Here is a 72,089-nt window from a genome sequence, read left to right as displayed (position 1 = left end):
TACAAAGAACCAGGGCATGCAGCCTATACAAATCTTAATATACACAGAACAGACACATGCACCCGCACACACACACACACACACAATCACACACACACACACACAAACACTCAGTCATAAACTTTAGAAAAAAGTAAGGTTTTTAACCTGCTTTTAAAAGTGCTCAGTGTAGGAGCGTCTCTCAAGTCCTCAGGCAGGGTGTTCCATCTACTTGGGGCATAGATACAGAAGGCAGCCTCCCCTGCTTTAGAGTTAGTGCGAGGGATGGTTAAAAGACCACTGCCGGTCCACAGTGGTTCTCGCTGGCTCATATCTAATGAGCATGTCTTTTATATACTGAGGTGCAAGGCCTTTTAGAGCTTTATAGACAAGTAGCAGAATCTTAAAATCAATTCTAGTTTTGACAGGGAGCCAATGTAGAGATCTAAGAACAGGTGTAATGTGTTCAAATTGTTTTGTTCCAGTAAGAACGCGTGCAGTCGCATTTTGAATTAACTGTAATCGCTGTACAGCAGATTTTGGGAGGCCAGTGAAAAGACCATTACAGTAGTCTAGTCTACTTGTTATGAATGCGTGAATTAATTTTTCAGAGTCTGCTTTTGACAGGAAGCCTCTTAATTTTGAAATATTTTTTAGATGATAAAATGCTGATTTTGTGATGTGATTGATATGGCTCTTAAAGTTTAGATCACTGTCTATGATTACACCCAGATTTCTAGCTTCGCTTTTGCTCTCCAGGGACAGAGAACTGAGATAAGCTGCAATTCTCTGCCTCTGAGCCTTCGCACCAAGGATGAGTATTTCCGTTTTATCTTTGTTCAGTTGTAGAAAGTTCTGTGACATCCACAGATTGATATCATTAATACACTGAGTTAGGGAGTGAATGGGATGTAGGTCGTCCGGAGATAGAAATATATGCGAGTGGGAGCATATACAGATTAAATAGTAACGGACCAAGAATCGAGCCTTGGGGTACTCCACACATAACACCCACTTTGTCTGAGACAAAGTCTCCAATAGACACAAAGAACTGCCTGTCCTGTAGGTAGGTTCTGAACCAGTTTAGAGCTGGGCCAGATAGACCGACCCATTTTTCTAGTCTTTCTAATAAAATATCATGGTCAACAGTGTCGAAGGAATGAGTTAGTGGAGAGCAGTGGGAAAGCCTGGCTGACAGCTAACATTCTATCAGAGGGAGAAAGGACGAGAGTAAGTCGGCGGAGGAGGTTCAGAGATACAGGCGGACTCTTTAGCTCAACAACCCCCGTCTGTGAAATCATTTGTCTTGCTTAAATGCTCTCCTGTCTCCATGGCAACCCCTGTGCTCCCTGTAGCACACAGAAAAAGGGTAGAGGGCTGCTGTTAATAGAGGTTGCGTCTTGAACCTAGGCACATGTTAATCACATTGCAACGGAGCTGAACCCTCAGCTCAACACTACACCTGGCTGTACAGTGGCCGATTTCATTTTCACGGGCAAAACTAATGATGTCTTCTTGTGGCCGCTCCCGTCTGGCTTCTACAAAGCCCACAGGACCATGAGTTAAAAAAGTAGGCCGCTTGGAAAGGAAATGAAAAAAAGGCTTGGAGCAGAGATAAAAAAACAGAGTAAAAAGATAGAGAGTGACATGTTTGTTCAAATGGCCCCAAGAATGAGCAGGACATCTAGGACAGTTGCATAAGCTACTACAGCCATATATCAGCTTGAAATTAGGCAGGCGGATATAATTTGAGTAGAGAGATAAAAAATAATAGTGGAACAGTTGGAGCAGAGGATGTCCACTATTATCAACAGTAACTCAAGGGAGTTAGTTAAAGCTGAAGATGACAGAACTGTCTGAAGAGCTACTTTCTGCTGTCCTGTCACGTTTTACCCGTCACCCTGCTCAGATAAACAACCTAGCCGCCGGTTCAGAAATAGCCGCCCAGTTTCTCTAATCTCCCTTGACAAGTTCATCAATTACATAACTTGATGTTGTTTTCAGCAGAGTAGAGAGAGGAGGCTTCGTCTGAGTGGGAGTGAATGTGACCCAAGTTCAACCATACAGACAAAAAATACCAGAGTCAGTTAATTTGTGTTGATATTCTGTTGGAGGAGATTTTTTAAACACACTCTCTGGGATTTACGTGTAGCAGCTCTGTGCTGTGACATAATCGTGTTAGGCCAATGGCTTGCTGTCCTGAGCCCCTGCTAATCATGCTAGTAATGCTAATACATTTCACCTGTAACTCATTATTTAGTCATTTCCAATTTGATGCAATGCCTTATTGTAAGGACACTGCTAAACTAATTTTCTCTAACCAGAATGCACCAGGGATTATTAGTTGTCAGAAATCCAGGTCTGGGCTGGAGAAGTCTGGACCCTATTCAAGCACTTTTTCTAAAAAAACCTATTAAACTAACTACTGAAGTAACACAAATACTCAGAGGAAACCACAGGAGATGAGCAGGATCTGTTGCAATAGAGTTTATTGGGTTTTCCCAGTCAGCAACCTCAATAAACATCGAGCCAATCCCTGGACCAGACTGAACTTCAGCTCTCAGGACTTCTGGTTATGTACTTATGGAGATCTTAGGGAGTCACCACCTACTTTCTTAAAACATTCCTAAAGAGATGTGTTTCTATTGGTGTATTTTCTAGCCTGGGATTTAAGGTACTTTCCTAACAATGCAAAAACTCTCTATTATTTACTGTCATCAATGAAAAGCAGCAAATCCTCAAATTTAGGAAGGTGGAACCAGCAAAATGCACAAATCAGCAATAATAATGTGACGTTGGCGGAGTTAGCTAGTTAGCAACTGAGACATCAGCAAACTAGCAGCAATCACCCTATTCTTGTAATAGAGAAAATGATCGTAATGCACTGAAATAAGAGAGGTTTTTTTCATTACCCTTGATTTAAAGTGTACCCTTGAAAAACCTCTTCCATGTAGCGCTAACATTTGACCCTACCCCTCTCTGATGGTGTTCTCTGTAGTTTGCCTGCTGATTTTGCCCCTTTTAGCCTCACCAAGTTTATCTCTTCTTCACATAAGTCACCCTTACAGCATTACACTTTGGACTGTTGTGGTGTGTGTGTGTGTGTGTGTGTGTGTGTGTGTGTGTGTGTGTGTGTGTGTGCGCGCGTGTGTGTGTAAGGGCCACTGGGGAGCTGTAGCCTCCTCTGAGCCACCTACAGCAGACATCCAAAGTCAGCCTGGGGATCCTCCAGTCTGGATATTTCAGCAGCGAGCGGTAAGGACTAGGAGACTAGGCGATTACACGTTGCTGGTTAAATTCACTATATTCACTGTCCTGTGTAGTCGTACTGGGTGTTCGACTTGATGTACTGCCGGGGGGAAAGAGAAGATGTAGCAGAAAGGGGAAAGAAAGGAGGAACAGAGGATGAAGGAATAAGATACACAAAAGAGGGCAAGACTAAGGCATAAAGGAAATAATTCGATCCCTGCTCTTATCTAGAAGTTTGGGGAGTCACAGTGAGGGAGAATGTGACATGGGTTAGTTTTGTGATAGCGGTCATGCTTTGTTGACAAAGCCAAATCACACAGGCCAGAGTTCAGTAGATGAGTTGGAACTCAATCAGTGAGAGAGCAAAGTCCAAATAACCTGCCGGCAAAAGCACACACACACACACACACACACACACACACACACACACACTACTAAACCTACTAAAATTGCACACAAAATGAAATATTTTTCTTCAATCCAATTGCAATCATTTTAGTTACCGATTTCAAATTCACTGTTAACATGGATGCTAAATAAAATTATCCAATAATGTGTGTTTATATAGCCAAAGTAATAATACCGGTAATAATAAATAATAAATAAATAAATAAATATAAAAGTATAAGTATAAAACTTGTGTTTCCGCCTACTATGAATCATCTACTCTGGCAGAAATGTAACTGAAGAAAATTTTCTCCTTCTTCAATGAGAAAAATTCAATTAATTAATTAATTCATTCATTCATTCATTCATTTATTCATTCACTCACTCGCTCTTTCAAAATCCTGTTTGATCAACTCATTGTTTCAAGTCTTTCCATCATCAAGCATTCAACAATCTTTCATCTTTTAGGTCTTCGAGAAGAAGTCGTCTCGGCCACAGACCAGTTCTGTTTGGCTACCACCATGTTTCTGTCTTTCCCGGAATCAATGTTACACAATGTTATCCCGACGTGAGGTGAACATGTGCAAAAGAATTGATTTTTTTTTTCCAACAGGAGGAGAATGATCAGATTAAGTGTTTACATGGTTATTTGGCACAAAATGTTCCTATTGAATGGATTATCAAGGGTTTACACCACCCCTCTTGATCCAATTAAAAATGTATTTGCATCGGACCAGATGAGATCAGTATCTTTCAACTGAAGTGGTTAAAATGGCACTTTTATTTAATAATTCTAATCATCAATGGAATATTAGAGTCCAGGTAAACAAAGCTCTTTCGAGATATATTCCTAATGGAGAGTAAGTGGAAGGAGAATTTATATGACTTACTGGGTGCTCAAAATAAGGTGTTGGACTCTGGTTCTGATCATTTGTGAAACAGTGCCATGTAAAGTTCTTAAATCAATTTGGCCAAACTATGCTTCCAAACGCAATAGATTTGTCTTCGGTCTTCAAGTGATATTTCATCACCGGGAAAAAAAAAAAGAGCATTACGTGTTGATCTTATACGAAGCTTGTCGAAAAGATTTATGCATGAGAGGAGGCAGCTTAGTTCAACAACCAGCAATCTCTGTTTATCACACATTGCTCCTTATTCTTAGCCGGGAAAAACAATGTTATAATCAATAAATGCATTTCAGCTCTGTAATGCTCAGACTGTGTTTAGATCATATAATCCAATGTCCACTGTGTGGTGCTGGCTTGTCATTGGGCAGCAGGACCCCTGTAACACATTAGCTCTTATCCGTCATAAAGGGCCTTAGTTACCACTGTGCAGCCTATCAGAGTTATGTAAGGAGATTTACAGCCAGGCTGACATAACGCTGCACTCCACGCTGTTACAATTACGACGTTTGTTCGGGCTGATGTCATCTGTGGGTACTCGGCGGTATTATTTTATGGCATTACATTCAACAGTCAATCAAAATTAATGTGGGCTTATTCATCACAGATGTTTCAATCACGGTTAGAATCTGGCCAGCTTGTTCTGCCCGGTCACAGCCTCCCTGCACCTCTGGTTTACCTGCTTCCCTCTCCGTCTCTGGAAGTCCACGTTCTTTCCAACACTCATAGTATCAGTGTCTGCCTGACCTGGGTGCAGACTAACACTTACAAAACAAGAACTGAGTGTACCATCACACTCAGAGTAAACACAGAGTAAACACACAGCAAATGAAACACGAGTAGATCTTTGTACTTATGGGCTATAAGCTAGAAGGAGGCAGCAAGGAGATAAACAGAAATTAAACACAACTTAACAAATACTATGTCCTACAATGTGACTGTGTTTTCTGCAACACGGTTCTTAGGGGTGTAAATCGTAAGTTTCATCATGGAGGAATATTATATTGATTCTTTGGACAACGACACAATATTTGCAAATATCACCATGTCTGCTACGATGCGATTGTAGAACACTTCGGGAAATGTAATGTAATGTAATGTTCAGTACATGAGCTTAACCTCTCGTCAAAGGGGGCATCCATTTTGCTTTTCTACCACTACAGCATGGGATCCTTCTTTTGTCATTATAAAAAAACTTAGCTATTTTATTACTGTCATAGTAAAGACATGCTCAATCAAGTGGCCACAATGAATGAAAAAACCTCCTTCACCCTACACCCTCCTGAATTTGATGGTACAGTAGTAACTTTTCAAAAACGTTCATGCCCGTTTCAGGAAATTGGCAAAGCATGCATAGGTTATCAGGTAGAGAGGAATTCATTTCTGTGTTTTTTTTTTTTTTTGCATTCTTTAAAGAACTAGTTCTGTTTTGATTTGCCTTTAAAGAGAGACTATCTACTATACTACTTAAAACATGTATGTGCTTTAAACACAGCAACAGACAAATGGTTAGTGTTCCCAACCAAAGGGTCATAACAAGGGTGGACTAGCTTGGATTTGTCTCTTTTTTTTGGTGTTGGTGGCATCAGCACAGAGGGTTTTTTTCTGAAAATTAACAGGATGTTTTGACGTTGTTTCGTTGTCCGACTTGCTACTGTTGTAAATTTCCACGATGCATGGCGGGTCGGGATCTCAACCATAACGCTTATAACAGCATCTGTATGATTAGAAACAGTCGTCGTGTTTAGATTAACAGGTGGAAAATGGGGGAAACACATTAAAAAACAACAACACAGATGTCCACATCACGATGTGTGCCGTCATGCCTCTTTTGGTTCCACATGCTGTATGAAATGACACACTGGAGCGGCTTCATGCAGACACTGCCTGGTTCATTGTGAACAAAGGGCGGCGTTACGGCGAGCCTTCTTTGCATCGATAGTACGCAGCCTCTGTGTGAAAAGGGCTTTTGTCTCCTTCCTGCCCCTTAGAGTGACCTCTGACCCTGAGCTCCATATGTTCTTTCTCTAAGCGAGGGGATGTTGGAGATATAGAGGCATTTGCAAAAGGTATGTGACCAGTCAGCAACAGCTAGCAGCATCCTCTGACTTTGTCCGGTCCCACTGACTCCCAGAGGCAGACAGTCCATCATCATCGCTCCCCTGCTCTCAGCCCCCCAACCCTTGAACTTTGACTACCAGCATATGGCAGCCTCTTCTACACTATATGGGTCTAGGCTGAGACAGCTCATCAGTGACACTCAACATCTCATCAGTCAGGGCCTTCAACTTAAACCTACAGGATGCATCTGAGGCAGCAAAAGTCTAATGTCCATCTAACACAAGCCGTTTTTAGACAAGGCAGCAAGCCGCCAATTTGCCCGTCCTTTTGGCGGCTAGGTCCACGTTTTAGACAGAGGCCAGCATTGGGGGTCTGTTTTGGTCCGCCGATTTGCCGCCTCGGAGGTTACACTTATTTCTGCCTCGCCTGCTATCTAAATCCCGGGCGTCGATGTGCCGGCTATTGCGTGAGATGGGCGGAGGTGTCGATGACCTGCACTGTTGTGCAACCCACAGCCGAGGAGTTTTAAAACCAGGAAACAGCTGATCACAGCAGTCAGTCCATCACTTCATCCGCGGACATTAAGATGAGCAACTGGACAGCCGCTGTGATCCAGGAGATGCTAGCGTCTCCTTGGTCTCTGTAGCTGTCTTCGTTGTGTCCGCTTGTTGTTGTAGCAGCAAGCTAGGAACGGTCGCTACTTTCAAATTAAAAGCCCCCCACTAAGAACCCAGTTCTAAACTCCAATGGGGTGCAATGTAAAGGTCTTATTTTGAAGACAAATTCGTTGTCACCGTTCACAGCCCAACTTCGGGCTTCACGTCACATGTTTACGCCTACCCCGGTGGCAGCTTTTGGAAGAGGAGGAATATTACACCTCCATTTTAGAAAGACAGGCCGGCACATTGCCGCCTTTACGTTGGAGCAAATGTGCCGCCTTTTCTATCTAAAAAGGGCTACAGTTGAGCAAAGGACTGTCCCAAAATTACAGACTACCTGGAAACTGCTTCAAGCCTGTGAGTTCTCTGGAGTTCATAAAGCTACTACATATATTTATATAAAAGCAAGGAATCTGTGTGTGTGTGTGTGTGTGTGTGTGTGTGTGTGTGTGTGTGTGTCTGTGCCTCAAAATATCTCTGCGGATCAGGATCAGATTGACCTGAGAGTTTCAACATGGCTGCTGCTTGGTTCAATGGTGTGCAACTAAGCATTTGCTTGGTCTGCAATGATACCGTGAATAAATTATTTCATAAATGCTTTACAAATTCCACCAGCATTGTCCACCGGAGCCACCACAGTCACGGTGCACACCAGAGCCAATCACTGCACACCGTGGCCACGTGCGCACCAGAGCCAATCACTGCAGAGCTCAAGCCAACGACATAACTTAAGAAACAAGCAGATTTATACCTGCAGCGGCGCGAGCTGGACCAGGATTTTGCCGGCGGTTCGGTCCCGTTCTGTTCTGTTCTGTGCATCTAAACTGACTGTTGTGGATTAATGAGATTAAACGAGTCGGACGATGGACCAGACGCACCGGCACGTCCAAAACCGGACTTAAAGTAAATAATGTCCAACACGCTTTTTCGCGAACATTGCCGTCACATTTGCTCTGTGTCTGGTGCAGGAAGAAACAGTAAAAACGAGCTTTTGTCACGAAAGTGTCCAAGCAGCAAGTTTGGTTGTTGAGGAACAGGAAGATGTGGGAGGTACGTCGGCGGATGAGTGACAGCAGCAGTGACGTGTTGGAGACAGCGAGTTTTGAGAGTTGAGAGATTTGTGACATATAGCGTGTTTGGAGTGTATAGTTAGTGCGTTATATAGTGTTTGGTGTAGTGTGTTTAGTGAGTAGTGGAGTCGTTTTTTTGTGTTGTGAGTCAAAACAAGGACTGCTGAATCTGGAACAGGCAGGAATGAGCTGAGCCCTGAGCCTGAGGCATTGCCTGCATTTAAATGTAAATAGTTACACATAACTTTGTAAATTTCAAAAACTTATGCACCAATTTAGCAAACAACAAATTGTATTTGCATTACAACTAATGCAATTGGACATATATTATATTAAACATATTTGTGGTTTTCACAGTAAAAAATCCAACTTTTTCCTACTGTGATTTTATGTTATTTTGTGATTTTAGGTCAATGGTGTTAACATGGTATGTTAAAATGAAAAAATAACTGTACGGTCACACATGTGAGGTTGTGCTGAAGATAATGACACCAAGCAAGGCAAGGTAAATAGTTTTTAAGGTGAAATATAATGGTATAATCAAAAGTAGTCAAACCAGGCAAGGTTAATAGTTTTTAAGGTGAAATATAATGGTATAATCAAAAGTAGTCAAAAACAGCCAATTATATCCCTGACGTCCCACCTTCAAACACAGCCTCATTTGGCCATCCATGAAAAAGCTACTTAACCTCCCACTTTTCTATAGAATACATGCTTCCTACGGGCACTGCACTAGTATTTAAGAAGCAGATAGCTGTAGGTGTTTGGTCTTATCTGCTGCATATTTAGCTTCAGTGCTCTCTTTGTATTTATTTCCTGCTTTTTTTTTATTGTCTCTAGCAGCAGTCGCTTGATTTACCTCTTGGTCAAGCACTGAGCTTATGGTGCATAACTCAACATTGTTTACATGTATACAATTGTATACAATTACAGTTAAAGAGATAAGAGGGATCTACTGGCCATTGAAAGCTGTATGTTTTATGTTGTACAACTAGGGACAAGAGTTGAAAATTAGCAATAGCGATAAACTCTCTGTTAAATACAATTCAAATAAATCTGCCCTGCTGTGTCTCACACAATTGGCACAAGCTGGCCCTTGTCGGAGGCTTTTTGGCCAAGTAAGAATGTAGAATCTGCAGTGAAACCCATCAGACAGAGGTCACTCTGATTGGCTGTTCAGCTAAGCGAATCATTGCATAAGAACAGGCACAAAGACTACACTCAATTTATGATTTATACATAAAAGACAAAAGAAGTCGACTGGGGAGGCTGCAACCAGGGAATGTTTGCCATTGTGTCTTGATAATTGACTTAATGGTTGCACATTCATTTTCCTGTCTAAATACTATTCTTTTAGTTCTTACTTTTTCAGCTCTCGAGGGTTTCATCAGGTCATCTTGTACAAGACTGACCTAAAGTTAACATGGACATATTTTAATCATTATATAACTGTAACATTTATTTAATGTATTTTCAAGTGAATGGGACTGTTGGACTTTGAAATTTGGTGACATACACTCCACTTAATGGAAGCTCTTTCTTTGAGAAAATTCATCCCAAAATCATTAATAGCCCAGTGAGGCCAAAACATCAAGAGCTATTAACAGGCTGACCCAAAGAGAGAGGCTTTATGTAGAAAGATAGGAGGATGCCGCTGGTCAAACATTGCAGGATGCAGAGAGTGAAGCCGTGTGTGTGTGTGTGTGTGTGTGTGTGTGTGTGTGTGTGTGTGTGTGTGTGTGGCTACATTACAGCAATGGGTTCAGCGCATCCTGGAGGAGCTGTCTGAATGGATTACTCTAACAGTCTTAACAGCAGCCCAGCCGGTCTACCAGAGCACGAGGCAATGAGCGGGGCACCAATCTCAGATAGATGGACAGGATCGTTACAGGGGGAAGAGAGGAGAGAGGAACTGATGAGCCATAAAAGATGGAGCAGAAAGAAAGACCCTAGAAATTGTAGCAAAACTAAACATGGCTAAAAGTGAATTCCTCATCTTGAAAAACAACAACAGCAACAACAAAAACCATGTGTGACAAAGAAAAAGGTCTTCTCATAATGTCAATATGAATACATAATTAGATTAACAGAAACTATTCAAAGTCCTTCATCCCCAGAAAACAAGTTTCTAGAGGTTTGATCTTTATTTTATTGAGCTACTGGCACTGCACATGCCATATTCCATTATCCGCTCATTACCCAGGCCTACTAAGTTAGCTAAAGTCAACTGGGGCGTGCATCAGTGTCATCAGCTCTTGTTCTTATTGGCCTTCGTCAGCAGGCAGTGTTAGTGCGCAGCCTTTGTGCTGACTGACTCCCAGATTGGTCTATGTGTGGACAGATGGTCAAAGCCAGAGGAGCGCTTTAGCTGCTCAAATCCCTTTGTGTACTGCTGTAGGACGCTCCCACCTCAGCCCTGGTCTAAACACCTCTTTGCTTCAGTCATATTTGAAGAAGATGGGTTGGCTAATTCCCAGCTCCCATTACCAGCAAGGAAGCATTTTGAAAGACAGCAAGTTGAGTCATACAGCACTGTAGTGCCCACATAGCCCCCACCTCCTCCTGATGTAAATTAACTTAAATGCTGTTGTGCTGAACAAAAGTACACCAACCTTGTTATATACATATCGTTTAATAAAAATCAGAAAAGTTATGGCCTCAATGTTGTTTTTCCCTGTCGGGTTGAATATGATATTGAATATCGATATTTATCAAAAGGTATGTACCAACATTACAAATTCCAGTATCATGACGACTACTTTACAAGAATCTGAAGTCAGTAGTGTTAGGTACTCTATGTCTTCAAAGAGCTATTCATACTCAAAAGGTTTCCCAGGCCCTCACAGACATCCTGCTAGTGTTAGCAAGGAAAAAGTACCACCATAAAAACTCACAGTGACAATCTCCCTCTTGGAGGGAAACAGATGCTATTTTGATTTGAGCTGTGTTGTGTGCTTCGGCTATCAAGATCATGTCAGTATTATCCCAAATTCAGACTTCAACTAATACTGAATATTGGATCAAATTCTAAAATCCAAGTTCAAAGTTTAAATTTTAAGTTAAAGTCAGCTGTGCACAGAAGACATTCATTTTGAAACACACATGTTGAAAGTAGAAGAGGGTTGTTGGCACCTGGCTACAAACTGGATGGCGGTTCCGAGTCCCTGTGCTACAAGAGGGCAATTCTCCCTGAGGTGACAATAATAATGGCCAATGACCAACCTGTGATAAAATACTGATACCAGTCTGTCTAATTCGGTGTGACAAAAGCGGGAGATCACTGCTGCGGGATTGTAGTGGGTGACACGCTGCTGCGAGTTGGAGGTGTGAAAGATGGAGACAAAGAGGACATGAAAGAAGAAGAGAGGGAGTATAAGAAGGTGGAGGAAGTAAAACCGAAGAGCTGAAACTGAAACTGAGAACTGAAACCAGAGCATCTGTTATTTGTGTGCATGTAGGTATATACTGTATGATGCTGCAAAGTCATGCGTTTTTATGTTGTCTACATCTCTATTGAGAGCAATAAGCTACCCACACCTGTGAAAAACAAACCTTCTCTGGTACTAATCAGCGATTATTATTGATTGATTAACAGATTAACCAAACAACAGAAAATCAAATGCAAACTATTTCAGATGACATGTTTTGCCAGCTTAAATGTCTGTCACTCGATAGCTTCAAGTTTGCTGCAGTCCAACAGCAAACATGCAGCAACCATTATGATAACAAAGCTGTTTCTTCTTGCCAAGACCCGTCCTGCTCCGACACTGATTTGCTCTGATAATCTTCTGCCTCTGATTGGCAAATCCTGATCTTCTTGCTCTAACCCCAACCAGTCTTATTCCTCATGCCTAAACCTTAAAAACCCTGACAGCAAAAGCAGCCAATCAGAGGCAGAGTAAGAATTGTCTTGGCAGTAGCAGTAAGTAGAGGCATTCATAATAAAGCCTGGTTGACTTCTGTCTGGTAAGCTAACCGGTGTACCCACCTCTTCCCCAGCAGGGGTAGAAGACAGCCAATTGGCCCACATCATTCAATACAGCAGCATTGACATCATATCTGTATTTACAACTGGCAAGCCAAACATCTCCCTCCCCACATTAGCCCTTCACTCCTCTCACCTTTCAACTCCACAATGCAGCTTGACTCTTACTGCGTCTGGTGATAGAATGCAGGGACTATTTCAGGCTTTTTGTGCCAGCCGGTGTGTATTTATACCACTGAAGCTCAATGGCATGGTATGGGGTGTGTGTCTGGGCTGACAAAATTGCTATTTATGGGAGCAAATAAACCAGCTAATTAGCATTCAAGCTTGGGACCAAAGAGCTCATGATCCATCGGAGCATTAGTTCAGTAAAAAAAAAAGAAGAGGGAGTTAAAGGAACAGTTCACACAAAAATGTTCAGTCAAAAACTCAGTCAAGTAAACATTTCTTAAGCTTTACAGCAAGTAGTGTTGCAGCATTCTCCTTAACAATTGAAAAAGGCTTCATCCAGCTCATCCAGAATAATCCAAGAACTGATATACCAAATAATTAGAGAGGACGCCGTTTACACCCTCAATACACTGTCAAAGTGACTTTAAAATGATGTAAATAGGCCACCCCGGTAGCTCCACAGGTAGAGCATGCAATCCCTGTGCAGAGGCTGTGTCCTTGCCACAGCAGCCTGTGGCCTGTGGCCCTTTGCTGCATGTCATCTGCCCGTCTCATCTGATTTTCCCAGCGATCCTCTCATCCGTTTTTCTCTCATCTCTTCAAGGCCAGAGATTTACTTGCTTTCAAACCACTGGCTGCATCGTTAACATAGGCATGCACATACCTGCCTTTATACTATGCGAGTTACTGGAGGATAGTACTAGATGACTGATAACTAATACCACAAACAGACGCAGGAGATGAGAGCCAGCCCTCGTGCATACCTTGATGCGTTGTTAAAAGCAATCTCTCTTCGGCTGAAGCTGTTTTTTAAATTTATTTATTAAAATCATTTTTAAAGGAGTTTGGGATCTCTGAGCTGCTGGAGCCTTGTATCATACCAGACAGGCTGCATGAAGCTGGTTCATGTAAAATGTTTTGTGGACTATGAAATTTTACTCAGCTTTCCTTTGGCATGAGGGCAAATTGAACGGCTCCTTTAAATACTCATTGATCTTGTAAGAGAATGGACTCACACGTAGACAGAGAGTAGGCACTGTAAAACAACGACAGAGCCTGAGGCAGGACAACAGGAAGTCTGGCCCTCTGACTACAACAATGGGCTGAGGGGAATAAGGCCATACTGCCACACAAAGAGCAAGGAGGAGGGGAACTGCTGCCTGAAATAAGCAAAGGCATAGAACCCTGCATAATGTGGGTCACTGCAATTATGCCTGCCTCCAACTCAGGGTATATTATGTTGAAGTGCCGAGATGAAGCCATATGCTTTACAAAAAAAAGGAGGTTCATGGAATGCCAAAGGCAACATGCTGACATCACTCATTGCAGCATTAACGTTGTCTAGATGGTGGGGTGTCACAGGGGAGCCAGCAACAGGCCTGCTCAGAATTGTAAATGATCTCCAATTAAGTGAAGAAGGGTGGAGGCAAACTGGGGGAGATGATAAAGAAATGGGGGTGGGCAGCTTTAGCAGCAATATGTCGCAGGAGAGAAGGTGAGGCCTTTAACCCCAACACCACCAAAGCTACTGTCCAGCATGGTGCTGGTAGTATTGAGCTGTGAGGCTGTTCTGCTGCCAGTGGATCTGCTGCTCTAAAGACAGTAAATGAAATAACAAAGAAGGAGGTGCAGTTGGGTGTTCCAACAGGACAAGGATCCCAAACACACATCAAAAGTGGTAAATGAATGGATCTATAAGGATAGAATTTAGGTTTTGAAATTGCGTTCCCAAAGTCCTGACTTCAACCCCACTGAGAACACGTGGACTGTGCTCAAGACTGCAAGTTCTTTTCAAGTGTATGTAAACTTTTGACCACAGTGTCTGCAGACGTATCTATACTGAACTTTGGCCCGCAGACCAGTTACACAGACAGAAGCTAGTGGCTGTGATGCAATACCTCAGCAACATGCAGCCCTCCATGCTGGTAGAACCACACATTGGGACATTATGAATGGATGGGCTTAGTGAATGTATCAGGTGACAGAGCAAGCATGCTGCAACGACACAGCTGTACGGGTGCCATCTCAGACCAGTCATCTCATGTGCGGGGTTTATTTTGCTGAGGCTGCGTTCTATACATGATATCAGAGTTAAACTGACAACAGACTTCTACTGGGATAACACACTGAGTAAAAACAGGAGTACAGTTACCAACACTGGTTTCACTTTGACGGGTGCAGAGCTATACAGCGAAGCGCAGGAAGCTCAAATCAGATGATAACACTTTTAGAAGAAATGTTGGTGATGTGTCCCTGCTCACGCAGGACCTCAGATGACAGCGGTTCATTGGGCAGAGATGCTGCTGAGTCTCCACGAAAGTCAAGAACCCCTGATAACTGACCTTAATGCTGCTTTAGTCATTTCTCCTGTGTGTTTTAATGGTGATTAGACAGTCTAATTAAAGGAAACCATGTGCCGTGCTGGGTTGTAGTACGTGTAACGGTCACTATATAATTAGTTTAAATCAAAACATTGTCAGTTTACATTATTACGTTTCGTCGTTTCTATCACAATGGATCACAACATATAATATGTAGTGGTGGAATGACCGTTTTCAGTCCAAATGTGTTGAACTGAATGTGTTTTTGTTTTTTTGCGGTTCATTATCGTCAAACCATGTCATCATTTACAAAAACCCAACGAGGCAGCATACAAGTGGAGGCTCATACCTGCTAACTGGTCCGGTTCTAGTCCCGTTTCTGTGTCTATCCCGCAAATAACAAAGTAATGGGCGAAGCGGCAGGGCGCCGCGCTGGAGCCCGCGGAGCAGCCACTCATCCCGGCTTCGGTGTGCGGCGCTGTCCGCTCCTAGTTCTCAAAGCGATACATCTCCAGGGGGAAAAAAGGGGGTAAACGTGGATAAAATGCTCGACTCGGGAGAAACACTGCTCTGTAGGCTCCTAGCTGTAGATAAAAGCTCCGTGAAATCGCGAAGTTTTCTTTTTAAACGCTGTCCCGGTGGTGGCTGGTGCTCGGTGCGCTATGCTGGCAGAGCTCCCCGACACACTGCTGACTGCGCTGGATAGATCGCTGGAAATCTCCGCCTCGGTGGAGCTCGGAGGAGTATCCTCGCAGAGAGCGGGATATTCAAATCTCGTCCCCCACTCAGTGCAGTCTGTCCGCTGACACAAAGGCCCGCATTGGAATCTGTTTTGTGATTATATGACCAAAAAAAAGTCACCATCTGCCTGCGTCCGCGCTCCGCTGTGTCTGAGTGACCGACACACTGCCTCACGTTCACTGCCTCATACATATTAATGAGCTGACACACGTCATCATAGTGCCGTATCATATATTAAACGGAGCTGTCCAAAATACAATAACAGATAAGCTGTGGGCTCAGATGTGTCGACTCCATTCAAATCTTTGAAATGAGACCATTTATTTCTAAAATATGGCCAAATGAATTCAGATATTAGGCTGGGGACCATTCAAATGAAATAAGCAAAACAGCGCCGCCAATAAATCAATCAACCAACCATCCAATCAATCAATATTTGCATACTGCCAAAACACAGCACATGTCACCCAGTGATACTCTCCAAATTAAGCAGCTCTAAACTATATTCCTTATTAAATGTTACCTAGTGTAGTGCAATTAAATCTACACTTTCTCACACTCACATATAAAAAGTCAAATACCATTATTCAATTTCATCTTCAGTTTGAAGTAGAAAATTATAATGCCATTTGGCATTAAATGTAATATAAACAGTGCAGCCATTTTTTTCATTTGTGCATGCTTAAATTTAGTCAAAAGAAAAAGAAAAAGTGTATTTTCAAACCATTACTACAAAAATGTAAATAAAAACAGCATTATCACATTATAAAAGACTAACATTGCAATCATAAAATATCATTTTAATTAAGTCTACAATGGGATTCCATACTATTCCTACAGAACACATATTCTGTCTTCTGAGATAATAACTCTAGATACTGAATATACCAAATGATACACTGACCAATTTCAGCTCAAGAATAATCCACAGAGTTCTGTATTGTTGGTTTTTAAAAGCCATACAATAAAAGATGCCAGCCAGTTCTTTCAAAAAACTTAGTTATTTATTCCATAATAGTTTCTTACTAGAAAAACAACTGACCATATAAATCGTGTAGTGTTACTGACCACTTGTAACAAAAAACATTTTTTGAGACCAGGTAATGTTGGTCAGGGACACAGAGACTGACAATATATTCAAAATGTTTTAAAAAGATAGCACAAAGTCGCTACATTCCACAGTATAGTATGTAGCTAAAATCCTTAAATCCTTAATGTGTCGGTAAATTTGCATTTCACAATAGGTCATGTATAATGTATCTGCACAGTCTGGATATGTACTAGAAACAGTTTAGTACAGCTGTAGTACAGCTGAATGATCTCAAAAAACTAATTGAGCATTCTGATAACACTACTAACAGAGCAGAGTTACAGCAAACAGCTTCAGGTTATTCATGAACTTTGACCTCTCTGATAGGGGCATGACGATGATACTGACAAGCAGAACCGTTTTCATGGTATCACGTTTCACTGATTACTGGAAAAATAATGGATAATAATGTATATTTTAGTTTGCAATTTTAAGATTCTATTAGGCTTATGTTCATTTTGTGTGTATATAGTTGTAAAATATTTAATCAGTTTGCATTTCCAGGTGCATGTTTGGTGGCAATCCTCATAAGTTTTCCATTCTTCTGGTCTTGCCCTCTGCACTCGACAGACAATCTACACCTTAGTACAAAGTATCTGGTCTGAGACTGGGGAGAGGTATTTTATACATTTATACGTATAGGTGTCATCTACACTGGAGCCATGGTTACATGCCTCTACTACTTTTTGAAATGGGCACTTTTTTCCCCATCACTTTTTAAAAACAATACTGTTCAAAATGAAATGTTGACTAACAAATGAGAACACTTTGCTCTCCATCAGCAGTTGGAATTGGCTGCTGCTGATTCTGGTGTGAAACTATGACAAACTGTTTGCCAAAGACCTAATATGTACAGTAAACTATAAATTGAGGCTATGCAACAGCCTGCAGCGTGCAGCACAACCGTCATTGTTCATTAGATGATGTGATCAGCATCAGCACCAGCCTAGAATAGCTATGCAGTATGAAAACATTAAAATCAATTCAGTCTTGTTTTCTGGATCTATAGTAAAGTACACTGTTGTGGACTAAAGTAGTCTCTACTTTTTCCTCTTGTTTTCCTCTTCTACACAGAGCAGTTTGGGTTGCTGTAAATTAGGCTCCTGAACTTTTTTTAATATATGTAACTCACAAATGTACTTCACACTGATGGTCCTGCAGCGGCCCCTAGTGTAAGTCAGTAGGTAAAGTTTAGTTGAGTAGCAGCATGTATTTTTGGTCAGTCCAGAGGGGTATTGCACAAAACTAGGATAAGGGATTAAGCCGGGATATCTTGGTTATCCTGGCTCAATTTATCTGTGATCCAGTTGCACAAAAGCAGGATAGGGGGCAGTAGTATATGTTATGGTATAAGTTACCATGGAGATTTATTCTGTGGAGCTAGCCTGCTCTAGACCAGGCTAACAGCCAGGCTAAGATTAATCCTAGTGATTCACCTGTATTTCCACCGTCAATCCTGTGAGGAATTAATGTGTTTTACAGCATGTCCATGGTCTTTCTAAGTATGTTGCATCATTTTAATTATCCTGCATTAAAATATTACATATAGATATTTTTTGCAAGTGGGAGCTTCCTTTATTCTGTTGGGGATGTAGAGAACCTCAATAAAGGAACCGTTTGCCGCACAATAAGACGTGTTTGTCTGGAGCTGAAGTCATTCAACATATTCATCACCTTCCCTGGCCACAGAAGACCCCTCCACATCAAGGAGTTTTACAAGATTGCAGGTAACCTCAATTTCAACTGGCAACCATTAGTTTCTTATTTGATCAGTCACAGTTGGACACTATTTTTTGTTACAGCTGGATTGCACACACATCAGGATCAAACGCCCCTCAGGAGAACATGAGGGAGATTACATTAACAGGACATCCTTCCACAGCATCAATGTTCAGGTAAGAGTGATTTGTGGTTACTATGACCTACATAAATTAATTCTGTGCATTAAATGACCTTAATAGGTTACAACTTAACATTTCAGCTGATCTGTGATGCTGACTGCCTTGTCAGCAATTTAGAGGCAAAGTGTCCTGGCTCAGTGCATGACTCCAGAGTCTTATTTTTTTATTATACTTTATTTGTACTGTAAGCACCTTGGACATCATGAGTGTTTAACTCTGCCGTCTAGTTTTCTAAATGATATCTTGCATTATCAGGCGAATTCTCTGGTGTGCTGCTGGGAGACAAAGGCTATGCCTGCGAGTCATTCCTCTTGACTCCCCTTGCGGACCCCCAAAACCCCACCACAGCAGGCCTACAACCATCCACACAGCAAGACAAGGGCTCAAATCGAGATGACCTTCGGCCTTCTGAAATCTCGGTTTCAGTGCCTGCACCACCTGAGGGTTTATTTGGCAGTCATTTCTCTTGGTTGCTTGGATCCTGGAATAGAGAGAGCAAAAGCAACAAAGATTAAAACACTGTATTGCAGTTATGGTTACGGTGTGCACTGAAATACTCACTTCTCTTTCTAGTTTCTGGATTTCCAGGTCCAGTTTCCCCGAGTGTCCCGCGTTTGAGCTCAAGCTCCAGCTCCATTTCTTGGAGCTATCTCTTCTTGAATTTGATTTTAATGTCTGCCAGCTCTATCTGTTCCTCCGGGTGCTTTGCATAGTCTTCTGACAGTTTGTAAAGTATGTAAAAGAAATGTAAATTAGCATAGCAGGTTTTGTGCATAATGTAGATTTACTTTAGCCAATACTCACAATGGGCCTCATTCACCAATATCTTCTTAGATTCCTTCTTAAGTTGTTCTTAAGAGGTTCCTTAAGATCCTGGATCCTGGATAAGAAAAAATTCATGAATGCCACAATCTTCGTAAAATCTTCGTAAGTGAGACTTAAGAACAAATCTGTTCGTAAGAGCGGTTCATGAATGAGGCCCATTGTTACCAGGCTGCTTAGGAGACTGTGCAGCATCTGGGTCCTGTTACACATATATTTTCTATTAGCACCACATCACTGACTTCATACTTTATGGACTAAATAAGCAGAACATTTCCATAAAATTGACATACTGCAAGCCTTCTGGAGTCCAGTGACATGGTCTCATCATATGCAGAAGTACATTCTGCAGCTGCAGATGTGCCTTCCCCCTACCACATACATACATACATACATACATACATACATACATGTATTGAGAGAACTTGAATTAAGATCTCACAGGACATACCAAACCTGTGATTTGAATACAATGTACTAACTGGATCATCTTCTGGCACCAAGAGTGTAACTGTGTTCCCAGACACTGTGAGGAGTCAGACAGTATAATATATTTATTTGACTGTGTTCCATGTGCAGTAGTACTGCAATATGTAACTTGGATGAAGCGGACACTGGCCTCCCTTTATTTAAATGGAGTGCCAGCTCCTCCGCTGGGGTCGTATCCTGGCTTAGTGGGCCGCCCCCTGTGCCATTTAACTGCTACAATCATACAGACATTCAACATGTCAACAGACACCTAATCTATTCACCTCATTTGTTCACTGTTATCTAAAGTCACCAGCCTGCAAAATGTTCTTGTATTTAATTTTAACTTGCTGCCAGGTCATTTTATAGCCAGACAAGTTTGTTCTTTATGAAGGAGAGAAAGATAAAACGGATACAAACATAACATGAGAAAAATAGATTAAACGACACACGTCCTCCACATCGAGAGGAGCCAGCTGAGGTGGCTCGGGCATCTGTTTCGGATGCCCCCGGGACGCCTCCCTCGGGAGGTGTTCCTGGCATGTCCCGCCGGAAGGAGACCCCGAGAAAGACCCAGGACACGCTGGTGTGACTATGTCACCCAGCTGGCCTGGGAACGCCTTGGGATCCTCCCGGAAGAGCTGGAGGCAGTGTCCGGGGAGAGGGAAGTCTGGGTGTCCCTGCTCAGGCAGCTGCCCCCGCGACCCGGCCCCGGACAAGCGGACGAAAATGGAGGGATGGATGGATGGACGTTGTGGATAATTGTTTGCACTTAATCATACTCTACATTTCCTGAGTAACATGCAAAGTGTACAACAGTTGATTAGTGGACTTTGAAAGTATCTCCTTTAGTCCTTTAATTGTGGCCTAATTATGACAGTTCCAGTGGAGCACTGTTTATTAATTGTACAGTTTTGAACTACTTACGCATTAAGCCGGTCCGCTGTTGTCTGTCAGGCTTTCTCTCGTTCTTTAATTATGGCACTGGTGATGCCTTTTTTTCTTATGTCTTTCACCTCTTCACAGACCTCCGTCAGGAGCTGTTGTTCAGCAGCCGTGAGATATGAAGCGCGACTCTTATCCACGTTCCCATCGTTGATTCTGTGAGCGATGGCGAGGTCTATTTAAGTATGCCGTGAACACGCACTTATCCCGACTATCTACACCTGGCTTGACATAGCCGCGCCTTTTCATCCTGGCTTGGCAAACGTGCAACCAATTAAGCCAGGATGCGCCGAGCAGACTAGATCAAGCCGCGCTTGCTCAGTTATCCTGGATTACTTCATCCTACTTTTGTGCAATACCCCTCTGCTCTGCCTTAAAGGAGAGCTGTTTTGCTTTAAGTGAAACATCAACAAAATATCTCTTCGCAATAAGACAAATACCTGCAATCACCAGGAGTAGAGTGCACCAACTGGGCGTATGCCTGGGTGTAACGCTATGTCAGAAATGAAAGTTATGACAAACATGAACCCAAAAAATGAAAATTCAGTTATTATCTATTATTCATCCCTTGCCCATGGAAAGTGAAGATGCCAATGGTAAGGTTTTGTAGTCCACAAAACATTCCTGAAGCTTCACACCCAAAAACCTGTTGATGCAATCTCCTGAGCAAGTGGAGTAGATGGGAACTTGATTTATACTGTGAAAAACAAAAAAACAAAAGAATGGCTCTTTCTACTCCACCCATGCTGACTTTCCATTGGCATGGGTGGAGTAGAAAGTTATTCAATTTTCGTTTTTGCGTGAACTTATTCTTTAAAATTCTGATCGTGTTGCGCCTGGGTAACATTTAATTCCATATTAAATGTATACTGAGCATAGAGCACACCATTATCACTTGAGCGTCATTCAGTTAATTCAATTCGGGGCACTTACAGCACTTGACTACATAATGGTCTTAGTGTTTGCTAATGAGCTCAGAAAAAGGTTATTCTTATGTCATTCTTAAAATTGGCCTCCTGTACTATAAAGGTTCTGCAAAATAGAAGACTTTACAACATTTTATGTCCATTCAAACAGCAAAATATTTATCTCAGTTAGGACCTTATATGCCGTTATGACTTTTCTCATTTATATTATACTTTCAGAAATATTCTGCATTTTCTGGACATTTTTCCTCATTCAAGTAAATGGATTTTACACATTTTTAAGGTTTTCAAACTTTGCAAAATTGCAACAATATATGAATGATGTGGAAAACTTAAAAAAAAAAAGAAAAAAAAAAGCTGACACTTAATGCGCTTTGCTCGCTTTCAAAAGTGGAATAATGCCAATGATATACAAATGTATCCAAACTCTGTTTTTGCTATTCCAGCTGCCAGTTTATCACAAAACCACCGGGAGAGTGGCAATATAGTAGCTACAGCCATTACTTTTTCTACTTGGATCACATTAAAACTACCTACTTAATATTGTGTAGCCAAAAGAGCTCTCACTTGACAAGGAATGGTCATAAGACCTCTGGAGTAGATACTCTGGGTCTGAGAATTTCGAGGCCCCGTCCTCAGCCTTGGGCACTTTGTTGAGCTGTTCCTCAACAGTGTGATGTTGTAAAGGCGTGCTGTCCTGGTAGGAGGGCTGCTGCCATCGGGGGGTGCCGTTGCCTTGAGGAGGTGTACTTGGTCCACAATGGTGTTTGTATGGGTGGTGTCTGAAGTCGCATTCACATGGATACCACAACCCAAAGTTACCCAGCAGAATATTGCATTCTAACAATATGATCAACGTTCAAATGTAAATGCAATATATATTGCAATGTCTCCCTCTAAAGGTGAAAGAGTAGTTTATACACAAGTCAAAGAGCAATGGATCCATTTCAGACTTTATGTATTTGACATAGACCTTCGAAAAACAAATGTAACATTGTCTGGAGTAAATAGTGTAATTATTGCTGAGTTTTCAAAGTTCAGAAATACTCAACTTAAAAAAGGGAAAAGAAATGTGATTTTTAAAAAAAGGATTAAAATATCTGGAATGACAGTTTTCTGGCCTAAGACATTTTGAGGTAGCTGGTAAAAAAAAGGGGGTATTTAGCTAGTTTCCATTTGACACCAAAACATAAACATTTTTAAAAAGGTGACATCGACCTCAAACACCTGATATTATATATGTGTACATACCCACGGTTAATAATCAAAATAAAAAATATTATTTTTTATAGTATAGGTAGGATGTGTTCAGTCATTGTACTATTCACAAATGCAGCTACAAACGACATTAACTGCTGCTTTCGTTCATCAACCATTTGTCCAAAGGTGTGAATTTCTGGCACATTTTGCCTTCTCAGATGGGGTCCTGGAGGGGTTCAGCACTTCTCCCCTTACCTGTTGGGATCTACAATGAAAAATGTCAGGAGAACAGGAGAAAAGAGAATTACACCTTGACCAAACCTGACCAAACTGCATAATTATCAGTTGGCTCTAATATCCCCTTTTGCACTGGTCAAACATCCCACTTAAATTTGACAATTGACTCTGCAATAGACACAGGTTTGTAAATCATGTTGGTTGTGCCAAGCAAAGTGATGATGTAAGTATCACCTTTTGCTGGCTGAGCCACATTTGGCTTCCCTGACCACTTGTAACCTTCACTCAGAGTGAATGATGAACGAAGAATGATGTTTGGGCACATGCAATCATAGTAACTTAATTAGACTACTATATTCATTTTAGGGACAATTCAAAATACATTTTAAAGACATCAGAAGAACATACCTAGTTTCAGTGGGGTTGGAGACTCTCGGAGAGTTGTGCCTCTGTCTGGGTGCCCTGTCATAGTGACCAGGTCCTGGTCTCGCTTCCCTGCAGGAATCATGAATTGATGAGCTACTGAAAGGAGCTGGGCTTTCCTGGCAAGGGAATGAACGTTTGGATTTCTCAACGATAGCCTGAACCATATTCTTTGTTAAATGGGTTCCATCATTCGCAGGTGTTTCAAATCTTACTTTCTTATTTCTGTGTGAATGCAGTGCAGTTCCTGCAGTTTTCTTGCAGGTTTCTGTGGGGGTCTTTGGGACCTGGGTTTTATCATCACCCTCCATGCGAACTGTACATTGTAACAGTTTCAAGCCTTCCATGGGTTGAGAAGACTGCTGATTAACAAGGCGAGGCATCAAAGGATTAAGACCCAAAGTGGAGTCCACCTCCTTCTCCACAGACTGGGGCTGCTTCTTCTGAACTTCAGATGACAGTCTTGTTGTTTTAGGTTTTTTGTTTGTAGTTTGACAAATACTGTCCACAGTTTCAGCTGAATGTCTGCTTTTTATAGCAAATAAGGCATCGTCATTGTCCTCTGATCTTGATGATAGTCTTCTCTTTGCATTTTCTCTTTGTTCTGGTATCCTTGGTCGGTTGGTCTTCAGTTGTACATGCCCAGAGTCACTTTTAGCTTCAACCAGCTGTCTTTTCTTTTCTGTACCATGTGACAGGTCCGAGCGTGCATCCTGTGTCGCTTTTTTAATGCGTGAATAGCAAAGTTCAGATTTGTGCTGTGGCAGTGATGAACCTGTAGAAGATAGTTGGGCTTCTCTGAGCTTTTCTTTGGCAGTTTTGCCGTCCACTGTTTCAGCTGAATGTTTCCTTTGTTGAACACATGGGGCATCATCACCTTCTGCTGACCCTGAAGAGAACAATCTCCTCCCGTTGACCTCATTGCAATTTTGGTCACTGTCAGAGTCAAGGATTACAATATCATATGTTTCATTTTTTGAACTCTTTTGTATGTTTTGTTGGACATGATCAGAGGCACCTTTGGTTTTAATCAGCTGTCCATTCTTTTCTGTACAGTGCAGTTTTTTTTTTCTAAACTTCTTAACAGTTCCAGACCTGCTGCCAACAATTCCAGGTGAATGTCTCTTTTGTTGACTACAATGGGAATGTTCATTGCTGTCTGAATCTGAGAACCATCCTTTGCTTTCTGCCTTTTTCTTGCAGTTTTGATCACTTTCATCCTCTGTGTCAGAATCAATGATTATTGTAGCGATTTTTGATGTCTTTTGTCCATTGGTATTTTGCTGAACAGGCTTGGAGGCAGCTTCGGCTTGAATCAATTGTTCAAGCTTTTGCTCTACTTCACCTTCAACCTTTTTTTCATCTGCCGCTAATCCCTTGTTCCATGACTTCCTGGAAGGTGTCATAAAGTTGAGTTCCGATCCAGATGAGTAATCGTAACTGTCCTCAGTTTGAGAGCTGTCTTCAGTGTCAGAGGCCAAATCCCTCTTGTTCTGTGGTTCGCCCAAAGCATCCACTTCATATTCTGTTGCTTGGCAGCCTAATGCCACCTCACATATACTGGGAAATTGTACACCTTGAGCTTTTAGAAAGCTCTCACGTGTGTCAAACACCTCAATCTGGGATGACAAAGCTGGAGCTGGCCGATTACAGTCACGGTGTGTTGGACCTGGGTCAAGCTGTGTTTTGTCTCCACTTGCACCATCAATTGGCACCACTTTTTCCTGGTTTTTGCAGTATTCGTTTTCTGGTTCAAACCTAAGGCCAGATATCTCTATAGGGATGACAATCCAGTCATCACCCATCTCATCATCAGTCTCGTCTTCATCTTCCAAAACCTGCACATGTACATATTTCTCCGATTCAGGTGCTTGAGTAAGCAAAGTCCTCTCAAGAGTCATATTACCAGTCTGTGAATTTTCATCTTCACTTATATCTTCATACTGCAAGTCTTCAAAACGTATTGCGACGCTTAAATCCCCACGCTCTGGGACCGGGAGCTTTGTATCTAGCTGAGGCATGTCTTCGTTATCCGAAATGTCTTCATACTTGGGATCTTTGAGAAATCTCACATAGCTTCCTTCCTTACCCTCTCCTTCAAATAGAGAAGCCTGCTCTTTCACGTTGTTTTCAGAGAGTGCTATTCTTACATCAGTTTGTGGACACACAGAACACAGATCCTCCCTGGCAACTTCATAGCTTGTTTGGTTGCACAGCTGATTGATTTGATTGGTGGTAACTGATAAAACATTGTGAATCTGATTAACAGTTGATGAATTCAGCTTGCAATGTGCAATTTGATTTTTTTTCTCTTGATTTTCAGTAAATGTGGGTTCAGATATTTTGTTTTGAGATGGCACTGAACTTGACTTAGTTTTAAGATCTTCCAAGACATATGTCACACCTTGCACATTGTCCAACCAAACTGCATCCACTGGTTTCAGGCCTGTAGCTCCTTTATCTCTGTATTTCATGTGTCTGAGAGCCCAAGAAACACCAGGCATTTGTTCTGTGTCATCCAAATTCTTGTTAATATTTTCCCCAAGAGACTTATGTTGTTCCTGCGATGAGCTGCAGTGGAGTGACGAACTTGGGTGCTTCTCAGTGATTTCATCCAAGGTCACTGAAGGCACTGCGATGATTACTACTGGACTCTCATCTTCATTCTTTGTGCGAGAGGCAGCAACTTTCCCAACAATTTGTGGATATTCTGTGGACGCAAAGAGATGAGTGTTATCAATACCCCTATTCCAATATTGTTGCAGTATGACTTTAGAACAGTTATCCATCTCTGCTATGTTCTCTACATACCAACTGGCTCCTTCAGTGCAAATTGATTAATAATTAAAGAGTGATCACGCCATTCTCCAAGTACTTGTCATACCATATAGTACATGGAAACTTGCATCATTACAACTGGCAAATGCTTTATCTTCACAATCTCCTGATGAAACAAGTTCGCCATTGTAAAGTCTATGGGAGCACTCTCAATAGATTGCGTTTTGGGGGCATGTCTACAGTTGCCTATAGCAGAGGCTGGTGTACCTGTTGAATGTTTCTTTGATGCAGATGAAGCACAATCCCTCCTCTCTTTAGACTTTGGAATTAACTCAGTATTTGATCTGCTGCCCTTTGACCAGTGCCCCAGTGCAGCTGGACAATGATCTAAAGAAGGCAGTACACTTGCAGCACAGTTGAGAATTTGCAAATCCATATCATCTTTGTCAGAGAAAGAGGTTTTTGAGTGATGGGCTTTACTGTTGGTCTTTGGCATGCAGCCAGATGGGCATGTGGAGTAAGAATGTGCATGTCCATTACTTTGGTTATTCTGAGTTGTAAAATCTACAACACTTCTTAAAATAAATGCCTGTATGTCATCATCTGTAGGTGGTGTAGATGGTAACATTTCTCCAAATGGCAAGACCTTCCCTGGGTATGACTGACTGCTGGCTGATTGATCCAAGTCATCTGAAAAATGAGTATTAGTATTCAGTTCAATCTTGGCATTAGTTTTGCCTGACAAAGAAGGAGGAGGGGTCACAAACTCTTTGTAATCCGGAGGTTTTACTTTTAGTAATGAAAACAACAGTGGGTAAGTTCTCTGCATTTTGCTCCCAGGCAGAGAAGAACACTGACTCAGTGAATGACATGTCTGTGCTGTGATTCCAAAGGCATTTCCCTGAAGTGCTGCAGAAGTAGCATCAACTGAGAAGGCGAAATTTAGATTTTGTCTATGCTGCAGTCCTGTGTCAATGTTCAAATTTGACTCTTTTTGCATGTTCCAATGTCTTTGTTGTCCACCGTTATGAACAGATTGTCTCACAGAGTTGTTATTAGCACATACAGAGTCCAGTTTTTGGAGTCCCTGGGAATTTTGTTGTGATTGTGCATTGCCTTGCTGCCACTGAGTTGGACTGTGAGCCACGCTGAATTCCCCAAGATATGGAGTGGCTACCATGTTGTATTGTACTCCACCTGCTGGGTAAACCACTTGTACAGGTGAAACATTGTTGTTCTGAGGCGATGTAAGTAAACAAACGTTACTCTGGTGTTGGAACACAGGATAGGCCCCTCCTTGACTGTATGGACATCCAGATCGCATTGCATGTGGAGCAATCTTTCAAGTGAAGGCTTACGTTGAGTACCCGTCAGATCTGGGAAACAAAAAGAAAAATCATTTGTTGGCTACTTTCTTATTCAATACAGCGTACATTATTCTTATTAATTTTTTTTACAGAGGGAACTTTACATGCATTATTTGTCTCTAGTTCTTATCAGTGAACTATAGGGTTACATGACAGTTATACAGTTTGTCGATTATGAAAGTTGCCTTCAAATCCTGGTGCTGTTACAGGGAGCTTGAGTACAACAGGTGGCTGGGCAGGATATAATGATAGCACAAACACCAAGTTTGTGCCCCTTGCATGAAGAGTGGACTTTACACATGGTGATGAGGAGGATCAGTGACACATACGAGGCAGTCTTAGGACCCGTTTTAAGATTGTACAGAAGTTTCATACTTAAGTTGCTTTCCAGACTAGGTTTATTTTACTCTCCTTGTACTTTGCAGTAAGCCTACAAGTGGACCAAAGCACTGCCTGACTCTTTGTTGTTACTTTGTCTATACTATGTAAGAACAAGCGGTTATGGAATATAAGAACAATATTAACATCTCTTCATTTTGTCTGCACCCAGAGTACCCCCCCCCCCATTTCTTTGCCAGCAAAAAACAGATGAAAAACAAATTCTTGAAGAGATAGAGAAAATAGTAATAAGAAAAATTATTCATAAACTGGAAAAGGAAAGGGGAAAATAAATAAGTAGTTGAATTACTACAAAGGAAAATTAATACAAAGGGGTTTATATATACACATTATTACCTTTATCTTCAACATTATTTTTGGTGCATTAAATGGCACTTTAATGCATGTATCAAACAATATCTATATTCATTTATCTATGTCTATCGGTAAGTCTGTGAGGGTTCAGGGCTTAAGGATGAGTTCACCCAAAATTGAAAATTCAGTCAATATCTGCTCATGCCCATTCAGTTGGAATGTCTGGGGTAAGTATCGTAATCCACAAAACATTTGTTGAGCTTCATAGCAAAACAACACTGCAGCATTTTCATCAGCAACTGACTAGGGCTTTCCTTTTTAAAACGTAGAAAACAATCAAGAAAACATCAAGAAAATGATCACAAAAAAGATGTTATTTACATCTTTTTTTTAAAGGATGTGACTGCGGCTAGAGGGTGGCTGTGGGTAAAACCAGCGTCTTGCTATTCGAAGGTCGCCGGTTCTATTCCCCTGGTCTGCAGTTTTTTTTGTTTTTTTTCACAGAGTGACTCATGGGGAAGTAGTCACCTGGGTTTCATGAGACCTCATGAGACCTGCTCGGGCCCTAAATGAAAATGGCCGACTTTCTGTTGGATTGACAGTTCGTGCAGTGGACGTTTTTTGTGCGTCTGGTGATGATACATATGCATACAGAATTGGATTGTTAATATTCCAGGGTGCGCTTTAGAGTCCCCTGGTAACGCCTTTCGTCAGCTATCATCAGGAGGGCATTGTCAAGGATTCTACCAAGTTTTGTCTTAATACGACCAACTGATGTGGAGATATAAAATACTTAAATACTTTAACAGCACCACCTAGTGTTCATCTGCCCAAATTTTGCACAGAGGCTCGGAGGGCTCATGGGGAAATAGTCACCTGAGTTTCATGTCATTTGGACAGACCAATGTGGAGATATGCAACACTTGTAAGTAAGATATGCAAAATGTACAGTTAGTTATTATTCAGTAACTTTGGTATTGTTTGGAATATCACGGTTTTTTTGATAACTTTTTGTCAGGAGAGTCCACAGATGCTGTGTACAAAGTTTCATGCAAATCGGCGAAATCGCCTGGGAGGTTTGCGACATTTGCCGAAAATGCAGAAAAAACGGTAGGCGGAAATGGGCGTGGCCTATATGACGAGATTCAGCACAATTCAGTGAACACGTGGATACAAGGTTTCTGGATGTGCAAAAAAGTATATGTGAGTTATAAGCCAACACGCACTTTTTCTTGATTATTGTGCCAATTGAGGACGACAATAGATTATGACATTTTTTCGGCAGGTGTGACGTATATTCCAAATTTGGTGAGTTTTGTGGTATGTTCAGGCAGTGAAAAATGCCATCATTTGTGACTAAAAAGTCGTCATTCGAAAACAATAGGGACCTCGCAGGTCGAGACCCCTAATGATGATGAAAATGGCCGACTTCCGGTTGGAGTGACAGTTTGGTGCGGTGGATGTTTTTCGTGCATCTGGTGATGCTACATACGCATAGAGACCTGCTAGGGCCCTAATAAAATCAATGTGGGTTCTGAGAATCCATTAAACTGGGGATAAAGCAGCACTCGTATATATGTTAAAACTGTATGTCCTTCAATTTCCTGTAGTGGAAAATTCGTAATAGAGTCATATACTTTTTCATGATTCTCTTCACGGATGAGATGCTGTTTCACAACATGCTGTTCTGGCTAACTGAAGCACACCCTGACCCTACTTTAATCCCAGAACATGAACATCCTGCTCTGCACAAACAAAGCTATTACAGAAATGATCTTGAGGATTTTCATGCATCTGTTAAATCACTATCTGTCACCGACACTGATGAAAGCCCTCGCATTTGCTTTAATACCAAAGATGTACACTTTGTGCCGGTGGCGACTTTCCCGGTTGCTGATACTGGTGAAATAAGACTACAGAAGTTGTCAGGGATATTGAACGCCATCAGGCCAGACACGGAGATTCATCTACTCATCTGTCCATCTTTACAGGTGTACCTTAGTTGCAAACTGTTCCAGCTTTCGCTTTACAACTTGTAGAATTTATCGAAAACATCATAGTAAATGTGAAGTAAGACACTCAGCGGTGGTTGATATTCCAAACAATACTGAAGTTATTAAATAACAACTTCCTGTACATTTTGCTCAAAACACAAAGTGTTGCATATCTCCACATTGGTCCGTCCGAATGACATGAGACTCAGGTGACTACTTTCCCCCCCCGAGCCCCTGAGGCTCTGTGCAAAATTTTGGCAGATGATCACTAGGTGGCGCTGTTTGAATTGAAGTATTGTTTATCTCCACATCGGTTGGTCAAATTAAGATGAACTTGGTAGAATCATTGACAATGCCCTCCTGATGATAGCTGACGAAAGATGTTACCAGGGGACTCTATAGCGCCACCTGGAATATTATCAATCCAATCCCGCCTTCTACATGCACATACATGAACAAAATTCGGTATGCGTATCATCACCAGACGCACAAAAAACATCCACCGCACCAAACTGTCACTCCAACAGGAAGTCGGCCATTTTCATTACTAGTAAGAAAAATGTATTCCTATAAAAAAGTTTAAGGTTAAGGTTAAGCAGCTTTTTCATGGATGGCCAAATGAGGCTGTGTTTGAAGGTGGGATGTCAGGGATATTTAGGTTTGTTGTGAAATTCGATATTACAGGGTATAATTGGCCGTTTTTGATCCTGATCCGCAGAGATATTTGAGGAACACACACACACACACACACACACACACACACACACACACACACACACACACAGAGAGATTCCTTGCTTTTATGGAGAGATTATTAGGGCCCTAGCAGGTCTCAACATGCGAGGTCCCCATCGTTTTTCCAATGACAACTTTTTTGCACCAAATGATCGCATATTTCACTGCCTGAACATATCCCAAAGCTCACCAAACTTGGAATATACGTCACACCTGCCAAAAAATTTCAAAATCTATTATCGTCCTCAATTTCCACCACTAGGTGGCGCTATAATCAAGGAAAGTGCGCTTTGGCTTATAACTCACATATACTTTGTCGCACATTCAGAAACCTTATATCCACGCGTTCACTGAATTCTACTGAATCTCATGATATAGACCACTTTCTACCGTTTTTTTCTGCAAATTGGCCAAATGTTGCAAACTTACTTTTTCACCCACGTCACAACTGCTGATGCTTCACCAAAAAACTCCCCGGAATACATCTACGCTGCACACCCCGACGCGCGTGGACTGCGAGGGCCGATTCATTGCTGCTTGCAGCTTTAATGTTTTTTTAGTTCTGACTTTAAAGTCAGAATTCTGACTTTAAAAGTCAAACAGAATTCTGACTTTAAAAGTTACAATTCTGAGAATAAAGTCAGAATTCTGATTCTGACTTTAATCTCACAATGAAAGTCACAAGACTAAAGCAAAATTCGACAATTCGATTTTGAGAATAAAGTCAGACTTCTGACTTTAATCTCAGAATCTCTGAATGAGCCTATTCAGGCAGTATGTTCTCATGTTTCTCACAATACACTTCAAGCAGGGTCATTTTAAGTTACATTTTCTTATAAATAATTAAATGTTCAAAAAGTTGCTCGCCACCAACTGCAAGACCCATGGCATGATGGGAAACGCCTGGCTGTGTGAAAAGGCTGTGGTGTCACAATTAACTGAAGACTGTTAAATGTGACACTGAATGTGTCTGACAACATTTAAATCAATCGGAAATCATCAGAGCGTTTCTGTGGCTTCCTGTAACGAGCCAACATGATCTTCTTCAGTCACACATCATCCACTATGTTGGGTCAACTTCCGGCTTTTGTCTCAGTGATGAGTTCACAAGCATGACGAGACAAGCAACTTAAATAACCTCACGTAAAAGTAACGTAACTTTCGTTCAACTGAAATCCACAGCGTTGTTTGTCAAATACGTTAATGACGTTAAGCTAACGAGACCGATAACACCTGGCCGTCAGGGGACACCCGGCTTCAACATGCTCAGTGAACCGTATAAGGCTGGAAATGAAAACAGAAAGTGCGTCACACAGACGTGAGTACAGTAACCAGCAGGCTGCTCCGATGCGTTTTAACAGTTCCACACATTCAAACAAAACCTCGTCCAATTAAACATTGCAAGAGAACGTGGACTGTCCACTAACTGTGAACCTAGCTTACCGTATTTCCGCACTTATTAAGGCATGGCTTCACACCGCCAAACTTTTTCAAAACCGTTATAAAAGATTTCTTGCCGCTGTAAAACTCCACTCCGGACGAGTAAGAAGGAAGGTAATCACACTGGTATTGTAGAAAACGTCCACGTCCGATGCTGAGGATAGCCCTCCATAATAGTTAAACGATATGGGCAGGAGGTCAACCATCGACTCCCAAGTAAAGAGCGCCAGTGGGGGTTGGGAATTTATATTCCATTAAACGGGAGGTCTGATTGGTCGGGTGTGTGGAAGGGGTGTGTATCAGTCGAGATGAACCGCGCCTCGGCTGGACAGGACGAGGCAGCAGCAACTGTAGCAGGAGGCAGAGCCGAGGAGCTGAGACCGGGTGGAACAGTTTTCCATAGTTTACTGATCTGTTACATATTTATATTATCAAGGCTTCAGTTGTGAATTGAGAAGGTAATGGCTGTAGTAGTAGTACGGCGCTAACGAGCTCCGGCTAACGAGCTCCGGGGCGCCGAGCACGGAGCATTAGCCCTAGTTAGCCCAACAGTAGAACAGCTGGCTTTTCTCGCTTGTTGTGCCGTTCCGAGCCGGGCTGCAGCGCTCCGCTCTGCTCCCCGAGCTCTGTACCACCATACCGCTGTACACGCATACAGAGACCGGACAATAAAGCAGAGTGCTTGGAGAAAAGTCAGAGAGGAAGTTGGACTACCTGCTAAGTTATGAAAATATGTGTCTGTTACTTGATTACAGCCGTCTGTTGTACTTTGTACTATGAACCCCACAATCACAGCTGACTTTCCCCGCATACTGGCTTGTTTAGTTTACTCGCTTCTACTCAAAGGAGTCATTGTAGGAATAGTGATTATTCACATGAACTGAGTTTATAGGGGAGACAGTGAGTGTAATAATTACATTTATGTGTCCTTCATTTTCATAACTCTATCTCATATAGAATCATACAGAATGTGGTAGTAACATATATTGAATCTTTTAATATAGCCTACATTGGCTTTAGGTTATGTTAGGATTTACACATTTTCATTATGCCCCTTTATGCCCCACCGACAGTGTTGGGGAGTAACGAATTACATGTAACGACGTTACGTAATTTAATTACAAAATGTACGTAATTGTAATCCGTTACATTACTGGGAGAAAATATTAAATTACAGTTGCTTTTGGAAATTTCAATGATTACAACTTAAGTTACATTTGAAAAATCGCCGCAAAAGCTCGGATTTATCAAATAGTTTTTCGCCCCCCTGGATTCATGTTTGTTTTTAGTTATTTTCATATCAACATCCTCCTTCCAAAACTGACGCTTGTGATTGGCTCTGTCTGGTCATGTGCCATTCGACTCAACCGACAAACCGTACGGCGGCAGTCAGACTCAGCAGCAACAGTGTCGGCGGCACACAAAGATGTTCCTGGGCTGGAAATACAAAAACACTTTATACAGACAGAAGCCAGGCTTCCCTGTATTACAAAGGTGGCTCGCTTTTAACCCGGCTAGATCACCATGGTAACTTATGCTTAGCTCATAACCTGGTCCCGACCAGGTTCTGTTCTGTTCAGAGTTTAATAATAAAATCGGCTATAAAAGCGCCGCTGTTTCACTATTTAACTCATTTACAGCTGGCGTCACCTTTACTTTGAAAGTCCAGTGGAGCTGGATCAGAACATTATTTACGGAGGGAGAGATCGCGCTGATCCGCTGCTGTTTACTTTCTCTCTGAGCGTCTCCGCCTACAGATGTTCAGCTGAGGGGATACGCTGCTCAGCTGTTGATCCGACTCGCGTCAGGAGGTCTTTTGTTAGGCTATAGCCTATTTACTTTTATATACAGTCAGTCACCACTGAAAGAAGTTGTGCGCTCGCAGCAGAACAGATAATTTAACTTAATGTGGCCATGAATAAATTAATTGTTTCGCCTGTTATGTGTTGCCCAAACGCAAATCTTGTGTTTTCTCACATTTAAAAAGGTCTTTGTACAGAGACAACATGAGATTTACTTGTAGTTACAGCACCTAAAAAACCCACTGTAACCTATTTTCATACGCACACCAGCCTCACTTTCAGTAAAACACACACTGGCATTTTATAATTGCGATCAGTGAAATATATGAAAACAATATAAAACACAATTTAAAACAACAGTTGTTGTTGCTCTAAAGCTTCATATTTAAAAGCAGCTCAATGTAGAGCTGTCAGAAATTAAAATCAGCCTCCTCTTGGCATATTTGTAGCAACACTGTTGCTTCAGGCTGTGATCAGGCTTTTTTATATCGCTCATACTCTCTCCATTAAAACAACCTGCTCCTCTTGGCTGAAATCAGCCCGTTGTCGCTCTATTTAGTGAGGAAGTGAGCCTCCTTCGCAGTACTGGCCTAAGGTCAGACTCATAATATATGGTTAAACCTTTGAACTGAAAGGTTTATCACACTATAGGTCTTAAAATGTGAAAATGGTTAGCAGTTGAGAGATTTCATTCAAAATTAAGAAAAGTAATCATAATGTAATCAAATGTAATTAGTTACATTACTTTGAGAAAGTAATTGAAATAGTTACACTACTATTACATTTTCAACAGGGTAACTTGTAATTGTAACCAACTACATTTCCAAAGTAATCTTCCCAACACTGCCCACCGACCACTTAGTATGTCCCCCTATGACCCCTGCCTACTAAATACTAACACTGCCATGCACCAGCAGGGTCCTCACACTGCCCATGACTGCCCGTGACTCCCCTTAACAAGCACACTGTTCATGAACCTGCACATCGTTCATTGCTCATTAAATTATGATGTCTGCCACACTTAGATGCTATAATATTGCACAACACATATAGATTGTCTTTTCCCATCTTCTTCTATTATCTCAGATTATTAAAAGAGTTGCACATATCTTGTTGACAAATGAGATGGTCAGAAGCGTTAGTCCCTTTTATGAGGGGCTAATACATGGAGAGCAAAGCCAGGGTATGAGAGAGAACACATTCACCTTTCACCCATCCCTTTCACACATGAAGAGGCCTCGAAGGCCAGCGATATCACCTCCCAAATCCCTTGTGCGTATGCGATAGTGAAGGAGCCATAAACAAAGGCAGATATGGAGGACAGGCAGATGAGGCCAGGGACATTTTGTTTTTTCAACAGGATGATGTCTCCAGGAATCAGGATTCGTGTGCCAAGAAACTGGGACCAGTTTGTGCACCACCGATGGAAGGGCTAAAGTCTAAACCACGGGTTCTCCCCACCTTTTTTACTTGATTGTCCAATAATAGTATTCATCCTATCTGTATGGTTGACCAATGACAATTCAACACATACATTGTAACAGCAATATATAATGCATTGCATGCTGAAATTGTGCATCTTTTCCTGGCGATTGGTTGCAGCTAACAGCGTTGCTGCTTAGGGCTCTGATGCCTGCGATTTTTCAAACAGAGAAAGTCCTTGATCAAGCTTTTTGCTTTTGCATAATGATACAATTCTTCTTAATAAATAGTTAACAGTACATCGTAGTCTGTCTTCTCTATTAGTCTGTCTACTTTCACCTCTCAAACAAACGAACACGCATGACAGTTATGAACAAGATTTGTAAACCATATTCACAGTATAAACTACAACTTCTTGATGGAGTTTCACCTGAAAGATATTCTTTGTAGAAGTGCACCATTGGGATATTTCAGAATAGCAAAAATCATATTTTATATATATATATATATATATATATATATATACATATATATACATATATATATACATATATATACATACATATATATATATATACATACATATATATATATATACACATACATATATATATGTATACATACATATATATACATACATATATATATATATACATACATATATATATATATACACATACATATATATATATATACATACATATATATATATATACACATACATATATATATATGTATACATACATATATATACAGACATATATAGATATACATACATATATATGTATACATACACATATATATATATATGTATATGTATGTATGTATGTATATATAGAAGTAGAGAGGCAGGCCTATGTATATTACAAAATATAAATGCATTTGTCTTTTTTTGGCTGATCTAATTATAGATTTTCCATTTAGTTTTATAGATGACAACATTTATGTATGTTAAAAAGAAATTACGAAGTCCTACAGTTTGCAAGTTTCGTAAATGCAGCAAGTTTCATAGAAGTCCGAAATCCCCACTGTCCTGAACAAAGCACAATTAAGGTACTGCATGTGGGCGGGACTGGACCTTACGGCTGGATGTGGGCGGGGCTGGACCTTCCCGCAGGCGGCAGCCCTTAGTACTTGTCTGAATCCTCACATCCGACTTCCAACAAGTTTTTGTGTTGTTTAATATTTTGTAGGCTGATCGTAGAAGCTAAATGTTAATACAGACAACTGATATTTATCTGTGTGTTGCTGTAATATGAATGTGGGCAGTTTAGAGAGGGAGCTCAAACAAGCCTAATTTCTGCAAAACACAGGTCTGACAACAGGAAGAGATTTTTTTTTTTTCTATATTCTTTTTTATTGAATGAACATTCACACCAGTCAAAAAGGCACATGAACAGGTTCATAGATATTCAGACAGACAGCAACAGACAAATAAAATGTCTACAACCTTAAATTATGATATGAGAAGTAAAGAATAAATAATGAAACGTACACAGAAATAATGAACAAAATAAATTAAAGCTGCAAGCAGCAATGAACGGGCTTGATTGACTGATGAGGCCAACTTCAGGTATACATAATGCATATCGAATTTGGTAAATGTATGTGGATGTAGGAGGTGGGGATTTACAGAAGGGGGCGCTATGGAGGCCCCTGGCCGCACCCACACCCAATGACACTGAATTATCAACTTTTTCACCAGATGTGACGTATATCCCAAGTCTGGTGAGTTTTTAGGGTATGTTTAGGCCTCCAAAACTTCGATTACATGCAGTAAATAAAATAAAAAGAATAATCCTAGCAGATTCAATAGGGCCTTCACACTGTTACTGGTCAGGCCCTGATAATAAAGAAGTTAAAGGCCACATGACATAAACACTTCTTCAGTGTTGGTGTAACCTCAAGCCACACTGCCAATCCAGCCACTACTCCACCTTGGACCCTCCTCTCGTCCACCAGTGTCCCTTCCTAAACCACTGCTGACGCCGCTGTAAGACCTGCTACCACACCAGCTGAACCACAACTCGAACCTGTGCAAACTACTTTGTCCCACCACTTGAGCATATGAAATAAACTCCTTGTAACCTTTTCTCTGTCTTGGTGTCGGCTCCAGTTCTTTTGGTTCCAGCTACTATCGGCCACAAATCGTCACAGAACATACTGGCCAGGAGCACTCGTCAGAAGACATGAGCACATTCTCAGTGGGTTAATGGACACCCTACATGCTCTCAGCTCCAATGTAACTCAGCAAGCTACCAATTCTGAGTTCCCCATGATGCCTGTGAGGAACCCATGCAACTCGACGGATTTGCCTACCGCCTGCAGAATGCACACTTAACACCTAACTTTTTACTTCCATCAAAGAGACATAAAATCAATGTCCACAACTTTAACTTTAAGTATATTATGTTGGTTTTATTTAATAGACTTTAGCAAGGACAAAGCATACAGCTCAATACTTATTTCATTTACTATCAATCATCATCAAAAATAATTTCTAAGACCTAAACACGGTATATAATGAATCAATCTAAAAGAGCTGAGGCCGGTTAAATTACTTGGATGTAGGTTGACGGAGAGGGTCAGGTTGCTCCGTGGCTTGCCGTTCCCTTCCTGCAGAAAGCTCAAGATCTTGAGGTAAATCCCAACAACGTCCGTGGTCTCGTAAATTCCCTCAAAGTCAAAACTTCCTGCCAAGCAGGGTGAACAAAAGTAATCCAGTGTCCAAATTGTAATCCACAGCTTGTTGGTAAAAAAAGGTTAATCCGTTGTGCTCTTATTTCCTCGGTCTGTTGCTGCTGAAGAGTTCTTGTAACCCTCTCTGTGATGTTCAGGCTGCTCATGTACTACACTCCCAGGTGTTGCCTCAAGGCTGGAGCAAGTGAAAGAACGCTCTTCAAGTCCGTGCTTCTGGTTTATATCATCTCTGACTTAAGGCGGTGGCTAACGGTCTCTTGACAACGGTTTGGCTTTCGTAATGATCTTGTGCCCGAGATGTGACACTTCCTCTTGTCCTCTTGTAAACTGAACAGTCTTGCAACACTTTCCTCTTGGCCTCAGCTCAGCACAGTTTTTCTACTGATTTAACACTTCTTCATTAGGTTTCTAAACTTCAATACATCCATTTCAATCCCGGTTAAACATTACACATTATTTTACTCTAATCACAGCACAGTTAATAATTATGTCTATTGTAATCATGACAGAATCATCACATGTTTAATACAGTGCAGTAGTGCAGAGCTTTGATATATTTTTCAGAATCGTTTCAGGAGTATGTCTAATGTCCATTACTTGTATTTTGTGTTTAGCAGGAGTGTGTGAATCTTAACTTTTCAGGGCGTGTGCGTGCGCGTGTGTGTGTGTGTGTGTGTGCGTTTGCGTGTGCTTGTGTGTGTGTCTCTGGGTGTTTGAATTATTCATTTTAATTCACCTGTCTGATTATTGCCTGACCACTGTGACGGATTATTATGCACTTTTATTCACCTGCCTGATTTGAGTCTAAGACACTGTGATTTAATTGCCATGCACCAATAAACTGTATTATTAAAAGAGCTGTAGATATCCTGTTGTTAATGAGATAGGTTGCAAGTATTAATCCTTTTTTATGAGGGGTTAATACATTGGAGAGAAAAGCCAGGGTATGAAAGAGAGAGCACAGCTGCATTCATGGTGGACAGGCCAAGGTTACTGATAACGAACTTGTTTTGCACAGAAGCATTGAGGTGAGACTTAGGGAGTCCCAAACAAGTGCAGGATGAGCAGGAAGACAGGAGAGGAGAGGGGGTTGTTGTCTCCATGGAGTGAAGGAATCGTGTTGCCAAGGGGCTGGTGGGGCAGCCTGTGCACCAACCAAGGGAGAGCCAAGTCTAAACCACGGCTCCACCCCACCTGTTTAACCAATGAAAGTTATTCACCTTATCAATCTGCTTAAACCAATGAGAAATTTTACATCTTCTGTAACTGAACTGTATGTGTATGTGGCATGTGTCTGGATGTTGGTGTGTGTGTGTGTGTGTGTGTCTAAGTGAGTGTGTGTGTACATACTGGTATTTGCGTTTGGCAGGAGTGAATGGGTCTCAACTTTCCTGACACACAGACTTTAAGAACTAAAATTTATGTAGTCACATTTACTTAAGCATTACATCTTTATTGATTTACTACATATCTGTGCTGTATTTAGAAAAAGTTGCGAGAAGTTAATAATAATCCAGTCATTGTTTGAACTATTACTGTTTTTTTACTTATCATCCTAAAAGTTTGATAATTTTATTGCAATGTATGTAACAATCTTGTGACAGGAGAAGTGAGTGACCAGGGCACCTAGCAACAACATATCTGACCATCTGTTGTGTGTTTAAGGATATGAAACTGCTGATGGGTTTGACCACAAGTGGAAACATTTGGTGGAAGAGCAGGGAAGTGGATTGATTAAAACAATATAATTTAATTAAAACATTGAGGAAATAGTGGAGTCACGTCTGGGTATGTTTGTAGTTTAGCCTCTCATTACAAAGTTGATTACGGTGGTTGACCTTGAACTCACCAACTACCTAATGTAGGATTGTCCAAATATGGTGAAAAGGAAAGTTATAAAAACCCTACGTTTTTGGAGGTTGTGAGTAGAACTGCAACAGACATAAAAGGGAAAGGATTGTATTTTTTGATTTTACTAAATAATCCTGATTCTTTTTTTTTTTTTACTCTAGCCATTTTGGTGCCCTAGGTGAGATAAGGATTTGGAGCTCCTGTCCTGAAGCGTGTCACCACAGTATACTGACAACAGCCATCGGACGCATCATCACCAGTTAAATTACCTCTCAAACAAAAACACTGAATAAAACAGCTCAATAGACAATGCCCACAGCAACATACAATTAGCAGAACTCCCCTTGTCTGACCTGCGGCTGTATTCAAACATACAGTGCATCCATGCTGTTACACTACTGCGTTGAGTCTGTTGTGTCTTTCTACTTCAAATAAAGTAGGCACTGTACAAAGATTTGACCTGCATTTAATTATTAACGAGGTTGAACTGTAACATTCAGTAATAATAAAAGCAACAACAAGAACAATACATAATTAAAACTGCAAGCAGTGATGAACGGGCCCTCGCAGTCTGCGCGCACGTCGGGGCGTGCTGCTGTCGACGCACGCCGCCGTGGGGCTACCCCCACAACACCTTCCATTTCAGTTTTTCCTATGATTTGGTGGGCTGTTCCTCCTGTCGGTAATAAAGAATGTCTGAAAGGGCTAGAAAGCTGAATGCAGTATTTTATTATCATTGGAATAAGCAGAACAATGTCCAACATAACATTAGCAGAGGCAAAGTATGCGAAACAGCACGATGGCTTGACATACTGACTGTTAACTACAAATGTGTTCTGTGTTATTTGACCAAAGAAATCACTCAGTCGTTTCAAATCTCAGGGGAAGCCACTGCGTTCATCGCGGAAAAGTTGGGCAGAATCACAACTACAGACATCTTGTTGTGTGCCACATTGACAGGGCAGACCCAACACACAAATGGCATTCTTATCAAACTGGCTTATTTAAACATTGTGTGCTGTGGCTTACTACCACTGACTTATCTATTATGTGGCTCTAAACATTACCCTTCAATTATTCCATGTTGTAATGTGCAATTTAGACAAAACTACCTGCAAATGCCATGTACATCTGACTATGTTTGTGATCAATGCAGTTAAATGAGTGTCAAATGATGCTTCACTTGCCTTCTTTCAAAAATGTATTTATGGCTGTCTATGAATGTCATGCTTTTGATCTAAGTTCTCCTTTGTTTGCTAGTTTTTATTCCATAAAGTGCATGCAGCCACATTTTGAAGTTTCAATAAAATCTGATAAATTTGAGGCTGACTTCCTGCCATGGAATGAAATTATCCAGAGGTTATCCAGAGGTTGCTCAGCACAAAGGGCACCTGTGACTTGAAAGACAACACTGCCATCTAGTGGCGACTTGTGTCACTCACAGCTTGTAGGAGCCCTAATGGAATGAGATTAAAACTTATTTATGTTTCCAGTGGGTAGGGCTATGGATATGACACAGTATTGATGCACAGATCTATTCAGGGCGACTCCCTCTAGATTCCCTCTAGATTTGGCCGAGCTAGGAAATAGTATGAAGGAGTAATCAGGACTTGATGCTTCATGACGAAGGATTGTTATGGCGGGCTCCGCAACTGCCAGCAGGTATGACGTAGGATAAAGATTTCCATAACTTTTCATCTTCAAGGTCAGAGGATGCTACTGAGTGACTTTGAAGTCGGTGGTGTTACATCTGTAGGAGGAGATCATTTAAGTACGCAGATTGGCAATATTTCAAAATGGCGGCCAAAAGCAAAATGGCAGACTAAGTATTGATGCTGAGATTTGTTCGGGGAGACAGCCTCGACAGTTACGAGCAGTTTGGTGTGGATAGGAAATTGTATGTTAAAGTTATAAAGTCTCGATGCTTGACGGTGTGAGGAAAAAATGGTTTCCACCGCCCCGCCCACTAAAGTTTGGCGCTGCTGAATGATTTCCATAACTTTTGTTCTTCAAGGCATGAAGAAAATTACTGAGTTAATATGAAGACTGTGGTGTTTAAGCTCTAGGACAAGATAATTTTCAAAGCAGGCATGAATTGGACAAAAACGCCGCCACACATCTAAATTGCTGACTTCCTGTTGGAGTGACGGTATCGCTCCAAGAGGATTTTTTGTGCGTCTGGTCATGAGGAATCTGCCAATTGATTTTCGTTCTTCTACGTACTTGTGGGAGGCGGGGCTGAACATTAGGGGGCGCTACAGAGCCCGCAGGTCACGACCTCGCCCAACGACATTAATTATCAAATTTTTTGCCAGATGTGACGTATATTCCAAATTTGGTGAGTTTTTGGGTATGTTCAGGCTTCCAAAACTGCAGTCAAAGCGGTAATAATTTTTCCAATTACAATAGGGACCTCACAGGTCGATGACCTGCTCGGGCCTTAATAACAATGCAGCAGTTGTATCAGAGACCACAAATCATTTTCTGAACGAACATGTTTCAGTAAGTAGAGTAGATTAGATTTGATTAGAAGGCCTTTCTCCAGCAGAAAGAGTGCAGAGTGCATCTGGACAGTTACTGATTAGATTAGCCTGATTATTACTGTACGAGCAAAAGCATGTATCTGCAGCAGACAGAGAAGGACAAGCAACTGCTGCAGCCTGCAGAATACCAATCGGTTCAACATAACATATTGTTACCTACTTGTGATGATGCATCTGTAAAACAAACAAGGTTGCCTTTGAGATGATTTCTTTTCCTCCTCTTCGCTCCGTTTTCCAAATTGTGCACCTGAAGGCTCAGGCCTTGAAATGTAACAAAAGAAACCTATACCCTGCCTCTTGATCTCTGTCAATCAGGCCTGCACTCTCCCTACTCTGACCTCATATGCACCCCCCCCCCCCAGTTTCAGCACAGCCAGTGCTCAAGTGCCACAACACCCCAAATGCAGGCAGGGTCAAATGATGAGGAACAACAGGAATGCAAAGTTTGTCATTTTTTCTTTCTTTCTTTGTTCATTTGTTATTTTCAAGGCATTACAAGGAATTGCGCCAATGGGCATCGCTTATTATTAGATTTTTTTTTTTTCAGTGCGCCCCTCCAACATGTGGCGCTCTAGGCAACCACCTATATAGCCTATTAAGAGCTGGCCCTGACATAAAATCCTTAAAGGTGTAGATGTTACTATTTGAAGCAATTAGTAACAACTTTATAGTCTATATGTGAGCAGATTGTAACGTGGCATATACAAACCTGTGGATGATTTGTCGAAGTTGTTTGATGTTCCTGGACTGTGGATTTCCTTGTGAAGGACTCAGGTGAGATTATCAATGGCAGGATGTGACTTTATGCATGTTCTGGACTGCCTCGTCTCAGTACTACCTTTCTCTGCTCCTCTAACAGAGAGCAACGGAAGCTAATGTTAGCTGGGATGGTCTTCCAGGGTATATCAGAAAGAGAATCTTTAAGACAAAGTTATGTACTAAATTTCATGGCTATCTATTCAATAGTTGTTGAGATATTAAACTTTGAAGCAAACATTTCAAGAAGAATACATTTCAACCTAATGGTGGTACTGGACGAAAAATTAAGGGACCACCAAATGTCATTAGAATTCATCTTCTATCCTGTGGTAACCACAGCCCTTTTTTCAGGCATTTAACCAAAAACCCATTCAATAAACTCTGTGACTTTGTGCAAAAATGCAAACTGATTTCTGGGATTGTTGCACTCTTTTATACAGCACTCTATTGCATATATGGTACATAATCTCAATGATCCTACTTGGCAAATCAATTTAGCACATTCAGGTTAGCATGGAGACTCAAGTAAGTGAAAAAATCTACAGAGACATCTGTCAGAGGAAATGCGATCCATAGAAGAGGTTGTTCACATACCATGCTCTAAAGAGAGAAAACTGAGCTTTTAGACGAGAATGGATTCTTACAAGTTGATTGATCCCACAGTAAGTTCAAAGCCAGTATGCCTCATATGTTTTGATACCAGCGATGTGAAGCACCACTTTGAGATGAAGCACAGATCTTTTAAACAAACATACCCTCTCAAATCCAAAATAAGGGCACCAAAACTTGTGTGAGTTAAGGAATGTAGAAGGTGTGGGGCTCACAGCTTCAATGGACCTTGGAGTCAGTATTCAGCTTAAGTGTGTCAAAGGATAGCAGAAGACAAAGGCAACTATAGAGGACTAATAAGGAGTCTGACCCTGATGTCAGATGGAGGGAGATGTCTAAACGTGTACATTTTTTACACCATTTTTTTTAAGGTTGCTATGGCGCCGTATAAGGTGGCAGCCTGTAACAGCAGCTCCCGTGGGTTTTTAAGTTTTTTCGTAGTTTTTGTTGTATTTCTGTACTGATTTTCGCTGAACTTTTGGCAACTCTTCTCCAGAGACTGAGAGAAGACGAACACCTTTCTTTTTTTCTTTTTTAAACTTTTACGGCACTTTTTTTGTGATGGTTTTGCTAGCCCTAGCAACGGAGGGTCAGGAGCGCATCACTGAGCGCATTGTTTACACACGCGACCAGCTGATTGCGCTGTGTGAACCTGCACTGCTGCCGGGAACCAGGCCTGAGGTCCTGAAGGAGCTGCGGAGGAGACGCCGTGGCTGCAGAGCTGGAGTCAAACGGAGGGTGAAGAGGAGGAGACACAGACCGGCTGTACCGGCGATCGTCATGGGGAACGTGAGGTCTCTGGGGAAGCACTGTTCGGGCGGACAGGGACGAGACAAGCAGCGGAAAGAAGAAAGGAGGAGGGATTGCACTGTACGTGAGTGAGAGGTGGTGTAATCCCGGACATGTTCACGTGAAGAAACGTCTCTGTACCCCGGACATTGAACTGTTGACTGTGGGGATGAGGCCTTATTATTTTCCCCGGGAATTCACGTCCGCCGTCATCATCGGTGTGTACGTTCCTCCTTCAGCTGATGCAGCGCTGGCCTGTGACGTCATCCACTCCGCTGTTGCCCAGATACAGACGCAGCATCCTAATGCATTTATTGTCATCACTGGGGATTTTAATCACGTCTCACTGGACAAAACCCTTCCAACATTTCACCAGTATGTTGACTGCCCCACCAGAGACACTGGATCTGTTGTATGCAAATGCTAAGGATGCATACAGTCCCACAGCCCTCCCCCCTCTTGGAAGATCTGACCACAACCTGGTTCTGCTGACTCTTAAGTATATCCCCCTTGTTCAGCGGCAGCCTGTCCACACTAGGAGCGTGAGGAGGTGGACTCAGGAGGCTGCTGACGCACTACAGGACTGCTTTGAGTCGACAGACTGGGATGCACTTGTTGAGCCACATGGAGAGGATCTCGACAGCATGACCTTTAAATAATTTCCCAGTCTGGGATCATTAAAGTAATTCTATCTTAAACTAATTCTATGACCTACTGCATCACAGAATACATCAGGTTCTGTGAACACACCACCATGCCAACCCGGACTGTATGCTGCTTCCCTAATAATAAGCCGTGGATCACCAATGACCTGAAAGCCCTTCTCAACAAGAAGAAGAGGGCGTTCAGGTCTGGAGACAGGGAAGAACTGAGGAGAGTGCAGCATGAACTCAGGGATATGCTGAGAGCCTGTAAAGACGCCTACAGGAGGAAGCTGGAGGCCAAACTCCAGCAGAACAATGTGAGGGATGTGTGGACTGGTATGAAGCAGATCACTGGGTGTAAGGTGAGCGGCAGACAGTCATCGGGCAGCCTGGAGAGGGCAAACGAGCTGAACAGATTCTTCAATAGGTTCAGCTCACAGCCTTCTGTCGTCTCCCTGACACCTCCAGACCCCCACACACCCTCACTGCCCCAAATGCTTCCTCCCCTCCCCCCTCACTCCCCTGCTGTGAGCTCTCCTCTGCAGCACCTCTCCTCCTCCTCCTCCACCTCCTCCTCCTCCACCTTCACCTCCTCCTCCACCTCCTCGTCCTCCACTGAAGACACCAGCAGCCTCCCCTGCATGACTGTGACTGTAGGCCAGGTTAGGAGACAGCTGGAGAGACTCCACCAGCAGAAGGCTGCAGGCCCTGATGGTATCAGCCCCAGGATCCTGAAGACATGTGCCAGCCAGCTGTCTCCTGTCCTACAACACCTCTACAACCTGAGCCTTGGTCAGGAGAGAATACCAGTGCTTTGGAAGACTTCCTGCCTGGTTCCTGTTCCAAAGAAGTCGACACCATCAGACCTCAATGACTATCGACCAGTGGCCCTCACATCTTACGTCATGAAGGTGCTGGAGAGACTGGTTTTGGCCAACCTGAGGCCGCAGGTGAGAGCCCTGCTAGACCCTCTGCAATTTGCTTACCAGCCCCACTTGTGAGTTGATGACGCTGTCATCTACCTGCTGCAATGAGCCCATTCGCACCTGGATGGTGGAGGAGGCACTGTGAGAATCACATTCTTTGATTTCTCTAGTGCTTTTAACACCATTCAGCCACTGCTACTGGGGGAGAAGCTGCGGGTGATGGGTGTAGACGACACAATGATCTCCTGGATTACTGACTACCTGACAGGCAGGCCACAGTTCGTCCGTATGGGCAGTGTTCTGTCTGATGCGGTGGTTAGTGATACAGGAGCTCCACAGGGGACTGTACTGTCTCCTTTCCTGTTCACCTTATACACCACTGACTTTCAGTACAACACCGGGTCGTGTCACCTGCAAAAGTTTTCTGACGACTCGGCTGTTGTTGGGTGTATAAGTGAGGGACAGGAGGAGGAGTACAGGGCACTGGTAGACAACTTTGTGGAGTGGACTGGACAGAATCACCTGCGGCTGAACATCAGCAAGACCAGAGAGATGGTGATAGATTTCAGGAAGAAGAGGAAGACGGCTTTCCAACCTCTGTGCATTCTGGGAAGGGATGTGAAGGCGGTGGAGGATTACAAGTACCTGGGTGTTACCATCAACCACAGACTGGACTGGAGATCTAACACTGAAGCTGTTTACAAGAAGAGCAGACTTTACTTCCTGAGGAAGCTGAGATCCTTCAACGTGTGCAGCAAGATGTTGGAGATCTTTTATCAGTCTGTGGTGGCCAGTGTACTTTTCTTTGCTGTGGTTTGTTGGGAATGCAGCATCTGAGCCAGCGACACCAACAGACTCAACAAACTGATCAGGAAGGCTGGCTCTGTGATTGGCTGCAAACAGGACACTCTGGAGGCTGTGGTGGAGAGGAGGACACTGAAAAAAACTGTTATCCATCATGGATAATCCTCTCCACCCTCTCCAACTCACACTGGTCAGACAGCGGAGCACCTTCTCCGGAAGGCTGCTTCAGCTTCGCTGTCGTAGCAATAGATACAGGAAATCTTTCCTGCCACAATCCATCACTTTATACAACAACTCTCTCACCTCTGCCTGACAGAGAACTCTGGTCTCTCTACTGTTTTGTTGTATATATTATTATTGTTATAGTATATTTTGCATATTTTGTTTTGTTGTATATATTATTGTTTATTGTACACTGTGCACTGTATATATACACTATGTATATATTGGATTCTATTTATGTTATGTACAAAGTGTTTTATTTGCTGACCCACTACTGCTGTAACAAAATAATTTCCCAGTCTGGGATCATTAAAGTAATTCTATCTATCTATCTATCTATCTATCTCCAGAGAAGGATAGAGGGATCATTCAGGTAATTTTGGAGTACAAGACCTAAGGAGTAGAGGTGTATGAATCTTGATTCATCCGGATCTTTAACCCGGTTCATTAAAATAACCCGTGAGTCACGAATCTCTAGTATTATTAACTCGAATGACTTGAGTCCTACTATAATCAAATCTAAAATGATAAACAGTGTTGCGCAGAGCCGTATACATAGCAAGCGCGTAGCCCACTAGCCCCGGGCTTGCTACTAGCTACGAGTGTATCCCTCATCAGCTTGTGGGCTAGCTTGCAAGCCTCGATGCCGGAGCATCAGCCGACACAGCCAACACAGCCGACTCGTCGTTGCACTAGCTTGCAAGTCTGCAGCACCGCTACGAGTCTGCTGCGTTTCCGGCATCGCGACCCGCAAGCCACAAGTCGGCTGCGTTTCCGGCACCGAAGCTCGAGTCGGCTGTGCTTCCGGCACCGAGGCTCACAAGCTACGAATCGGCTGTGTTTCCGGCAACGAAGCTCGCAAGCTAGCCCGCAAGCCAATGCGGGAAACACTCGTAGCAAGCTCGTAGCTCGTAGCTCGTAGCAAGTAGCTCGAGCTCGTAGCTAGTAGCTCATAGCACACAGCTGGAAACACAGCCGACTTATCATAGCACTAGCTTGCGAGCCGCGATGCCAGAAACGGCCGCGATTTGAGGCAGAGCAGGATAGCGCAAACAGTCGGCTGCGTTCTGAGTGGAAGCAGACGAGGGAGTGAAGTCTCTGGGTTAGACTTCCTTGAGTCAGCGTGAAAAGCACATCCCTGTCATAGTACAACAGAAGCGATTCTTCCACTTCTGAATGGCTTCTGTTGTAGGCTACCTGCAGAATATTGTGTATGTTATTTGAGAATCTGAAATAACGTACGCAATGTTCTGAAGGTAGCCTAGGCTCCTGTAGGTTTGGTGTATAGATGGAGCATAATAAAATGAAATTAGGTCGATTGATCTTTGCAAAATAAATTATTCATATATAAATATATCAAAATATTAAGTAGTATATTGTAAGTAGGCTATTATTATCTCTATTTGGGAACTTTATCCATTTAAACCATTCCTGCCTCAGTTCTCTATTATTTATTTGTTTAATTTTGTTTAATTTAATTTAATTTTAGTATCTCTTATTTTTCCAATTATGCTTTATTGCATTTATTTATTTTTTTACTACGTTAGTGGTTAAGAGACAATGGGCTAGGACTGAGTTTCCATGGTGATTAGGCAATACTAGCCACATTCATACTGGCTTTTGGGTGCGGCTTTAGTACGCCAATTCCCCGCCTCCGTCTCAGTGTGAATCTCTTGGAGGCGGCGGGGGGTTAAATTTCGCTCCGGCCCTGATACGCCTCTGGAGGTAGTATCAGGGCTGTAATATTGGAGAACCGAACCAGTGTGAACGGATAAGCCGGCTTCACATATAGGGGGCGTGTCGATCGGACGGTCAGTTAACTACACGGGTCCTTCACTCAACTAAATACAGAGAAATGTCCCACAAAGCAACGTTACATGACCAAACAACAGTAGCGTAGTAACTGTAACTGTCTTTGAGAACTTATAAGGAAAAAAATACCGCGGATATACGCCGAGAAGTGTCTGTCCTCCCGCCTCTTGCTGACTCTTCATAACATTTCTGCCCGAAAAACAGCATTTGTCACCAGCAAAAAAATTTTAACTCACTGAGTGTTTGTGATAAAAAGAAATCACCACGATGGTTAGCACTCAGGACTGAGACTTTAGTGAACTTTCCCCCATAAAACAGCCTCCGTCCCGCGAGTGAGGGAGTCAGATTGACAGGGAGGACACGGGGGAACACCTTGAATGTCATCATCATGACGTGTATCGTCACGCCTCTTTAGGAGCCGCAGCGCCAGCTTTCTGTGTGAATTCACGGCGGTTCGTCTTTAAGGCGGAGCTGCTTCGCTCTGTGTGAATCACCATCGGCGGAGAATTGGCAAACTGCGGCTGCGGCTTTTATGCATCTTCTCCTGCGTGAATGGGGCTACTGACTCAAGTGACTCACAAAACCCGGTTCAATTTAGTGAGTGACTCATAATGATTTGAATTCTTAAAAGGAACCATATTTACCAGCTCTACTAAGGAGTGACAGTAACAGATTTAGTCATTTATGGGAGATGAGCAGGGAAATAGACCAACTCCTTTTCTAGTCGATTGGACAGATGGACCCTTAACCCACCAAAGTGACAGGTACAGCCTAAGGGACTTTAAAAGAGGCCCGCGTAAGGAGAGCAGGTTAGGTGGTTCTTGGTAGATGTCCTAAGATCTAAGGCTCGATAGGATTTCTGATAGGGCAGAGGGCAAAGCATTTGGCATTACTTTGCCATAGATTTGAGAATACCAGTTTGCGGCCGAATCTGGCTCGGACGCTGGCTTGAGATCTGTTTCAATAAAGATTGATCTATCATTCTACCCAGCCTTGCCTCCACAGAATGCGTTTATCATCAAACTACACGCCAACACCTTTGAGGAAGAGAGCCCAGAAACTACACTAGCTCTACCCAATTTGAATAATATTCAAATAAAATATGTACCTGACTCAGTTTTTGACTACCTACACACATGTTTGAGGATTGTTCTGAAACCATCATAGCCCAGATTTTAAAATCCTGGCAGGAAAAGCAGCAGCTCATTCATCTGACTGAACAAGATAAAGTGGAGGAATGGGGCATGATTGGAAAACAAAAGAATGTTCAGTTGTTAGGAAGTGGTGAGATTGCTTTTTATACAGTTGGTTGAAAATGTTAAGACGAGAAATGGGGTTTAAAAAGAAGAAAAGGGGAAATGCGAGGTATACTGTGTATTTTATTTCTAAAATTATGAATTTTAAGAGGCACATTTTTCAAAAGCTCTTCCTTGTTTTAAAAAAATGCAGCCCTTATTTTATTTTTTTGGAGGCATAGACACCTTTATTTGACATGGGATAGATCAGAAAGTGGAGAGAGATAGGGGGTGTGACATGCAGTACAGGTCCTCGGGCCGGATTTGAACCAGGGTCCACTGTGTTCGTGGCATGCGCTCTAACCACTCAATTACCTGCGCGCCCAATGCAGCCCTTATTTTACTTGAAATGAGAAAAGAGCATGTATTAGTACTTATATTTATAATGACTTATTTATAATCCTCCAGGTCAATGTGAAAACTAACAATATTGTTGAAATATATATACATTTAACATTTTTTTCCCATTGTTTACGTTAATACAAGTAACTACTACTAGGCTACTTCAATACACTGTATCTGGCACTCAATCACATCAAACGTTAGCCATTTTGAACTTCTGGACCTTAGCTGGAGGAGATTTTCTCTGAGGAGACCTCCTTGAATTTTATTTGAATGAGCTCTTGTTAGAAGACTGACAGTCAAGATGTTCCAGGATATGCGAGTTAAGCATACAGCACAAAAAATAAAACAGGTGTGTCTGAAATCTATCCACACTGAAACAGATATCCAGTTCTGTGCAGTACTTTCTCGTCCAAACTGCTTGTTACAATTCTTTTTTTTCAACCAAGCACATGCTGTCCTGCACAGTCTTGGACTCTCTCCAGCAAGAGAATTACAAGTGAAGAAATATGAAACATGCAAGTAGAACGGGGGATTGTCTGCTTAATGTCACAGCACCATCAATGGTTTGTCCCAGAGCCTGTTAATACAGAATTCCAGTTTATCCAACAATGTTCTTTATTGCTTCTCCTTTATGCGCAGTAGTGTTTTGGATTTTATCACTGGATACCCAGTACAGGCATTCTTGATAACAACTTTTTAACCAGTTCATCAAAATGAAAGAAGGCAAGTGGATTTATCAAGAACTGGAAGTCAAAGGAGGAGGACAAGCATAGGCATAAGTAAATGGATGCCCCTTTATAAAAAAGCAGAACTGCACACACACACACACACTGTGATTTTGTTGAGTTGATCATATGATTTGTGTGACCGGGCAGTGCTCAGGTTGGTCTAGAAACAGCGTCTGGAACATGTGATTGTAGAAGGAGGGGTGGTAGAGGCAGGCCCGGGCACAGTCAGGGCTGAAGTTCAACTCCAGGATCTGAGGCTGCATGAACCGCTCACCTGACCCAGCATCAGAAAGTACACAAACAAGATCAACAACAAATGATTATTAGGGTGATTCCACAGAACAGAAACAAGTGTTTCCTATGCAAAGAGGTCCACAGGTGAAAGAACACAACATACCCAGATTAATTAAAATGTTTTAGCGTCATTTACTTATTGTTTACCACACCCCATTCATACAGTCACTGGTTAGGTGTAGAGATGCACCGATCAGGATTTTTGGGGCCGATCACCGATCACCGATCACCAAAAGCAGTATCTGCCGATCCCGATATTGCCGATCACCGATCACAGCGTCAAATCCATAAATTTTTCTATATTGTTGTCTTGTGTAACTTTCATATATTTAATTAATGATTCTTTTTACACAACACTGAAATTGTATTATTAAGTATACAAATTAGGGGATAAAGTATCATGAATTGACCACCGTTTTATTGCAGGCTGAGGCAATGTGCAATATTTCACACTCTAGAGACTCTCTTAGAGACAACTTGGACTCAGCTTACATAGAGTAACTGTAGCTTACTAGTGGGAATGCATGCAGCCAGGGTGGGAATTTTGTCATTTTAGGGGCAAGTCCATTTGGCCTTCACGTTTTTTTCAGGGGCACCAAGTCCACATGACAGGGCACAAAGGCCACTGAGTAAAATGTGTTGATTTACCTTTCAGACTGATACCATAACATCCTAATCTATAAGAAGACATGGATTATGTATTAAAACATCTTTTTATACCAAAATCAAGTTAAAGTTACATTAGAAAGTAGTTTTTGTTAAGTAGGGTTAGGTGATTTTTGTGACACCACACTGAATATTAGTGTTATTGAATATTTCTCCCAATAGAAATTCCCCCAAATTATTGCAAAGCACATTTTTTCCAAACAAAAAATTGTCGAATAACCAGCAGGAGACCACTGATGTGTGGAGTGATTTTGGTGACACTACACTCTGAATAATAGTGAAGTTATTGAATTTTTTGTAGTTTCTCTTTTCGGTGTTGCACTTTGTAGACGGTCCCTGCTCCCTCGTCTCACAGAGGGCTGACCATACAGACCAGAGTTAATGTCCAGATGCTCGTTTTGATGAAAATACAGTTGTAGCTCGTTGTCTATCGTAGTACGGTAGGAAGGACCCGTCGTTTGTGTTTTAACAAGGTTGCACTCATGAGTTATTGATCCGGGAAGTTCGAACCTGTGAATATATTTCCAACTTTACCGGACTAAATCCTACCACATAAGTCAGTTACGTATCATCGTTACGCTGCGCTCGCTCGCTGTGCTGTAAGTTTAGTTCTTTTGTTTTGAGACGCTGCTGCTGTTTGAGAGGCTTTCACGTGAGATCGTCGTGATGATGAGACTCCACCTGCACGAACAGCGAATTCACTGAAGTTACTGTGAGTGACTACTGTGCACTCAGGTGGCTGTAATTCAAGACTAGCTCGCTACTCTGTCCGGGCCAGGGGCACAGAGGCCACTGTGGCGCGGGGCAACGGCGGCCATGAAATTCCCTCCCTGCATGCAGTTAATGCACTGTCTTTATACTTAAACGTCATCTGATCGGCCTGATGTGATCTATTTTGAGAACTCCGATCAAAACCGATAGGGGCATTATCGGCCGTTTGCGATCGGTTGCCGATCGATCGGTGCATCTCTAGTTAGGTGTGCAGAGATGGAATGTGTGCATCTTAAGCATGCATTCTTCCCATGCATTTTCATTTCCAGAGCTCAGATGGGAAGAGGAGAAGTGAAGACAAGGGCAACAATGACTGCTTTATGCACAGACTGAAAGACGATGTCATGTGAGTTCCATGTGGCCATCTATAACAATGACAGACAATGTCGGATGCACTGTTGAACCCTGTTTTATTACATTTACGGTGCTGTCTTGATCAGACCCAACAATGCTGCCTGTTAGCTATTGGTGTATATAATGACGTATAATTATGTATAATATAATAATATGCACTGATATGGAAACTTTATTTTAGATCATAATGCAGAAAAAGATGTTTGGAGTAATTTGTAATTATTCAATTCCTAGTAAGGTTTACCATTTCAGTTAAATGATATGATAAATGATATAATTGAAGACAATAAAGCCACAAATTGCACTGCAGCCTTCAAAGAAAGGTACCTATAATCAGGCATGAAAACGGATCAGGGGTGAAAAAGGTGAGAAGGATACGACCCCTCTCGGGGGATCCGGGGCATGCTCCCCCGGAGGAAAATTTAGAATATTTCATATTTAAAACATCAATCTGATGCATTTTGAGAGAAAAATCAAGCAGAATTACAAGACAGTGTGAATGTATGATAAACTATCTAACTATACATTGTCACATTATGCTATATAAGAAATGAGACTGACAACTTCTCTCATGACATGCGCAACAGCACAACTTTGATAGCGCAATCTGCCGCAAGGAGTGTGTTTTGACAAGACCAACATGGGTTTTGAAAAAGTTGCTGTCTCTCTGCTTGGAAGAAAGGTGCTGGCAACACGTGTTGATGTTATGACCTGCACCTTCTTCCTGTGCACTTCTGTTTGATAGTGTGCCTGTAGTGCATGGCTGCCCTTGTTTGCATAGTTAATAGCTGTTTTTATACTGGGCAGCAAGCCACCAATTTGGCTGTCCTTTTTGCGGCTAGGTCTGCGGATTTAGACAGAAGGCTGCATATCGGAGGTCTGCCTTGGAGGGTCCGCCTTGGAGGGTACACCTCGGATGCTATCTAAATCCGAGACGTCGATGTGCCGGCTATTGCGTGAGATAGGCGGAGGTGTCGATGACATGCACTGATGTGCGACCCATAGCCGAGGAATTTTAAAACCAGAAAACAGCTGATCACAGCAGTCAGTCCATCACTTCATCTGCGGACGTCAAGATGAGTGACTGGAAAGCCGCTGAGATCCAGGAGATGCTAGTGTCTCCAGCTAGAGTCCTACAGAGTCTCTCTTAAGGCACTCTAGTAGCGGGGCAAGCTACTAACGGTCGCTACTGTCAAATTATTGAATGTTCGCATTTCATTCTCTGGTATACCTCCATGTCCCGTCCAAACCCCTAAAACTAGAAGCATAGCAGTAGTAAATATTTCTTAACCCCGCAAATAAACCAAACATGAAACCAATGCTCACCGTTTTGCCTTGTACTCCATTTCAGCATGAGGTCCACGGCATAGATTGCCCTTGATGATGGGTAGGGACAGATACCATAAGGTGCTGGTCGAGATGAAGCTGCCTGAAGGAGCTCCTTGAAAACTTTAAACAACTCTGCCTGTGAAAGGTAGGAATAGGAAGTACAAAAAAAACTAATTATCAAATTGGGGACCTGAATAACATACAGAAAGTAATGAGCCAATTGGTTCACATTTTTGGGTGAGACTCTGGACAATAGATGATTATCAGTCTGATTTATACCTGAATTGCTCATCTTGACATAAAGCGCTTTATTGAAAACTTCTCCCCAAAATAAAAAATAATTCATTATCTCAACATATCTTATTATCAAATAAAGGCGGGTGAAGTTTTGTAGCATTTCAAGACCTTCACAGCAAAACAGTGTTGCACCATTCTCCTCAAGAACTAGAGCATATGGAGACTTGTTTAAAATGTTAAAAAGAATAAATAAATAAATAAATAAAAACAAAAAAGCTCATCTGGCGCAATCCAAGACACCAAAATCCCAAATTGATTTGATAAGACATTATTTACACCCAGCTGAGCTTGTGCACCAACTTTAGAGAGGGTGTATGCCATTGCTTTTCGCTCATCAACTACAGTTCAAGTACAGAGTTCAGCTTAAAACGCTGTGTGGAGCCATTTCAAGTTTCTTCTCTCTTTTTTGTTTTAAAGTGTGTTTTTGTTTCAAGTCCCATCTATTTCAGTTTTGATGCTCCAGAGATGTTTTGGGGACGACTAAACTTCATCCTTCTTTACACTGAGTTGGGGGTGAGAAGAATGTGACAAAATTTTACGAGTTAAAAGGCAGATGTTACAGCCCAGAAACTAAAATTGGTTGTTTTGGTCAAAATGTAGATAAGAGTTTGCACTTACTTCCACATCCTTCCATGGATACAGTGGGTACTGCTCCTCAAACATGGGGATGAACTCATTGTAGTGCACCTGGAGACAGAGACTCAGCTTCCATTACCAGACTTCAACAAGTGTATCTAACTAATCCAACCCTTGAGTTCTTACTGATTAGGTTACTTTGGGCATTCTTGCCTTTAATGTGATAGTTAGCAGTAAGGAGACAGGAATCATAGGGAGAGAAAAAGTCAAACTCGGCACACTACTATTACTGTGGCAATCGGTATGCTAGAAAAGGTCAATTTATATTAATCATAGCAAACAAACAAACAAATATTGATTAACAAAAGTTCTAATATCCTTGTTATTTTGGCAGCTAAAAGATCTGACTATAAAAGCTGCAGTATGGCTTTTAAGATGTTTGTTAATATACTTAGGGTTCCAGGGCTTACATTAAATTGCATAATCGCCTTGGTCAAGCCGTATCATAGTGATCATGTTCCTATGACCACAGACTGCTTTTCAAGGAGAAGGTGCTAGCAGGCAAAACAATAATTAATAAAAAAAAAAAAAGTACCTGCTTAAGCTCCACACCCTCTGCATAGTTCATGACGGTGAAGTGCTTTTGGTAATCATCAAAATGGTCCAAGGAGAAAGGTCTAGAAGAAATAAAGATCAGGTCAAGGCACCAGAACATGTACACTCTCTACATAAGAATAAATACTTTATTTTTATTACAGATTGGCAGATTGCCAATGAAAAATAATCAACAAGGGATTTTGTGACTGCTGAGTTTAACAAATGTGTGCATTTTACCTGATCTACAAACAGATCTGGCTATCACAACCAATACAATTAATGTATATGCATGTATGTGTATTTATAATGCACCTGTTAGCAAAGCGCAACCAGAAGACATTGTAGGCGTAGAGACGCAGAGGCTGTACAGCGCGCAACATCAGCATGTAGCGAATGTCAAACTTCACCATTCCCACATCCTCTCTCTGGAACAGCACCGGATCTTCAATGTATTTACACACCACCTACAAAACAAGACACATATACGCACAGAGTTGGAGGGAAAAAAACAACAGGACCAATACAGGTTTGGCTACATTTACATACACACAATTAAATTCTTACCTCACCGGCATTATCGTTAACTGTTTTAGCATAAAATCACTTGCCTGCCAAAACATGCAGTTAACATGTAATGCTAATGCCGTTTTCCTCAACAGAAATATGTGGAAGGTGCACAAAGCACCCATACATTTCTGCTGTGATCTGCAAGAACTAATACACAAACCTTCATTTACTCCCACCGTCTGAGGAAGTGAAGATCAAGTGGATTAACTTGTGCTCCGTACAACAACTAGAACACTCTCATCTGTGAGCCAATACATTTTACTTCAATGCACAAAAGCAACGTCAAAAGTCGAATGCATTTTAAAACTCAAATTCAAGAATCGGCGGATGAGCTTATGAGGGACTTCATGAAGCCACTGCCTGGAAAAATACGCACATATAGTATAAGGTGCTCAGAGTCTGAGAGGAATGTAAAGCCCCCCATTCACATTTCTATATACAACCGAAAGAATATATAAACAAGAGCCGCGGAGAGAAGGTGGTTCTTTCTCACGCTTCTTTAAGTATGTGAGCAGCCTAACATCGCAGAAATTACCTCAAATTCACAGTCCAAATCAACAAGGAATCAAGAGCTCAACGGATTAACTATTTTTTATAATTAGAACCATGGTCAAAATACAAAAAAATATACAAAACTAAAAAATTGAAACCAAAAAAAAACAACCTCTTTAATGTCATTGTGAAAACAGATTCATCCCCTTTAAATTAAACAGAGGTCTAGCCAATAGATGCCATTGGTCTAACAATTAGTGAAATGGAGGTTACCTGAGTGCAGTGAATGGGTCTCAAATGATTGTACCTAACCCTTTAGACAAACAGCTGGTCTAGGACCACCTGAGCAGGAGTAAACTCGGGATCTAACACCTGTTATGGAGGTTTGGTGTAGTCAACTGAAGGCCTTAAAAGGAGTCGAACAGACGCATTTATGATGCTCTTTTTAGTTAGCTTCATATGTGCATGATCTTAGGCAAGGTAGTTTAATAGTGCGTGCTTGTGTGTTGGCACCTTTGGTGTACTCTCTCGTTGCCTGATTAAATAGTCCAGGTTGTTGGTGATGTGTGTGTCGAGTCCACGGGCCAAGTTCCAGGGCTTACAGATCCAGGTGTTGTCTTCTCCCCTAAAACACACACCGAAACATCTTACCAAGTCGAACAAATTAAATGGGGCCAATCTGACTCTGAGGCATTTCATCAGCAAAGAAAAAACTCATTTGATTTTATCTTTAACTGGTGCCCCATACACTTCAGAGTAAACAATCTACTGCTGGTTAGACCATCAACTTGTACAAAAGCAACATATTTTTGGTTATATTAAAGCACTACTCAATATAATATTGAGTGATTACTAGACAATCCTCAGATTCAAACCTTTGTTGCCTCAGCTGGTAATGCTTAATGAACTGTGGAAGCTCTGTGTGGAGGTTGAAGGTTTTTGGGAGCCAATCAGGTGACAGTCCGCCATTTACTCTGCGGGCCACAGCAGCCAGGCAGTCCTTCACAGTGATGAGGCTCTCACAGGGGAACTGGTTTAGCATCACAAGAGGTCGCTCCTCGCTCAGCTCCCTGTCAGAGAAGAAGTCATTTCTCATATCAAAGTCAAGTCTAGTCCAAAGTTCAGAAAACTGATCAATGGATCGTATCAAAAATAAATACGTCAATAGATAAAACATCATATCCTTCAAAAACTCTGTGGACTTGAAATTGAATCAGACTTGATTCACAATTTTGGGCTTGACTTTAAAGCTACTACAAGTTGTACTGGGAAAAATACAATTGGGTTTGTATGTCACAGTGGAAATCACAAGTGTGTTACTTATTGACATATTTTAAGTCACAAAACCATGTGTGAAACTCTGTTACACTCGTGTTAACCACAGACCATTTTTAAGTCACCCAACACCCATTCAAAAACCCACTGACTTTGTCATGAGGGAACAGGTAGTGCAAAAATGCTAACCTATTGCTCATGCTTACTACATTCTATTTGGACAAAAAATAAAAATAAAATACTTTCAAATCATCAAATTCAAATTTACTGGCAAGTAATTCCTGTTTTGTTTGCATCGAATTATCGAAGCTAGCCACTCTCTCCAACTCACTGATTTTGGAATCTAATTAATTCATTTTTTGTTTAAACTGGCAACTAGTGAAACTAATTAATAATAGTGGCCCTCTAGTATATGCTTTAAAAGCATTAACATCTATCCAGTCACCCACAAATTTGAGGAATTCAGGGTCCTGTAACCATTTAGGATGTAAATGCCAACTGGGGAAATTATTGTTTAATTGTGAATCTTTGTAAAATGGTGAGGTGGGGAATGATCCAACAGAACAATGCTATCATATAAACCGCTAGTTATATACCAGGAAAGTTTATTTGTAAAGCACAATTCAGACACAAGGCAACTGCTTTTAAGGCACAAAATAAATAAATAACTGCATTTCAAATACATTTAAAAACAAGTAGGAAGACATCAAGAAACAAAATTAGTTAAGAAATAGAATAGGTTTAAAAGAGACAAGACTAAAGAATAAAAGTCACAGTGCAGTCCGAAGCCTTGAAATTGCTTCAGTGAAAGGCAGTGGCAAACAGAAAGATCTTGATTTTAAAAAAGGGGGGTTGGAGCAGACCTGTACTTTTCAGGGAGTTTGTTCCAGATATGTGTTTCATAATAACTGAATGCTGCTTCTCCATGTTTAGTTCTGACTCTAGGGACTGAAAGCAGACCTGTACTATACAGCCTCACAGGTCTGGATGGTTCATAACGTGGCAGCAGATCAGACATGTATTTTGGCACAAAACCATGCAGTGCTTCATAAACCAACGGAAGGATTTTGAAATCTATTCTTTGACAGACAGGAAGTCAGTGGTATGATGCAAGAACTGGAGTGATGTGATCTACTTTTTTGTCCTTGTTAGGACTCGAGCAGCAGCATTCTGGATCAGCTGCAGCTGTCAGATGGATTTTTTTTTAGAGAGTCCTGTAAAGACACTGTTACAGCAGTCGAGTCTGCTGAAGATAAATGCATGGACAAGTTTCTTCAAATCATGCAGAGACATAAGTCCTCTTAACCTGGATATATTCTTAAGGTGACAGTAGGCTGACTTTGTAATTGTCTTAGTGTGGCTGCTGAAATTCAGGTCTGAGTCCATGATTACACTGAGGTTTCTGGCGAGTTTCCAACATTACAGACTGGAAGCTGAGCAGAGACTTTTAGTCATTCTTCCTTGGATCCAAGACACTTATTTCAGTTTTATCTTTGTTTAACATTTTGAAAATGTCAATAAATTTCACTGAGTAAGGGACACATGTAGCTTTGAGTCATCTGTTCATCCGCAACAACCTGCTGAATCTCTCATCACCTTGTAGGACAGTTGGCAGAGGGCCACTGACAAACACCACAGTATCCAGAGATCTGACTTTGCTCAACAGATCAATTACGTCTCGTTTCAATACCTCAGATTGTTGCTTCACAACATCACATGCCCCTGTGTGTAAAATGTTCAGCAACGATGATCAGAATTCTTTCTGAGATATCAGAGACCATATCGTTAGTAAATCAAAGTACTTTGGTGTTCTTCTTGCTGCAAATGCTGTTTACCTCCTTCACAGCACCATCACCCACAATAAGTGTTTGAGGCCCAGTCAGTAGCTCTCTCTGTAGCCATTTACTTTTAGATTTGTTCTCATAGCTTTCCTTGCTCTTGGAAGATCAGGTGTTTTTCAGGTTGTGGGATGGAGGGCTTGTGAGGTTTTGTTAAAGTGAAGCAAATCTGTTCTTCAGATGTATTTTTGTTATGTGGGTAGGTTTGCTCTTACTTTTTGTTATCGCTGAGGGTGCTGGACTCTGCCTGTTACTCGTTCTCCTACATCCGAAACGATTTGTCTTGAGGCTTTGTGCAAAGAGTGTTCCAGCAAGGGTTAATATTTCTGGATTTATCCTGTGCACAGTACTCCTGTTTCATTGTAACAGGCACTTGTCTGCTGTTCTGATTCCATGGAAAAGTGGTGTTGTTCCCACATGGTCCATTCACTTCCCCATGTATTTCTATCCATAGGGCTTTGGTTTCCAGCACAGCAATTTTGCTGCGTGTAGATTCTTATTTCATGATTAGAGAGGCTGCTTTCAGTTTTCAACATTTCGATGAACGCAGTATTATCGCTGCAGCAAATATCACGGCACGTTTAATCAGCAAAACTAAAAGCTATAGCTATAGCTATAAACTCTCTAAAGGAAAGGAGTTCAACCTAAAAAGAGTCCCGGGGAGTATTGATGCTTAAATGCCACTGGGTAGCGTCTCAGAATTGGAGCACTTTGCCTGTTAAATAATGTTGACTTCCAAGGATTCACGAAACACTGCTCAGATCATCAATCCCAGGCGTTGACTAGAATGGCCACCATGTAGCCGTGCCAGGTGGAATCAACCAGTCAGTGCTTTACCTGAAGTCTTTGATGTGATTGTACATCCACATGATATCAGCCTCCTCCTTATTCTCTGTCAACTGGAACCGTGGATGCTTCAGGTTGTTTGTGACTTGGGACATTTCTGAGTAAACCCTGAAAGCAAAGCACACGACAATGAAAAGATAACAAGACAGAAACAAACAAACAAAAAAACATGTGGGAAATACCTTCTCTTGCAAATGTTTTGTGATTTCTTTATCCTCATCCTTGAGTTAAGACTTGCTTTGTATGTTCATCAGGTTTTCACCATGCGAACGGTCTCAGTCTTCGAGGCATAGTGGGCTGAATGCCAAGAAACCTGGTCTGAACAAGTTCAATTTCAAATTTCTATTCACACACAGAAACAAATAAGACTAGACCAGAGGAACAGGCTGTAAAAGGATGAGTGGAAAAAATACCCTCCATTAAAGTCACTCCAAGACATAGAAGACAACGCTTTGTGTGGGAGTGCAACAGGGTTTGAGGACAGGGACACTTCCCATGGGGTACGCATCAAGACAAGAGTCAAGTCCCCAGATCACCAGCCTTTTAAAAAGGAACAGTTCAAGCAAAAATGAAATTTCCATCATCATCTTCTCACCCCCATGCTGATGGAAAGTGTCATAGGACTGTTTTTAAATGAAAAAGAAAAAATACATTACATGTCTCCATACTTCTCATCCATGTCTCCAGAAGCCATGAGATATCAGATTGATTCGACTAGATGTTAATTACATCCTTGATGGATGGTCAAGCTTGTGCACCCAGCTTAAACAGGGTGCCCACTAACGCTACAGTGAATATTTCAGCCTAAAAAAGGTTGCAGATAGTGTTTTTTCAAATCAGTTCAGGATCTCGTGGGATTTCTGAGGGTCACCCTGAGCCCTACCTACCAAACTTACCTCCAATACCACTCGACAATGCTGACTGAGAACCTTCATCAACATGTCTACAAATGGCCTATTTACTTTGATTAACAAACCAATTTAACTCTCTGAAGTCATAGAACTATATGAGCTGTAAAAACAGTCCCTCTAAGCAAGTCATTGGTTGATTTCTAAATTTCTCTGCCCATTATCATCATGACAGCAATCCAACTGTACACATTCAATAAAGGAAGTCAGCATCAGCTCAGTGATTTTTCATTTCAGATATTTCACAAAAAAAACATTACATCGTTTTAGTATTTTCTACAATAGCTGTTTATTACTTTAGATCTTCCAATGTTGTGCTGCTGAAAAGAGACACTTACTTGAGGATTTTGTCCTCAGGCACAGCGCAGGCTTGGATTTCTACAGGAAGCTGCTCCTTGTTCTCACGCGCAATGTTCTTGAGGAAACAGACAGTGAACAGTGAAGGCTAAACAGTTTCTGTTATCAGTCAAAGAGTGAAGTGAGTGCTGACAGGAGCTCTACTGCAACATTCTGGACAGTATAACATGTTGCAAGCATCAAGGAAACATGTTATTGATATATATATATATATTAGGGCTGTCAAACGATTAATTTTTTTAAATCGCGATTAAACGCATTTTGTCCATAGTTAACTCGCGATTAATCGCAAATTAATCGCAATTTTTTTGGCACATTTCTTTTTGTTCTAAATGTACCTTAATGTATTTTTTTTCATGTTCTTAATACTTTTAACAACATAAGAAAGGGCAAATATGCTTGCTTTCTGAAAATGTTAATTCAACACTTCAAATCATGCAGGAAAATAAAAGGCTCAAATGTCCCCTCACCATAAATGGGATCAAAACATGGTGATGTCTGCTTTTGGCGAGGGGGGTGCGGTGGGCTCTCTGCATCTGCCATGTGTTTGGCTTGCAAATGACATTTGAGACTCGACGTACTTCAATGGTAACTCATTTCATGTCGACAGTACGTACAGATAACTTTTGTCCTTTCGACCGAACCATCTGGCAGTGTTTTGAAAGTGAATTTGCCGTTCATAAGTCCTTTCTCCATTTCTTTTCACTTTTGCTTTTCAGTCCACCGTGTTTTCCCCGAACGCCAGCCCTGCTACTTCTTCTTCTGATTGCCTTTCTTATTCTTCTGCCACCCTCTGGATCAAGACAACATACATTATGTATATGTATGTATATATATATGTATGTATATATATATATATATATATATATATATATATATATATATATATATATATATATATATATATACCAATTAAATTGAAATGCTAAAAAGATGTTATTTTTATACACACACACATATATATACATATACATATATATATATATATATATATATATATATATATATATATATATATATAGATATATATATATATATATACACACACACACACACACATATATATATATATATACATATACACATACATATATATATATATATATATATATATATATATATATATATATATATATATATATATATATATATATATGTGTGTGTGTGTGTGTGTGTATAAAAATAACATCTTTTTAGCATTTCAATTTAATTGGTTTGTTTATGCTGAACACTTATATGGTGCTGATGTCTCCTTTCCTTCAGTGTAAGGGGTTTGGTCAACTTTGACAGGGAAACCGCTCTAAATAAGAAGTGAGAACATTTAGCAATTAATACATTCATTTGTATGGAGCTGATACAAATACGTATGTAGACAGTCGTTCCTCGTTTAAATCAAATAGAGTTGGGGGTAACGCAAACTACAAAATATCACCTTTTTTCAAAGCAGTTTGGGATCTTGAGGCAGATGAGCTGGATGGAGAATTTTGTGTATTCTATGGTTTTTTGGGTGCCCATCTACTTCAGTTGTTTAGGAGAATGCTGCAAAACTTTTTCTGCTGTTAAGCTCCTGAATTATTTGAGATTTTTTTTTTTTTTTTTTTAATATATTGAAAATTTGACAGTTTCCTGGAAATATATTAAAGAAATAACCAGCTATTTACAAAGTGCTTATCGGAGAAAAAGATGGATAATCTTATCAAATATTCAAAATAAGATGAGAGGTAATATACTTTGGGGGTCATTTTAGAGAAATTTCACATTTATTATTGGGTCATTACCACCTGCTGTAAAATGAAGTATTCCCAAAAGTGTAGGAACAACATTTATACAGTATCATTACCTGATCACCTTACAGATCATTACTTTATATGAACTTGTGTAAGTGCTGATCTGATCTGACCTGAAGTGAGCCAGTGTCAATGATACTGTATGTTTCATTTATGGGTGAGAAAAAATTAGTCAGATGAACATTCCATTCCAATGACACTTATCAGTTCAAAGCAGATTCTGTGAATGTGCTCAAGGCCATTTCTTATTCCTCCCGAGCTCTCCCTTTTCTATGAGTTGTAACCATTTCTGTACTTCTTTGTCAGACTCCCCAAATACACTCTGGTGTGCAGAACTCTGGCCTGTCAGCTGAAGATTGACTCTGTTATGCTCTATTTTTCAGTTTTCCCCCCTTCGTTGCAAAGTATATGACTTCTCCAGTAGTCAAGCACATCCTGAACAAAAGCTGGGAAACATCAAAATTAATACTTTTCTTTTAACAACTGACATAGAAAATGTTTCTGCACACAATCTTCTTGGAATAGGGAGACATGCTGTCTTCCCATACAATGAAGGTATTGTGTCTTTTGATTGTGAACACCTCCTCTGGCTGAGGCTGTCTTTCTGCATCAAGATTCCTAATCTGGTCTGTTCCCACCTGTGACAGGTGACCTCCCTCCATCAAAGTATCTGCTCTCATCTTTCTGGCTGTTATCAATTAGCAAACCTGCTTCTAGAACTTCCAGTTATTTCTTTGAACATTTCCGAGAGACAAACTACTTCTCTCAGAGGCACTTTTGTGTCTGCCAAAAAAAAAAAAGTAAATTCTCATTAAATTTCTTCTTTCTTTGCCTGCAAAGCCTGCAAATGACAGTTGAACAGGTGAAGAAATCTGTGTTGCAATATTAATAGTCCTCACCTCGTAGTATGAGTCCGGGGGCTCAGTAGTGACACCACTGACCTCTTCTAGATCAGCAGGTATCCATGGTAACAGACAGCATCTCCTCATCAGGGGGTCTGTCTCACCATATGCGTAATCTCGGGTTACTTCATCTGTGGAAATGATAAAATATACCAATTTGCTGTGTGGAAATCTCTCAGTTCCTCCTAACCCCCTTCTGTGTGCAGCTCTAAGCTCCACATCCACAATCTTTAAAAACACTTCTCTAATATGAAGTCAGGCCTGCTCAGTAACTTTCTAAAGGAGGAAATGGTAACACTTTATCATATCCATTATCAGTAAACGGTACATTTATAGTTAAATAAACAAAATTAACTATATTTCTCTGTTCAAACAATAAAATAATTCCAAAACCATTCATGAAGCAACTGTAAAGGTTGATAAACATACATTACAACTTTATAATAAACTATTATTTAATAAATGGTTTAAGAAGCATTTCATTGTTTGTTAACAGGGAATGTGGTGGATTTTCTTCTGGCATGGAGTCATCATTCAGTAGAATATATTTTACACTATTACTTGATGGATAACACTCAATGGGCCATTTATGTAAGACTTGTCTGACTGCGCTTAGACCCAACAGCGGCCTCAATTCAGAAGGAAGGGAAACAAAGTGGCGAGGATTCAGCGAAGGCACCAGAGATAACTGATCTTTGCTCAGTGCAGGTTTATTTAAAACAAAATGACTGCAGAGAAGCAAACCGAGCTGTCCAAGGCACAGCTTCCTAAAACAATACAAAGTAGCGATATCCATTGCGTCCAATTAGTGTTGCAGTCTAAATTTCTGTCCCAGCTGCATTATGACTCAAATATGAGACGTCATTTGATATGTCCTTTGTAGATGACATTTCCAAGTGAAGGTTTAGGAGAGCCAAGAGCAATTAGTGGATACAAGGGGTACATCTCATTTCTCCTATTTGTCCTTGCTTGAACTGAAAGACGTTCCGGCCCGCCATCTTGCAGCCTGTGCTAAAACTCTTATTTGTGCTCACTACTGTCGAGGAGACACGACAGTAGCCTTCACAGAAGTCTTTTTCCGGCTAACACTCCCCCTTAGTTATTGATTGGCTGCTGTAGTGGAATACTAATACTCAACTTCATGATCGATACCTGTTTTCCCACTATTAGCTTCTGTTTTTCCAATTATACCAGTGGAATGCCCAGGGTGTTTTTTTTTTTTTTTAAAGGTCCCAGGCGTCACACCCAGACGCCCTCCCTCCCTAGAGTCTAGGGTGATATCTGGTATCATTAATCTGTCCAATATCTGCATAGAGCAGGCACAGCTGTAATTGAATCACAAGGTTTTTGCTGTGCATTGTAGCGTTTAATTGGGCCTCCATGGTACTTTCCACCTGTATGTCAGAGAATAGCTGCACATTCTAACATGATCACATACATTTGAGTTCCGGATCTGGTCACTACACTGCTGCAGGGGATCACACTGTACTAAAGACAGATAACAGATGATTAAACTCAAGTGTATCACCAGGTTTTAACCAGTGTTGCTGCTGCAGCACTGGCTCCTGCCTGCCCTATCTGTTTACATGGAGTTTGCCTTTGATAAAAATCCATAATTATGCTGACGTGATTTTCCCTTACACCTGTTGAAAGAGCGAGAGTGTGGGAGGGGGTACAAGAGAGAGAGAAAGACAGCTGCCCTTTTGTGTGTGATATATTCATATCTGTGGCATTTTTTACAGACACAGACATTGAAACTGAAGCCAAAACACTGGTATGATGGTATGTCTACAGGTCATTTTCAGGTCTATTTTTGTCGAGAATCGCACACATGTCGCAGTAAAAATAGTGGAGACTCCAAAACTTGAGATGCAGTGCCGTTGCATCAGAGGAAAGGAGATTCTTAAAACATATTTCCTCATCTTCTCTCCCCCCTCGCATGGTCTCCTCACACCTCTCAACGAATCCTCAGTGGGAGGGACTAAGACGCAAGGTAAAGACACAAGTGAGGGAAACATGGGTGCAATTAGGAGATAAGGGATGTACCCAATATACCACATTCACATGGCAGTCATTTTCCTCTGATATAATGTCAGGGTGGTGAGCTAGAATTGTTATCACTTCTGCACTTCCTGATTTATCAGTGGCTGAAAAATAGTAGATAATGAACATCTGGAGGGACATCAGGCTATATTTTAAGGTAAAATAACATATTTGATAACTCAGCAGTTTCTAGTATAATCAGATGAGGACACAGTGAGTGTGTGTGTGTGTGTGTCTGTCTGTCTGTCTGTCTGTCTGTGTTCACCTCCTTCCTGCAGGTCGCGCAGAGGCCAGAGGATGGAGTAAGGCAGCTGGCCCTGGATGTGGAAAAAGGGAGCCATGCCACAGCTGGGCTGGTCAGAGTGCTGCACCTGGGAGCCAAACTCATCCATGACATACCACACTGGAACCTTCTCCTCTGCAGACTACACAAGAAAACACAAAAGGAGGAGAAGAGTGAGGTGGGGGATGACAGAGACATGGCTGATCGTGTCTTTCCTGTTATGGCCATTTTTGTGTCTAATAAATTAATTGAGCAGATGCCTTTGCCCAAACAGACTTACAGACTTAGTGCGTTTAAACTCCATCAAAAAAGAGATAGGCTGCCCATAAAGTGTGTTCAAGTGTTTGATTGTTAATTCTAGTTTTTATCATTAAGAAACTTTGGGGAAATATAACTGCCCTTTTTCATATCTGGAAGCTGAAGGAGTGTGCAGATGTCTTGCTTGACTGACAGCAGCATATGTGTCAATGTGTATTGTGTGTCAACACATACAGATAACTTAAAGCAGCCACATGTCATGTGTGAGAGGGGCTTTGGTAAGCAGGGACATGTGCAGCTGTGAGAGCACCTCAACACAGTGAGATGTGACTCTAAACAACAACCAAGTGTGGCTCATGTTACATACCCCCTGGGCAAGACTGTAGGTCTGGTTGTACTTCCACATGCGCTCCATCAGGAGCTCCACTGTGTCAGGGGCCTCACCATGGAAGTCGACCCCCATGAGCGCGGCCATTCTAGGAAGCAGGCCGGGTATCTCATTTAGAGCCTGACGGGCGTTTTCCACGCGGCACGTCCAGGCGTGATCCACCAGGAAAACACTGCAGGTGGCACAGGACAGAGAGAGAGAGATAATTTATTTCAATTATTATATATACAGTCATTGTAAAAAAAAATACGTATATCATGGCTGTCTTCAGTTGCAATGATTTCTACAGCCCCGTTGTTCTGTGATGGAATGAGTGGAACACAAACTACTCTGTCACAAAAACATTCATGACGTTCGGTTCAGTAATGAATTTATTATAAATCTTCTGAAAATGTGTCCAAATCTGCTGGCTCAAAAATATACATACAGTAACTTGAACGATCAATTTTGGTGATTATAGAAAGTTGTGTGAATCAAATTATTTAGAGTTGGTGGTTTAGGAAAAAAAAAAAAATCGATTAAAATTGTTAATTGGGTTTGTGTGAAAAAATCAGAGATGAAAGTTTTAGGCTGTATTGCCCAGCCGTACCTGCTGCTGAGAGAAAACTGGTCAGGACGGTCAACAGTCAACCAGAAACCACCTAAAAAGCAAGTCTGCAGTCTGTCCACAGTCAAGCATGTTTACATCAACATAAACTAAGAGGCAGCTGTGCAATAAAGAAGCCCTTTGCTCCAGACGCAGCACCTTCAAGCTCGACTGAAGTTTGCTGCTGATCACATGGACAAAGAAAGAAGCTTGTGGAGATAAACAATTTAGCTGTTTGGCCACAATGAGCAGCATTATATTTGTTTTAAACAGTGTTTAAAAAGCAAAACACCTACTGTCCAGCATGGTGCTGGTAGAATTGAGCTGTGGTGCTGTTTTGCTGCCAGTGGATCTGCTGCTCTAAAGACAGTAAATGGAATAATGAAAAAGGAGTATTATTCCCAAAGTCTTCAGGAAAACTTAAAATCATCATATAGAAAATTGGCTCTTGGGTGCAGTTGGGTGTTCCAACAGGACAATGATCCCAAACACACATCAAAAGTGGTAAATGAATGGATCAATCTGGCTTGAACTGAGGTTTTGGAATGGCCTTCCAGAGTCCTGACTTGAACCCCATGGAGAGCATGTGGCTTGTACTGAAGAAACAAGTCTGTGACAGGAAGCTAACAAATTTAGTTGAACTTGATTTTGTCAAGAGGAGTGGTTAAAGCTATAGCCAGAGGACTACCAGAAGCTTGTGGGTGGCTATCAAAAGTACCTAATTGAGGTGACAATGGCCAAGGGACAGTTTATCAAATATTAGAATTACTGTATGTATGTATGTATGTATGTATGTATGTTTTGAGCCAGCAGATATGGTCACATTTTAAAAAGACCTATAATAAATTAATTATTGAATCAAACTTCATGAATGGATTAGTGAAAAAGTAGTGTGTTCCATTCATTCCATTTAAGAAATAGTAGTAGTAGTAGTAGTAGAGTTGTAGAAGTCATTGGAACTGAAAACTGCCATGATATACATGTTCTTCACAAGTGGATGTAAAAAATTTGGAACACAACTGTACGAGTGTAAGACTTAGCCTTACTGTTAAACACAATTATGGACTTCCAGTATTCAATATTAAATTAATTAATTAATAATTATGGACAACATAAATCACACAAATAAACTGTGAAAAATATATAAATGAAACAATGATTTGTGAAATAATTAGTTTATAGCACTTAATTTGTATTTCAGAAAAAGTTAAACATTGGGATACCTACTGAATTACAATTCTCTGGTGCCCTCACCTGGTCGATTCAGAGGCTTGCAGCCCACTCTCCCGGGTCACCAAAACTTTCCGTCTGATCACTGCTCCAGGATTGTGCTTTTTCACCTCCTCCTCCTCCTTCTCCTCCTCCTCATTCTCTGCATTTCCCTGGTCCTCTTCCTCTGCCTGTTGGAAGTGCATGATTCCGAAAACTTCCCCAGCATCATAAATCTAGGACATAAAAAGCGTGGGAGTTTTATCTACCCGAGTTATCACCAGACTCCCTAGATCCCTATCTGATCCAGCATTCATGAGACTTCACTGGACAAGTCCGATCCATGGAGGCCGAATCACAGATCAGACTTGGGTCTCAAACCTATTTTGGCAACATAAAAATTGTAAAGCCTGGTGAAAAGTTTACTTAAATACAGATATTTAGATCATAAAATACAACCCTAATTCCACATATATTGGAGGGCTGTTAACTGAGATGCCTTTGAAATTGCAAATTAAATCATTCCCCAGGGAAACCACTTGGGTCCAAGACTATACCTTATCATAGTAAATAAAACTGCAAAAGGTTTATATGTTATTGGAAGGTAAGATTGCATTCATTGATGACAACCAACTTATTTACAGCAGATGCAGTTAACTGGGACTGGAACTAGTCTGTGTTTTCTGACAAATAACGCAAATAACGTTTCTGTCATACTAACTGTAATCACTGCTCATTACTTTCCTCGGCATACCTACATAACAAATTGTGATATGAATATAAAGGTGTTATGAGCGTCGCTGCATGCATAATGTGACACACACATCTCAGTCCTCTGATTGTTTGTGCAAGACTTATCTTTTTTCGTTTTGGGCTGAATTTCAAAATCCCTCTGGTCTGATTGTGCTCGATTCAGATCGCCTGTGCACAGCGTTGGGAGACTGACTCCTAATTAATGAGTATAAGCAGCTTGGGGCATTCCCCTCCCAGCTCATCAGGGTGGGACCATGCCCTTTAGTGAGGGCATAAGACAGGTGGGGAATGGCACCCAAGATTGACTCACTCTCATTCTGACTCACCTGCAGACCTCATCCCAATAGATTGCCAGCCAGACACGCTGGTCTGTTTAGGCCCCTATTGTGTTTATGCCTCATCCAAGTTGAGTGACCACAAAAGTCACCAGTCAACAAGGCTTGACTTTAAAAAAATGTCCTAAATTAAAAAAAAAAGTTTGTACGCTTGCTTGAGGTGGTCTTCGTCTTTTGCAAATCAGAGTCAAGGTGCAACATGTTTGATGGATGGAGATTTGCAAAATAAACTCATTTTACATGACTGATCAGCTGTTTCTGCTGTCTGGATAATCACTGCATTTCTTCATCTCCAGACCGAAGAACCACAGTAAATGGGTAGGAACAGAAATACTGAAACACTGAAAGTCAGCTCATCATGTGCAAACATATTTTTTTTTTAAAGAAAATGCTAGATCTAAAATGATCAACATTTAAAATCAAATACAGACCGTGTCATTGTATAATTAATTGTCATTTTATTTCCCCATATTTATTAAGTTTTTCAGTCCATGAACAGGTGGGCAAATGACTGAACAACGCTACAGGCCATATGCCACTTTTACGGTGGCCTGGAAAGTTCTCTGACTCGTGCGCAGTC

The 72,089-nt window shown here is 41.4% G+C and overlaps 3 protein-coding genes and 1 long non-coding RNA gene across 13 annotated transcripts in view; all 4 read right to left on the bottom strand.

Annotated features, from left to right (window-relative positions):
* The window catches only part of dennd5b (DENN/MADD domain containing 5B), a 97,817-nt gene extending 82,128 nt beyond the window's left edge, over nt 1-15,689 (bottom strand). For 3 of the 7 annotated variants that reach the window (XM_030439906.1, XM_030439912.1, XM_030439907.1), the window contains exon 1: nt 15,137-15,685. In XM_030439906.1, coding sequence (XP_030295766.1) covers nt 15,137-15,245 — 109 coding nt within the window. In that variant the 5' untranslated portion in view covers nt 15,246-15,685. Of the gene's footprint in view, nt 1-15,136 lie in introns of all 7 variants that reach the window. The other 4 variants (XM_030439910.1, XM_030439911.1, XM_030439908.1 and 1 more) reach the window with 4 other exon arrangements.
* Nucleotides 15,690-18,670: 2,981 nt separating this feature from the next.
* On the bottom strand, nt 18,671-20,268 carry LOC115595584 (uncharacterized). Its single transcript, XR_003986725.1, has 2 exons — nt 19,081-20,268; nt 18,671-19,000 (listed from the first exon to the last, which is right to left on the bottom strand). It is a non-coding gene; the product is annotated as an uncharacterized LOC115595584 (long non-coding RNA).
* Nucleotides 20,269-22,109: 1,841 nt separating this feature from the next.
* On the bottom strand, nt 22,110-38,868 carry LOC115595582 (uncharacterized). 4 transcript variants are annotated; one of them, XM_030440235.1, is made up of 4 exons: nt 38,333-38,868; nt 26,586-27,694; nt 23,526-26,250; nt 22,110-23,145 (listed from the first exon to the last, which is right to left on the bottom strand). In XM_030440235.1, exons 2-4 carry the CDS (start codon nt 27,640-27,642, stop codon nt 23,049-23,051), a joined length of 3,879 nt encoding a protein of 1,292 aa, XP_030296095.1. In that variant the 5' UTR covers nt 27,643-27,694; nt 38,333-38,868; the 3' UTR covers nt 22,110-23,048. The 4 variants fall into 4 exon arrangements, with proteins under 4 accessions (XP_030296095.1, XP_030296094.1, XP_030296096.1 ...); XM_030440234.1 differs by lacking the exon at nt 38,333-38,868 and adding an exon at nt 32,551-32,785; XM_030440236.1 differs by lacking the exon at nt 38,333-38,868 and adding an exon at nt 32,551-32,785 and having other exon boundaries at nt 27,516-27,694.
* Nucleotides 38,869-51,099: 12,231 nt separating this feature from the next.
* Nucleotides 51,100-70,657, bottom strand: ttll12 (tubulin tyrosine ligase-like family, member 12; the record flags this gene model as incomplete). Its single annotated transcript, XM_030440758.1, has 13 exons — nt 51,100-52,072; nt 55,210-55,348; nt 56,128-56,196; nt 56,681-56,762; nt 56,995-57,146; nt 58,255-58,366; nt 58,617-58,811; nt 61,692-61,808; nt 62,947-63,023; nt 65,652-65,785; nt 67,963-68,122; nt 68,606-68,798; nt 70,467-70,657. Coding segments are annotated over 13 exons (1,773 nt in total), but the record flags the coding sequence as incomplete, so codon positions are not given.
* Between the last annotated feature and the right edge of the window lie 1,432 nt (nt 70,658-72,089).

Source organism: Sparus aurata, chromosome 14, assembly GCF_900880675.1.
Source record: "Sparus aurata chromosome 14, fSpaAur1.1, whole genome shotgun sequence".
Taxonomy (NCBI): Eukaryota; Metazoa; Chordata; class Actinopteri; order Spariformes; family Sparidae; genus Sparus; species Sparus aurata.
Note: the sequence above shows the minus strand (reverse complement) of the source record. Positions and strands in the feature narration are given on the sequence as shown.

Bases quoted from the DNA above. Each gene is read 5' to 3' on its own strand.
- LOC115595582 (XM_030440235.1), bottom strand. From the start codon at position 27,642: ATGCGATCTGGATGTCCATACAGTCAAGGAGGGGCCTATCCTGTGTTC. The intron at 26,251-26,585 runs GTACACCAGCCT...TTGCGTCCACAG, and splicing joins ATCAAAGAAACATTCAACAG to AATATCCACAAATTGTTGGG. The intron at 23,146-23,525 runs GTATGTTCTTCT...TTTTCATTGTAG, and splicing joins TCCAACCCCACTGAAACTAG to ATCCCAACAGGTAAGGGGAG.